General features: G+C 38.1%; 1 long non-coding RNA gene across 1 annotated transcript; it reads left to right on the top strand.

The window, feature by feature from the left end:
- Positions 1–10,370: 10,370 nt before the first annotated feature.
- LOC118763283 lies at positions 10,371–26,873 on the top strand. The gene is made up of 3 exons (XR_004999034.1): positions 10,371–10,921; positions 25,645–25,672; positions 26,862–26,873. It is a non-coding gene; the product is annotated as an uncharacterized LOC118763283 (long non-coding RNA).
- Positions 26,874–70,226: the final 43,353 nt, after the last annotated feature.

The following is a 70,226-nucleotide window of genomic DNA, read 5'->3' as shown; positions in this document are numbered from 1 at the left end:
GACATCAGTTCCTGGACTGGGTGGTGCATTATATTCTTGAGCAAGGCATTTCATTTCAGGCTGATCCAATCTACCAAGCTGGAAATAATTAAATACCAACTAAATGCTAGTTTGTCTACTCCTCTCCCTCTAGCTGTCTCATCCTCAATGCTCATTTTGTCAGCTCTGAGAGGGTCAAGACATTGACTATGTTTGCCTGTTTGTAGTTACATAGACATCTGAAATAATTCTTTCTGCTATAGGCACAAGGCCCAAAATTATGGGGAGTGGGCTATCGATTAGATCGACTCCAGTATGAAACTGGTACTTAATTTATCAACTCCAAAGGATGAAAGGCAAAGTCGACCTTGGTGGTATTTGAACCTAGAACATAGCAACAGGCGAAATATCACTAAGAATTTCATCCAATGTGCTAACGATTCTTTTCTGCTCTAGGCACAAGGCCTGAAATTTTTTAGGGAAGGGAGCCAGTTGATTAGATTGACCCCAGTATGCAACTGGTGCTTAATTTATTGACCCAAAAGGATGAAAGGCAAAGTCGACCTTGGTAGTATTTGAACCTAGAACATAGCAACAAGCGAAATATTGCTAAGTAGTTCGTCCAGTGTGCTAATGATTCTTTTCTGCTCTAGGCACAAGGCCTGAAATTTCTGGTGGTGTTTTTTTTTTTGACCCACGTTTTTATAAGAAAGGGGGAACAGTATCTATGACACTCTGTAAAGTCACTGAGACTGCTGGAAAAAAGGGTAGGATGTACCCTCAAAGCAGAGACCTATCCTGAATGCTTAGAACAGAGAGATTACCCCACCAAAGGTACCCAAGGAACAGGTAGACGTGTTAAACTGGTTGATAAATCAAGTCTACCACTCAAATAAGCCATGATGGGATTTGAACTCAGAGCACAAAAAGCCAGAAATATCACAAGGCAATCTGGTTGATGCATTTAATGCTTCTACCATTCCACTATTCTTGGCTGGTACTTTATTCATTGACCCTGAAAGAGAAAAGGATAAAGTTGACTTCAGTTGGAGTTGAACTCAGAATGCAAGGAGTTGGAATCACGACTGCAAAACATTACATTTTGTCTAACTCTCTGATGACTCTACCAATTCGCCACTGGGAGGATGGTTGTGATGATGATGATGATGATGATGATGATGATAGCTGTGATGGTAGCATTGGTGGCAGTGTTAATAGTAGCGTTGTTGGTGGTGGTGGTAGTGGTGGTGATGGCACTGCTGCTGCTGCTGGTGTTGTTGACAATGGTGGTGGCAGTGGTGGTGGTGGTGGTGGTGGTAGCAGCGATGGCAGCAGTAGCAGTAGTGGTAGTGGTGGTGGTGGTGGTGGTTGTGGTGGTGGTGCTGGTGGTGATGGTGTGGTGTTGGTGGTGGTGGTGGTGCAAGTGGTGGTGGTGCAAGTGGTGTTGGCGCTGCTGATGCTGGTGCTGTTGACAATGATGGTGGTGGTGGTCGTCGTCGTCGTCGTGGTCGTCGTCGTCGTGATGGTAGTGGTTGTAGAAGTGGCAGTAATGACATTAAGGAGAAGGGTGATGGTGATGGCGATGATGACAGCAACAATGTCAATTGTCCTAGTAATTGTGACGATCAGGCAGATGAAAATTTGGAAAGGTTTCAATATCTATAAAGAAATAAAACAAATATTATCTTCTGGACATTCAATGATTGAACGTCGGTGGTGGAAGATAAACAACAACAGTGAATTCAAGAAAACAAAACAATTGTAAGTTGGACTTGTTTAAGCTAGAGGAAAGATAATCTGATTGTAAATGATGGAGAAAAGATGACAATTTGAGTTAGATATTGTTGCCAGAAAACTACATCATGTAAGGCATAGACTGAAGTGATTAACAGACAACTTAGACAAACAGACATTATGTACACATCAACGGAGGAGAAGATGAAGGCCTTTGAGTTTTGGAGCTTTCACAGATTAAGCAAGATAAGCCAAAAAGACAGGGTAGAAAATGCTGCAGTACCAGAAAAGCTGAAGGTCCAAGGACACCTACAAGGATGTAGCATAGACTCGGCTGAAATTCCTCTATCCTGTTTATTATATATACTAGCAGTATCGCCCGGCGTTGCTCGGGTTTGTTTCGTTCCTTTAGAATTGGAATTTTTGAAAAGTAAATATTTTGCATTATGTAGCTTGCTATTCTCTTTAAGTGAACAGTTTTCTGGTTGAAATACACCGAAAAATGGCGACATAGCAGTAAATAAATCGTAAAAAATAGGGATTTTCATAGAAAAAAAGCACCTTTTTGATGTAAATAATTTTTGGTGTTAACATGGTCTGATTTGAAATTTATTTCTACAGAAGGAAGAGCAAGCCTTCTTCTATCATACTCTCAATTTTGGTCAACTTGTGCCACAGGGTCTCGGAGGAGATAGTGTTAGTTGAAGGCTACCAAACCTGCAATACACAGACAGCTTCAGCTTTATATATATAGAGATGTACATTTGAATGTAGCAGGGAGCAGCTAGCCTTTGGCAGCTATTTGGATCCTGATGTGTCCACTACTCTGATTGGTTGGTATTGGTGCAATTTGTCTCTTAAGTAGGTGATATTGCTTCTAATGCCCTCCTGTGTGTGGTTTAACAGTTATGTTTTGTATGCTAGCAAAGGGGGAACTAACCATGGTTTGCTTGGGATGTTTTAGAACATTCGACAGGGGAGATAACTGTAGTTGACTCTCGATGAATATTTTGCAGGCTATGAACCTGATTCAAACAGCATTGCCTACAAGGAGGTGCTGAAAAGTTTCTGGTGAAAGGCCTGATTGGAGACCCAACCTTCTGAATTCTTTTACAGGGCTTAGAAAACCTGAAGGGCTGCTGCAATAAGTGTGTGAATCTGAGAGGGGAATATGTTGAATAAAATCATAATTAACTGCTCTTCATGTAATTTCTTTTACCCAAAGCCAGGAACTTTTCAACATTCCCACATATTGTTGAGAATCAAGTCCAAAAACCTATCAAATTATGAGCATACAATGTTCCATGAGTCACTGCCTAAGACCATCTTGACAGGAAATTTGGAGGGGAAGAGGGAAAGAGGCTGTCAATGACATTTGTGGACTGACAACATCGAAGAATGGACTAGAAACAAGAGCCTGACTGATTGTGTGCATACAGCACAACACAGAGGGAAATGGAGAGTTTTGGCAAGCCACATGCTGTGCATAGACAGAGCATCTGGTTAATAATATATATACAAATACTAGTGGGATCTGTGGAAATTCTACAGAACAGAAAAGATTAAGAAAAGTTATTCAAGAAAGAAAGGATGATTTTTACTTTTATTTTGCTAAGTTATTTCACTTCCAGTCACAATGATTTTAAAATTTTCCTCTGCTAATCACTTTATATTTCTCTCTTTCACAGCTTGCTCATGAGATTAACATGCAAGTGGCTGAGCACTCCACAAACATGCATACCCCTTCACATATTTCTCAGGGAGATTCAGCATGACACAGAATGTGACAAGGCTGGCTCCCTGATTGTAAAATAATTAATTCAAATGCTTATATATTATGAGTGCGAGTGTTAGCCATTCGACTACATTAAAAATTAATAAACAACAGTAGTGAAAGGATATATTTTACATAGTGCAAACGTTATCTTGAATAGAATGTGATACTCTGAGTAGAGTGAATAGATATGTTTATTAAGTCAAAGTTGACAATCTACTCTGAGTTTCACATGTAGTTGGGCAGTTCATGACAGTTTGTGAACAGCACTGCTAAGGGCAGAATTCAAAATGGACTGTCAATTTTGATATAATATATGTACACACACACACACATATATATAATATATATATATATAATATATATATATATATAGATATATATTATATTATATATATATATACACATATATATATCATATATATACATATCATATATATACATATATATGTGTGTGTGATGTAACATGTAGAAGTAATCATTTCTAAATTGCAGCCAAATAAATTTCTGTAAAAAGAACCCAAAAGACAATGTAAAGTGGTTGGCATTAGGAAGGACATCCAACTGTAAAAACCATGGCAAAACAAACTTTGGAGGTCAGCAAAGTCCTTTGGCTCATCAGCTTCTGTGAAGCCATTCAAACCATGCTAAAACAGACACTGGAGCTTAGCAAGGTCCGTTGGTTTGTCAGCTTCTATGAAACCATCCTAACCATGCTTGCATAGAAAATGGATGTTAAATGATGATAATGATAATGATGATACATAGGTACACCTTCAAAACACAGAGTAGATGAAACCATGGCGACTGAAGAAGGGGAATTTTCTTTGTGTTATTTGTCCAGTACTCTATTTTTTCATTGTTTAAGAAAAATGTCCAGTTCCTTGGTTTTGTGTTTATATTTTCGTTTCTCATTGTGTTCAACGTTTTTTTTGGTGTCCTGTACCCATATATGCATGTATATATACATGTAGATATAGGTACGTATATATATATATATGTATATATGCATGTTTTATTTATTAATTTGTTATTACACGACAGAATGCACACATCCTTTTCTAAGTAAGTTTGTTCTATATACATATTATATATATATATATATATATATATATATATATATATATATATAGATATATATATATATATATATATATATATATTATATATATATAGGAGTGGCTGTGTGGTAAGTAGCTTGCTTACCAACCACATGGTTCAGGGTTCAATCCCACTGCGTGGCCCTTGGGCAAGTGTTCTTCTTATAAAGCCTCGGGCCGACCAATGCCTTGTGAGTGGATTTTATAGACGGAAACTGAAAGAAGCCTGTCGTATATATGTATATATATATGTATGTATGTGTGTGTTGTATGTTTGTGTGTCTGTGTTTGTCCCCCTTGCATTGTGACATGATGCTGGTGTGTTACGTCCCCGGTCACTTAGCAGTTCGGCAAAAGAGACCGATAGAATAAGTACTGGGCTTACAAGAATAAGTCCCGGGGTCGATGTTTGCTTGACTAAAGGCGTGTTCCCAGCATGGCCGCAGTCAATGATTGAAACAAGTAAAAGAGTAAAAGGTAAAAGATATATATATATATCTATATATATATATATATATATATATATATACATATATATATATATATATGAATATAATATATATATATATATATATCCTTTTATAATTTTTTTTTTTACTTGTTTCAGTCGTTTGACTGTGGCCATGCTGGAGAACCGCCTTTAGTTGAGCTAATCAACCCTGTTACTTATTCTTTGTAAGCCTAATACTTATTCTATCAGTCTCTTTTGCCGAACTGCTAAGTTACAAGAACATAAACATACCAACATCGATTGTCAAGTGATGGTGAGGGGACAAACACAGACACACAAACGTATACACACAGATACATACATGTGTATATATATAAACACAAAATGGGCTTCTTTCAGTTTCCTTCTACCAAATCCACTCACAAGACTTTGGTCAACAGCCCGAGGCTACAGTAGAAGACACTTGCCTAAAGTGCTATGCAGTGGGACTGAACCCAGAACCATGTGCTGGTAAGCAAACTACTTATCACACAGCCACTCCTTTACCTATATATATATATATATATATATATATATATATATATATATATATATATATATATATATATATATATATATATAATATATATATATATATATATATATATATATATATATGTATATATTCGTACATATGTATGCATGTATGTATGTATGTATGTAGTGTTGTATGTAGTATGTATGTATGCATGCATGTATGTATGTATGTATGCATATCACTAATGTTGATAATGATGATAATAACAACAATAAAAGCAAAACAACAGCACAAAATATTACAAAGTCACAACAACCATCATTTTAAAACTGTCCTGTCATATCAGTGAAATGTTTTTCAAATGACACATTCTGTAAAATTCCTGCATATTTCCAAAAGCTAACATTAGATAATGTTTCTTACATAAGGATAGTTCCATTAAAGGATAGTTCCATTAAAACTACCAGACTGCATAATTATAGGAGAGAGGATGACTAAAGGAAGTATTTATAGGTAATTTGATTGTGGTTTATCAATAATAATAAACAGTGGCATCATGCCATCACTTGTTCTTTGCAAGACTTAATAACAGAAATATAAAGGAACCAACCCAATAATAATCACAAATTTCAAAGCTTGCCATACTTTGATATCGCAACAGTTTCAAGTAAATTGATATTAGTGTTTTTATATATAATTCCCATTTGTGAAGACGCATGCTAATCTCATGTGACATAACACACAGCAAAGCATTTGAGGAGATGAGGAGACGAGGAGATGAGGAGAAGAGGAGATGACAGTACAACATACTATGTATATTTGACAATAAGTATACTGACAGTATTAGTCATATTTCACCTGGCATGAAGGTTCCTTTTGTTCTGGGAATTCAGCTATTTAATAAAACCTCTACAAAGAACACTATTTTCATTTATCTGACAAATGACCTATGAGAAACAGAACAGATTTTTCAGTTTGCTTTTGGGAGGATTTTGTTGTTTTTTGGCTTTTGTTGTTTTTTTGCTTTTGTCTCTGCTCCTGTCTATCTCAATCAGTTGTGCGATTTCTCATGTTGTAGTTTCCTATGTTATGTCATTTCAATGCACCATCATCTCAACTGTCAGCATCAAGACATTCCGAGGTGAGCCAGTGAGAGAACCTTTAAGCAACTGCTCAACTTGCTAAAAACAGCAACCAAATCTTCCTCAAATTATATCCCACTTACTTAAAAAAACAAAGACGGATTGCATAATGTAATCCATCGGAGAAAAACCAAAATTACAGGATGATCACAGCTGGAACGCTTTTGATCAGACATCTGCTCAATCAGAATATCTAGAAGTTCAACAACAGCAACAGTAACAACAACAAGGCATTTCATACTGAAGAGGGAAGGTATGTAAACAAATAATATTTGATAGCAAATCATATTTGATTTCGAGTCATATTTATTATATAGCTGATGGCCGCAGTGTGAAATCAATCAATATGTGTTGCCTACAATGTCTACCAAGATAAATAAAATGCTGGGTATAGGAATCAAGACACACATTTACTCTCAGTAACACATTCTGATTTGTCTATCCTGAAGTATACAATCACAAATGTGTTCCATTAGCATTTACCGATAATTTGAAATGTTCAAAGCTTTGACAGCAGTCTCCATCACTATTATCATTATTATTATCATCATCATCATCATCATCATCATTGATTTGACTCAGGTTCATTCTTATTCCTGGTAGAATTTATGTGGGTAATTATTATTACTATTCATCATCATCATCATCATTTAACGTCCGCTTTCCATGCTAGCATGGGTTGGACGGTTTGACTGGGGGCTCAACATTCCTCAGGTTGACCCTCCAGTTCGTGGCCAGAGCTTGGTCCTGTGCTGCCAATATAGTGCTCTCGGTCTCTTTTTTTAGGGTTCCTTTCATCAGCCAATCCTGCCTATTCTTTCCAGCAACTTCTGTTGTGGCTTCATGGAATTATTAATAATAATAATTATTATTATTATTAATAATAATGATAATAATAATGATGATGATGATAATAATAATAATAATAATAATAATAATAATAATAATAATAATAATAATAATAATAATAATAATAACGATAATAATGATAATGATGATGATAATTTTATTTTATTATTATTATTATTATTATTATTGTTCAGTAGTCTTATTTTTATCACATGCTTTCACTGAGCGCAGCTCTATGTGCCTTGGGTATGTGCTGTGGTAGTTGTGATGTTCTTATTTTCATAGTATTGAAAGTGTTTTACATAGGATGTGTGCTAGAAGTGCTATTTTCTGTATGCTATATATATATATTTGTAAGTCCTGATGAAAAGCAAAGTCAACCTTAGTGGAATTTGAACTCAGAACATAGCAACGAGTGAAATACAGCTAAACATTTCATCCAGCGTACTAATGATTCTGCCAGCTTGCCACCTTATGGATGTTAGATAATGACAATACAATAATATCTATATAATTTCATTCAGGTGTTAACCTTGGAGTTTACCCTATTAAGCTCACTCACTGGTACAGGCTATCAGACAGTAATCCAGAGAAAGTTTGTCTTATCGAGTACTCTTCTGAAAAGCCACAAATATCCATATTGTTTTAGAATTATAAACAAGAAGAATGAAGTGAGTAAGTCTTCTTATTAAATCAATTTACAATTGTTTTGTCTGGATTTGATCTCATGAATATTGCTATATTAAACATTAATATATGTGACTATTGATTCCTAAGGTGTCCTTGTAATGATAACAAATTCAACTCCTCAGAATTATGCATAAAAGTCATTAGCTCAAATCACTTCTATTCATATATTCTGATGAGACAAATTCAGTATGTACCATTTCAATGATGCCTAAAGAATCAATAGCTGTATATTTTATTATATAATATAGAAATATTCATGAGATAAAATTCAGGCGAAACAATTGTAAATTATGTATATAGGTGCAGATATGGCTGTGTGGTAAGAAGTCTGTTTCCCAACCACACAGTTCTGGGTTTAGTCCCACTGTCTGGCACCTAGCATATTCTACTATAGTCTTAGACCAACCAAAGCCTTGTGATTGAATTTGATTTATGGAAAAATGAAAGAAGCCTGTTGTATGTATATATGTATGTATGTATGTATAGTGTCTTTGCACTAACAGGGGAGACAACAGCCCCATAGCGAGTGAGATCACCATACTAGTCCAGTTTCATTTTGAATTAAAGCCCATCAATGGTGACTACTCCATCACCGGATGGTTTGGCTTAATCCCAACTGTCAGTATATCGTATTTACCCTTGTAAATGCATAGACATGTGCTTTTTTGCAGCTCTAAATGTATACGAGCAAAATGCCCCCATCCAATGGACGGTGCTGAGTTGTCAAACATTTAAACCAAATTTTCTGAAAACAACTTGTCCGACCGTCCCATAGGGCTCCCCTTTGAGAAACACTGATTTAAGCTAAATTTGAGACACGTATGCTGATGTACTTGCGCATACAAATGCATGTTCCCAGGGTTTTATCAATCGCATTCTCACCTGGAATCGATTTTTGTAATTTTTTCAAGACTTATACATGCCCTGATACTGACAGTATCTACATATCAAATTTGAGCGCAATCGGATGGAGGATGCCCGAGATCCTAGAAGACACACAGACAGACAGCAGAACGGATTTTATATAATAGATACATATATATGTATGTATGTATGTATGTATATATATATATATATATATATATATATATATATATACTTATTTAAGCAGCAGAAAATTCAACAAAATCTGTTACTCTGAGTTTCTCAGTGCCGTTCATCTAGCAAAAACTGTCAGATGAATGGCAACGAGAAACTCAGAGTAACAGAATTTGTTGAATTTTCTGCTGCTTAAAATAAAGCATATTACTCTACCACTGGTATTTGAGTACTCTTTTTTCCACCTTGTTTCACATTTTGTGTTTACTCCGGTATATATATATATATATATATATATATGTGTGGTGTGTGTGTGTGTGTGTGTGTGTGTGTGTGTGTGTGTGTGTGTGTGTGTGTGTGTGAGTGTGTGGATATATATTGGGTCATATCATAAATAATGCATTTTTTAATACTTCTTATTTTTCAAAATTAAGATAAACAAAGTTCTTTTTCAAAACTAAAATAAACTCTCCTTCATTTTCTACAATACTCTTCCATCTATCTGGTAGACTTGCAAGACCCCTCTTCCAAAATTCACTTGCCTGTGATGAAAAATAATTCCTCCAGTACTGTTCTGACCTCATCTACAGAATTCATATTTTTTCCATCCAAATGATTTTGAAGACTGCAGAACAAATGATAATCAGTTGGTGCAATGTCCGGCGAATGCGGTGGGTGGGACATCGTTTTCCACTCAAACTGTCCAGCCTTTGGAATGTCATCCTTGCTGTATGTGGCCGAGTATTATCCTGATGGAAGAACACATTTCATCTTGAAACCAAAAATGGTCATTTTTCTTCTAATGCTGACTTAAGCCGTTCAAGCTGCTCACAGTAGATCTCCTTTATTATCATTTGGTTTGGGTTTAAAATTTCAAAGTGGACTAAACCTTTCATATACTACCAAACAGATAACAACCCCTTACATGGGTGAAGCCCCTCTTTAGCTTACCCACTGTCTTTGGTGCTTGACAGTTTTATAGAGAACCCATTTCTCATCACTAGTCACTATTCAGTCCAAAAAACGTTCATTGGTGCGATGTGACAGCAAAGAAGAGCACACATTCACTCTCTGAGCACAATTAGACTTGGAAAGTTTGTGATGAACCCATTAACCCAATTTGCTGACTTTTCCAATGGCATGCAGGTGTTGATGAATGATTGCGTGACCAAATCCAAGCTTCTTTGCTAGTTCCTCAACAGTTACGATGGGATTTTGCTCCACCAAGGTTTGCAGGAGGTCCTTGTCAAGCTCTTCAGATCTTCTAGGGCAAGGCTCATCTTCTAGGCTGTAGTTTCCAGCTCAGATGTTCTGGAACTATTGTTGATACTGGCTTACACTTACTGTCTGATCCCCATACACTGCATTGATATTCCTTGCACTTTCCACTGCATTGTTGCTTTTATTGAACTCATAAAGCAAAATATACTGAATATGCTCCTTTGTCACTTCCATTATAGCTTTGAAAAAATAGCTGTTAAAATCGAACTGCACTCTTCAAAACTTGCACTAAGAATAAGGACAAGCTAAAATTACTATCTGGCTTTATAGCAAGTTGATTTAGGTAGTTTATCCTGTCCCTCTCAGACTTTTATTTCATGCAGTTGAAAAAACCACATTATTTATGGGATGACCCAATGTGTATGTGTGTGTGTGTGTGTGTTTGTGTGTGTGGGGTTTCTTTCAGTATCATTCAACCAATTCCACTCACAAGGCTTTGATCATCCTGAGGCTATAATAGAAAACACTTGCCCAAGGTGCTACACAGTGGGACTGAACCCAGAACCATGTGATTGGGATGCAAGCTTCTTCCCACACAGCCACATCTGCACCTAATTTTTATGACCAGTGATGTCATTGCTACAGATCTCATCTCCACTGCTTTCATTTCCACTGCTTCTTTCATCATCACTACAGTTATCATCATCGTCACACCAGTTTCATTGCTGTTGTGATGAGAAACAATTGCCAGAACCAAATCGTTTTATTTGGCTTAAACATTCAACTTCAGTATTTGAAGTACAAGTGTAAACATGTTCGTTTTTATTGCATATGGCTGGCTGCCAGTCTCCAACAAAAGTATAGCAATACTTTACGTCCGGAAGTAGTAATAACGATTTCATAGCATTCACCAGTACTTTTAAATATTTAAATCCATCCAGTGGTCTCCAGATTCTTGTTGAGCAGTGAGGAAATTTGTATGGTTGGAGCCATGATTTCCTCTTCAATAATTGGATCAATACTGAACTGTTCCTGCTCACATGCTTACTGAGTCAAACTACTTTGCATGTCAAAGCAGCAACCATCAATAGATCAACCATCAACAGATGCAGAGCTTGCAACATGGGCTGGATTCCTCTACAAGTGGTCATCATAGCAACCATCAATGGAACCAGAGTTTGATTGGTTCCCTATGGAGCTCCAGATTGGGCCATATTTTTTGTTGTGATTGTGTCAGTTTGATCATTGGTATATTGCATATGAAGACAGAGATAAATAACATCAATTTGTTTCAACATCCTTAACTTGTGGCTTATATTGTTGAGCTTGGTTCAACTTGTGGCTGAGCCAAGTTCAGAAATTCATCCATCCATCCATCCATCTATCCATCCATCATCATCATAATCATCATCGTTGTCATTTAACGTCTGCTTTCCATGCTAGCATGGGTTGGACGATTTGACTGAGGGCTGGCAAACCAGATGGCTGCACCAGGCTTCAATCTTGATCTGGCAGAGTTTCTACAACTGGATGCCCTTCCTAACGCCAACCACTCCGAGAGTGTAGTGGGTGCTTTTACATGTCACTGGCACGGGGCCAGCTAGGCAGTACTGGCAACGACCTCGCTCGAATCTTTTACACATGCCACCGGCACAGGTGCCAGTAAGGCGATGCTGGTAACGGTCACGCTCGGATAGTGTCTTTTACGTGCCACTGGCACAGAGGCCAGATAGCCATTCTAGCAACAATCATGCTCATCTAAGTAAAGACTGTTTCATTGATGAGTGATACTGAAAGCGAAACAGTGTTTCTTGATGAGTCAGATTCATCACAATTCTTCTAAGATGTCACCCTGTAGTGACTTTTCTTTTTCTGGCAGCTTTCTTGAAGAAAGGGCCTCTGTTGTAACATTTAGACATTTGGCTTGACTGTTTTCAATAGGATGGCATGGAAAATTGCTTAATCTGGGACACTTGCCAAAGGTACCATGCAGTGGGAGTGAACTTGAAATCACATTGTTGAAAAGTGAACTTCTGAACCACACAGCCATGACTGAGCTTCTTATTGTTCCTCAAAAGGTTACAAGCAACTTGAGACATAAATTGGGATGCTTACTTGGGGTGGATCAAAGTCAGAGCAACAAACATAGAGAATATATTTTGAAAGCAGTGAATTAGCTTAAGTGCTGTCATATCTGAACATGCAAAGGAAAACCTTGTTTATTCACCCATAACCATAAAAAAGTAGCTATAAGAGTTATAGAGTTATAGAATGATAGGGGTCACTTGAAATTGACACTGAAATGCTCAAAACGTTGAGTGACATGAGTTTGACATTAAGAGAATGGTAGAATTATGAGATGCATTCATCACAAGTTTTTTTTTTAAATATCTCCCATAGAAAAAAAGCAAGTTCTTAGATTTGACATAGTGTCATAATCAAGTCATTCTAGAATGATATAAAAGTTTACATAATCGATGATTTCAGGTGGTGATATATTGAGAAGTATCTAGTAAGAGCAGAACATCAATAGCTGTGTTATCTTTACTGGATGTGTGTCAGATGTCAAAACTGTTGAGTGATAATTCCTTATACCAATGAATAATCTTATCATTCTTCATTTTTTGCATTACTTTTTCTGACTAAAATATGAATGAGATAAGCTCACAATGCAAAATATATTTGAAGTAGAAATGTTAAAAAAAGCCTCACCACTTCCTAACACTTTCTAGCCGTTCAAGAATTTGGAACTGGAGATCTCCATTTCCAGCGACTTCGAGGTCCACCTCCCAGTGGTGTCGGTTGTCATTGAAGAGCCCTAAACTACAACAAGACGACCGAAGTTTTTCTTTTCAAGGTCTGGGGTCTCCCGCTCCTAAACCCTAGACCATCACCTATCACCCTTACATGTCTTGTTGCTTAACAACAACAACAGTCCTTGTGCCAAAATTTGAAACCAGTGTAGATCCAACTTCGCATTTATGGACCCGGGTGACTTTTATGAGACTTTCTGTTTTTTTAATGCATCTATGTGCCATCAAATACGATAATTATCAAATTTGGATAGATTTTGACCGGTATTGATATTTTAAAACTCTCAATGTTTTCTATGAGAATCATAGTCTTCCTTTCAATTGATCTTAGATTTGTTTTATGGTGAGAAAATTTCTTAGAAAAGAGACTTCTTCACATTGGCACTTTTACACCTTATGGAGCAAAGGCCAACAACTGCTTCTACCTGAACTTTCATTCCCATTTCATGTTGATGTTTCTGCTTCTCTCCAGTTGGATCGCTGCTTCTTGGAGGAGGCTCTGTTCTCTCAGGTTGTATTTGTTTTGAATTGCCATCGAAGCTAACTTTTCTTTTTTCAAGGTGGAGAAACTGGCTCTACACAAAATCATTTTCATATCTGGGAAGATGTGATTCATATTAGTTTGGCCTCTTTCCAGCATGACCTATTCAGCTCTCTTAGGAGACACACAAGCCACCTTGTCACTGAGGCACACAAGCCACCTTGTCACAACAAGGACAGGACCTTGTGGGGCTGGAGAAGAAAGCAACAGGTTTGTTACATCATGTAAATGACAGGTTTATTACACATGGCAAGCTGACAGAAACGTTAGCACGCTGGACGAAATGCTTAGCAATATTTCGTCTGCCGCTAGGTTCTGAGTTCAAATTCCGCCGAGGTCGACTTTGCCTTTCATCCTTTTGGGGTCAATTAAATAAGTACCAATTACACACTGGGGTCTATGTAATCAACTTAATCCGTTTGTCTGAACTTGTTTGTCCTCTCTGTGTTTAGCCCCTTGTGGGTAGTAAAGAAATGGGTTTATTACACTGAGAAAGGAGACCTGGGATCAAAGTCCTGGAGACACCAGTTTCAGCAGAGAGTGGAACTTCAGGCAAAACAGGTGAAATTGAGGGGCATTAATAATATACATCAGTAGATACAGTGTGAGATTCACAAAGTTTTTGTGAGGCTACTTAGAATTGTGACATAAGATTCAATGTGTCCACTCTGTAGTTGTTTCAAGACTGCAGTAGGAATCTACAAAATACTGAATCCTGCTGCTTAATGAGGATGTGCTGAGAAGATAATCATCATCATCGTCATCGTCGTCATCATTGCCATCATCATCATCACTACTACCATCATCATCATCACCCCCACCACCACCACTACTACCATCATCATCATCATCATCATCATCCTTTAACGTATGTTTTCCATGTGGCATGGGTTAGACGGTTTGACAGGAGCTGGCCAGACTCCAGTCGTCTGTTGTGGCATGGTTTCTACAACTGGATGACCCTTCCTGACACCATGAAGGGTAACTATTACAGAATTGTAGTCAACATAATTTACAATATGGCTAAAGATTGATGGTGAGATGAAGTTAGTAAAGTTGAGTGAATCATTTTCATTCTGTAGGTCTGGGAACTCAGTAAGAAAATTTTAAGAACATAGTTTTCGTTGGTGTCTATGCTTGCAGCTAATGAAGTGCTGTCAGAATGATGTGGCCAAAGAGATTCTTCCATTGTTGTTGTTGTTGTTGTTGCATTTCACTACTTCAAGACATGACCCGGGGCACTTTCTTGTCAAACTTATGGAGGTAATTGTTTCTAAATTGTAACTAAATAAATTTCAGTAATGAGAGACAGTTGCCTAGAATCGTATTTTATTTGGTAAAAGCATTCAAAGTGTTAAGTGGGAAGGTGTTCGTTTTTATTACAGCCTTCATCTATGAAGTGTACCATAATGCCCTAGACCAGAAATAGCAATCATCCTGCTGCAGCTATCATCATCATCATCATCATCATCTTCCTCATCATCATCATCATCATCATCATAACCACAACTATTGTTGTGAACACCACCACCACCATCATCATCATCATCATTACTGTGGCTATCATCATCATCATCATCACCCCTATCATCATCATCACCACCTCCACCATCATCATCGTCATCATCACCACCACCATTATCATCTTTGTCAGTATCATCATCATTGCTGTCATCATTATCGTCATTGTCGTTGTCATCGTCGATGTTGTTGTCATCATCTTTGCTACCATCATCATCATTGTCATCACGGCTTTCATCACCACCACTACTACTTGATCCAGCAAGGATTCCTCTGTAGGGTTGCATGACGTGCTAGAAATAGCAGCCAAAACTCTCACATCACATCTGTCTAGATTAAAAAAGAAAGGTCATAATGCTTTTACATTAAGTCATCTTGGTTAGATAAATAATCAGAAATCAGTGGACTATGAACTATAAGGTTATGAGTTCAAATCTTCAGATCTTCCTCAGTGGGATGGTGGTGCTGTTACACACATAGAGACACAGCTGAAGATATTTCAACCAATTGAAAAGAAGTCACTGACAAATACACTTTAATCTCTTACCCAGTAATAAGCTGTCTTCTCTTTCTCTCCCTCTCTCTCTCTCCCTCTCACTTTCTCTCTCTCCCTCTCTCCTCTCTCCCCACTTTCTCTGTCTTTTCTACCACTGCTACAATGGCCTTTTTGTCTCTGCTAATCATGTGCCGTCTCTCCTTCCAGCACTGTCAACACAGGCATTTCTTCATTTCTTGCCCTTACATGGTTTCCAGCCTCACACTACCCCACGCCTCTCCTACACTCAGTCATTTGTTCCCAGTATGTCAGTCTTCTGGAAATCTTTCCTGCTGCTACTAACTTACTAACCATGGAACATTAATAGATCATTAAGCACAACACTAAATAACTTCAGTCATACTAGACTCGACAGGTCTGTAAATGCCACGGGTACAGCACCTTCCTCAACATAAAAGCCAATAGGAAAAAAAGAATAAATAATATAAAAGCCATCTGTGTATCATACATAATGCAAATACAACGTGAAAAGCAAATTGACTGCAGTATTTTTCCAGAAATGACATCTCCTATGGATGTACTGTGTTTAAAAACACAAATGTATAGTGATTGATGAAAATTATCTAGCAGTGGCTGTGAGAATGCCAGATGCATGTTTCTGCCTTGTTGAGCTTTGTCAGTAGCATAGGAGCATGTACCCACTGCTAAATGAATGTTAAGATCTGTCACTACTGATATAATTTCTTATTTGTACTTGTGATGGCATTTATCTGAGATGGGCTGAGACAGTTCTCACCAACGAGTTCACCATGTCCCTCACAAATGCTGGCAACATCCAGCAGTCAGCCACAATTGAGGCTTTAGGGAATACCCACTCTCAGTTCCACTGCTGAAGACCATAGATGCAGGGGCTCACCTGTGCTTCTATGTCTACCTTTATCATTGTCAGTCAAATCTTCAGTTGTCTTCCAGTTTGTTTGTGCCAACCAAGGAGAGGAGCCAGGTTGACTGCCATGTGAATGAATTCCCTTGGAGGCTGACAGAGAGTATGGCCAAACCATCTTAGAAGTCTTGTGAGTAGAGCTTGTTTCAGGGAGTTTATGCAACAGGATTATCAAATTTCGGGGTTCAAAATGAAGTCCAATAGATGAACATGCAGAATTTGACATAAGCAGTAGTGGTCAAAGATTTCAAGTTCTTGGAGATCTTTGACCCTCACTGGTTAGGATTTGCACCCATAGAGAAGAATAACCTAAGTGAGTGCTTGGAAAATATTTTTTGTGTATAACACTTGATGTGTTATACACTTTTAATGTATTACACACTTTTGTGTAAATTTTGAGCATAATATTTGATGTAAATATTGAGTTGTCTGGAAAGTTCATGCTGATTTTTAAAGGAAAGAAAAAGGTCAATAAATACTTGCCATTACATTTTTAATCAACCAAATATGAACCATTTTGTTGCACAATGCGTCTCCATCTTTCCTTTAACATGAAAATACCCTCTTCCCAGAATTGAGGTGGTTTCATGGCAAAGAATTCATCAAGGTATCTCTTTACATCATCCAAGGAATTGAAATTTTTATCATTAAGACTATTCTGCAGAGACCTGAATAAGTGGAAATCTGAAGGAGCAATATCTGATGAATATGGATTGTGGGGTAATACATCCCAGCCGAGCTGAAGCAATTTTTGTCTGGTTCCCAAAGCATCAAGTGCCAAAAATGAACTTTCTTATCTTCCATTTTAAAGGGTTACAGAATTAACACAGGTTATAGGAACATAAACTTTCTTCCCTGAAAAGATAGCTTAAAATGTGCTCCAAATGGAGGTGTAGTCAAATCCTATTTTATGGACTCAACCATGTTCTAAAATAAGTCAGAAGGTAAGCTACTATAAACCGGCACAAACTTTCCGGACAACCCAATACATTGTATAAAAGCAAATTAGCAGAAGTGTTCATCTGGAGATAATATATCTTATGGACTGATTGTATTTATAAGCAGAAATGTATTAGTAGCAGATGATTATTATCCAGCTGTAGCAGTGAGAATGTTAGATGTGCATTTCTGCCTCATTGGGATTTGTCAGAAGCATAGAAGTATGTATTTATTGGCAGCCACATGCTAAGACAAAATCTGTCAACATTGATATAGGGAAACAGTAATTGAAATAATTCACTGATGCTGCAATTTGCCACCGGACTGAATAAAGATCTGTTATGTGCAACGGAAGCAGTATTAAATTAAAGTAGCTGCATGATTATCATAATTAATGCAGATGCATTGTGAAAAGGCAAATTAAATGCAGTATTCTTTCCCAAGACAAATAGTGCTGGCAAAATCTGCATTCTCAAAATTGTAAAACATCTTGAGAAACCATACTCTGGGCATCAAGACCAAGATCTGTATATTGAACTGCTGTGTCTACCCTGTGTTAATATACAGAGGTGAAGCATGGTCTATGACACCAAAAATCAGAAGGTGCTGTGAAATGTGATTCTTAGGGAAAATATTCTTTTTTTTTCTATTCTAGGCACAAGGCCCAAAACTTTTGGGGAGGGAGCCAGTTGATTAGATCAACCCTAGTATGCAACTGGTATTTAATTCATCAACCCCCAAAAGGATGAAAAGCAAAATCGACCACAGCAGAATTTAAACTCAGAGCATAAAGACAGATGAAATACCACTAAGCATATCGTCCAGCATGCTAATGTTTCTGCTGGTTCGCCACCTTATTCTTGGGAAGAATATTGAGAATAGTATGGACAGACAAACTATCTAATAAAGAAATGATGACCCAGGTTGTAGTAAATAGGATATGTCTTCATAGGATAAGGGCTGGAAGAAATAATGCTAAGGAGTTTTTTCAACATGGCTGAAGTGGGAAGACCAATAATGGCAGAAAATAACATCACTAGGTGAGACAAGCTGACACTGAATTAGCTTCGCTGATTGACAGGTGACGCTCTCATTTAGAGAATGCATGGGCTGAGACTACGTGCCTTCGTTGGTCAGTTAAAGTTGAGACAGTGTCACGTGACAACTTGCTGGGGCTGTCTGCTGGAGCCTAGCAGCAGGTATTTAAGGAAAGAATTTGACAAGACACTCGTTGATGTTACATCAAAGAGGCCAGGGAACAGAAGAAAGAAAGAGAAAGAAGACATGCACTCAACACCAGAGCTGAAGACACCTCCAAAAGCGGGGCACCCCGCCACATCAATACAGTAGAGGAGTAGGGGCCGAAACTGGACGTGGTTTTTCCTGATGATGTCTTGAGCTAACTGAATCCTATAAAGGAGCTGTTGAGGAAGGTAGCAGACCACGAAACATGGTTGAAATTCCTCCTCCATGATTCTACTACCTTTCCACCTTTTATGAAAAGGATAGACTAATGCCTAAATTTACAAACCTATCATTCCCATACAAGCATTACAATATGGTTTTATAACCAGAGAAGCAAATCTGACATTTTCTTTCGGCAAGAATCTATACTGGATGCTTCATCACATTTTACAATTCTATGTAAAACAATAAAGATTATCATTTGAAAATATCTTTAATGCTCTTCTCTTTTGGCAACAGACTTATCTTTATCACTTTATCACCTTTCTATCAGCTTGTCTCTAACCCTGCGCTTTATTTTCACTTTTTGCCTTTTTTATATACTCCCTCATTCTTTCTTTTCTTCTCTTATACACACAACTGTTTACATATCCTCCAACATCTTGCTCTCTGCCCCCTCTCTCGCTCTCTCACACACACACACACATACACACACATACACACACATACATACATACATACATACATACATACACACACACACACATACACACACATTCTCATGTAAACAATGATTACATATGCTACAACATTCCCTCTCTTTCTCTCTCTCTGCCTATCTCTCACTCCCTCTCTTACTCTCCTCTCTTTCACTTTCTCTCTCTCTTACTCTCTTTCTGTCACTCTCTCTTTCTCTCACTCTCTATGTCTCTCCTTACCTCTCTCTTGCTCTGGCACTTTCATTCTCTTCTCTCTCAATCTACCTCTCTTTCTCTCTCTCACTTGCTCTCTCTCTCATTTTCTCTCTCTCTCACTTTCTGTCTCTCTCACTCTCTCTCTCTCCTTCTCTCCCTTTTGCTCTCCTAAAGTAATTTACCCAACTTTAGCAATGATCACATTTTAATTTTTAAAACACTGTAAAATATTTATTTTAAGCCAAGTAATTAACTTGTTTGTCATAACCAACGATTAATTCCTGAAAAACAAAATCTGGCAGAATTAGGAACCAAACAATGAAGTTTCTCTAAAGGAAAAGCCTGCTGCTGCTGCTGCTGCTGTTGTTGTTCTTGTTGTTGTTCCTGATGTCATTGCTTTTCTCATTGTTCTTGTTGCTGCTGTTATTGTGTTTGCTGTTGTTGTTTCTGTTGTTGTTGTTGTTGTTGTTGTTGTTGTTCTTCTTCTTCTTCTTCTTCTTCTTCTTCTTCTTCTTCTTCTTCTTCTCCTTCTTCTTCTTCTTCTTCTTCTTCTTCTCCTCCTTCTTCTTCTTCTTCTCTTCTTCTTCTTCTTCTTCTTCTTCTTCTTCTTCTTCTTCTTTTTCTTCTTCTTCTTCCAATCAGGACACACGCCATTAGCCACAAAGAATTATCTCTAATTCAAGCCTACTCTAAGCTACTAAGAATGCGTGTGGCAACTTGAAGATCCAACCACCACACGCGATAGACTGGTGGTTGCACTGGTGCAAAAGCTACGTTGTTATCCTTATTCTGTAAACGTTGGCTTTTTAACAGATGGAGAGCTGAACCATCCTGGGGTACAGAGGATTCGCAATCTAGACTAGGGTCTGAAAGTTTACTATACCATAGTGGGTTACACCATGGTTCCTCTGCTTCGTGGAAGAAGTAGGCAGAAAGAGTGAGAGAAAGTTGTGATGAAAGAGTGCAGCGGGATTCACACGCCCACCCACCCCACCGGAGCCTCGTTGGGCTCAGGTGTTTTTGCTCAATAAACACTCACGATGCCCGGTCTGGGAATCGAAACCATGTTCTTACAACCGTGAGTCCACTGCCCTACCCACTGGGCCATTGCGCCTCCACTCTCTTGTTGTCATTGCAGTTGTTGTTGTTTTGTTGTCATTGTTTCGTTGTTTTGCCCTGTTGTGGCTTGAGAGGTTGTTGGTCTGGTCTTTGGTGATGGCCGGTTGGAGTGATGAATGAAAATATGCTTCTTGGGCTGCATGTAGAAGTAACTGAGCAACATCTGTGAACATTTTACAGAAGATTTTATTATCTTTAGGTGCAGGAGAGACTGTGTGGTAAGAAGCTTGCAGTGGGTTCAGTCCCACTGTGTGGAACCTTGGGCAAGTGTCTTCTGCTATAGCCTCGGGCTGACCAAAACCTTGTGAGTGGATTTGGTAGACAGAAACTGAAAGAAGCCTGTCATATATATGTATATATATATATGTGTGTGTGTGTGTGTGTGTGTGTTTGTGTGCCTGTGTTTGTCCCCCCAACATCGCTTGACAACCGATGCTGGTGTGTTTATATCCTCGAAACTTAGCGGTTCGGCAAAAGAGACCGATAGAATAAGTACTAGGCTTACAAAGAATAAGTCCTGGGGTCGATTTGCTCAACTAAAGGCAGTGCTCCAGCATGGCCACAGTCAAATGACTGAAACAAATAAAAGAGTAAAAGAGAGTTATCACACATAAAGATAAACTGCGTTGGCCTTTTACAAATAACAACAGCAATAATTACATACTGGGAGAGATACTGCTTGGAGTTTAGGCTAAGCTGTTGATATGGCAATATGTAGCTTACTCAACATAACTGAAAATGGTTGTGCTATATTCGTGGTCAAGCCAAGTGAGATCAGAATCATTATCAATTCCAGCATTATGTAACTAGCATCTGTGCCTGTGGCATTAGGAAGGGCATCCAGCAATAGAAACCATGCCAAATCAGAGTGGAATCTGGTGCAGTTTCCCAGCTTACTAGTTTTCAGTCAAACCGTCCAACCCATGCCAGCATTGAAAATGGACGTTAAATGATGACAGTGATGATGATGATGAGGATGAGGATGAAGGTTCCTGTCATCTATCTGTGCCCATCTGTTGTAGCCACCTTCTTGGCTCATGCCAAGTAGTTTTTATAGGAGACCGCAAGTCAAATTCTAGAATGTTCAAGAAAACCTGTCCACACTATTGTTTTGTGAAACTATGGTGGTTTGCTTGTGATGTCTGACCATGTACCCAGGTACCTGAGTTCAAATCAGTCCCATCTCAACCCTGATAAAGCAAACTTACGAGGCAAGGTTTATATCAGTGGTTCTTAACCCAAATAGTGAACTTTCTTCAGGCCATTGCCAGCTCACAAGGGATTCACAAATATCAAGAAGGCTCTTGAGCCAAAGGAATTGGTACTGGGTATTTTAGAGGAGTGGTAGTCATGATTTTTCATAGAAATCTAATATTTTAACCAAGTATAATACTTATATTTTTAACACACTTTTCCAAAACATTTTTGTCAAGATTAGGATATGAATCAGATATTGCATTATCAGAGAACAGAAAACATTAACTAAAGATGCACCAATGTCCATTGTAATTTCATTATCTGAGTTCTCACTAATTACTGAAGCAAGTAAAAGATAAAAGCTAAGTTACATATAAAAGGTTATGTAATATATAAAAGCTATATAATATTAATTGTTGTTATTGTTGCTGTTTGGTTTTATCTTAGTTCTGATAAGCAGATTTATGACCAAAAAAATTTCAGCCATGGCCATCTTGTATTGTTTAAGTATATCTTGGACTACATTATCCAGCATGTCCTTCTATTTTTTAAGAAAGCAGGGTAAGATTTAAGGAAGATGTAGCTTTTGTTTCTAGCCATTTGCATGGACAAGTAGAGGCATCTGGTTTCAACTGAGGTGTTGTCATGCTGGAGCACTGCCTCCTAGACTATAGTCAAATACATTGACTCCAGCTATTTTTGTGACAGATACTCTCTATTACTCTTTTACACTTTTACTTGTTTCAGTCATTTGACTGCAGCCATGCTGGAGCACCGCCTTTAGTCGAGTAAATCGACCCCAGGACTTATTCTTTGTAAGCCTAGTATTTATTCTATCGGTCTCTTTTGCCAAACCGCTAAGTTAAGGGATGTAAACACACCAGCATCAGTTGTCAAGTGATGCTGGGGGGACACAGACACACACACACACATACACATATATAATGGTTTTCTTTCAGCTTCCATCTACCAAATCTACTCACAAGGCTTAGGTCGGCCTGAGGCTATAGTAGAAGACACTTGCCCAAAGTGTTATGCAGTGGGCCTGAACCCAGAACCATGTGGCTGGTAAGCAAGCAACTTACCACACAGCCACCCCTGTACCTATGTTGTTTATTCTTCATATTTTCTTTTTCTATCTTATATAGCATGAAGCTATTTTTGGATATTCATGTGCTGTTGTGTACACGTACCCATAACTTAGCGGTTTGGCAAAAAAGACCAATAGACTAAGTACTAGGCTTACAAAGAATAAGTCCGGGGGGGGGGAATGTGCACGACTAAAGGCAGTGCTCCAGCGTAACAAGTAAAAAAGAATAAAAAACTGAGATATTGGTGGGGTTTTGGTAGGGTTCTTTGCTGCAAAACATGTGAAGAAATCTTGATCGAGGCATGGCTACGTAGTTAAGAAGAAACTCACTTTGCAACCGTATGTCTGTAAAATATCATTCAGTAAAACAGGACTTTGGGCTACAACATTGAAAAACCACAGGTGTCAAGCAACCAATTAAAGGTAATCCACATTCCCATTATTCCAGAGATATTTGGCAACTGCCTGAATGGCAAAACATAATGTCTACACTAGCAGCCAGTCGTTTATTATACAGAGTACAATGTGGTAATCTGCTCATGTTGCCCTTCTTCTCAGCTATATTTGTTCCTCTATAACACTAGGCTCCTGAGGTGGATACAACAAAGATAGACAAGGTGGATTTGGTTGGAGTATGAAAGTTGTTGATCCTTACAACTTATCATTACTGTATTTGGTACTCATGTAGAAGTGTCTGTGTGGTAAGTAGCTGGCTTACCAACCACATGGCCCCGGGTTCAGCCCCACTGCATGACACCTTGGGCAAGTGTCTTCTACTATAGCCTCGGGCTGACCAAAGCCTTGTGAGTGGATTTGGTAGATGGAAACTGAAAGAAGCCTGTCGTATATATATATATATAATATATATGTATGTGTGTGTATATGTTTGTGTGTCTGTGTTTGTCCCCCCAACATTGCTTGACAACCGATGCTGGTGTGTTTACATCCCTGTAACTTAGTGGTTCAGCAAAAGAGACTGAAAGAATAAGTACTAGGCTTACAAAGAATAAGTCCTGGGGTCGATTTGCTTGACTAAAGGTGGTGCTCCAGCAAGGCTGCAGTCAAGTGACTGAAACAAGTAAAAGAGAGTAAAGAGTATATATATATATATATATGATGGGCTTCTTTCAGTTTCCGTCTACAAAATCCACTCACAAGGCTTTGGTCAGCCAGAGGCTATAGCAGAAGACACTTGCCCAAGGTGCTATGCTGTGGGATTGAACCCAGAACAATGTGGTTGGTAAACAAGCTACTTACCACACAGCCACTCCTGCGCCTATGTTATATTTAAAATTTAATTGAAAGAAACACAGAGCATCTCAAAATAAATATAGTAATGAAAGGGTTAAGAGAGTGGGATCACAACATTCCTTCCAGACAGGACTGGAGTCCATCATAGGGTTACACATTTACAGCTGAGTGAAATGGAGCAATGTGATATGAAGAGTTTTGCTGAAGAACACAATGCATCACCTGGTCCAGGAATTGAAACCTTGAGTTTGCAATTATGTGCCACATCTTAACCACTAAGGCCACGTGCTTTCAGTGTATGGATGTATGATGTGTATTAAAGATAACTTTTAGGTAAATATGTAGCAATGGGATCCAAATGGAAGGCAGTGAGCTGACAGAAACGTGAGTGAAGGTGCATGGCTCAGTGGTCAGAGCATTGAGCTCACGATTGCGAGGTTGTGATTTCGAATCCCGGACTGGGCTGCGTGTTGTGTCCTTGAGCAAGGTGGTGATAGTAGTGATGATGGTGGTGGTATTAGTGGTGGTGGTGGTGGTGGGTATGATTTTGGTAGTGGTGGTAGCGGTAGTAGTGATGATGGTGATGATGGCAGTAATGGTAGTGGTGGTGGTGGGTATGATTTTGGTAGTGGTTGTAGCAGTAGTAGTGATGATGGTGATGGTGGTGGTGCAGTAGTCGTAGTGATGATGGTGGTGGTGGTGATGTTGGTGGTGATGTTGGTGGTGGTAGCTGTAGTAGTGATGATGGTGATGGTGGCAGTAGTGGTAGTAATGATGGTGGTGGCAGTAGTAGTGGTGGTGGTGGTGGTGGTGGTGGTGGTGGTGGTGGTGGGTGTGATTTTGGTAGTGGTGGTAGTGGTAGTAGTGATGATGGTGATGGTGGCAGATGGGGTGGTGTCGGTGGTGCTGATAACAACAATGATGATGGCTAGTGAAAAAGATAGTAATCTTTATAATATGCAGCATTTAATGAGGTGAATTTGAAAAACAAAGAGAAATGTTTATCAAGTAATTAAGTATATGAGGCATGATAATCAAAACTGTATGTGTGTATGTGTGCGTGTGTGAGAGTGAGAGAGAGTGAGTGTGTGTACGTGTGTGCGTGTGTATGTGTATAAGTATTTATATATATGTATGCAGGTATGTGTGTGTATATGTATGTATGTATGTGTTTATGTATGTGTGTGGTTATATGTGTGTGTGTGCATGTATGCATGTGTCCGTATGTGTGTATGTATGTGTATGTATATATGTATGTATGTTTGTATGTATGTTTGTGTGTGTGCCTATATATATGTATGTGTGTGTGCATGTGTGTATGTATGTATGTATGTATGTATGTTTGTGTGTTTGTGTGTAAGTATTGCATGTATGTATATTTGTGTGTGTGTGTCAGTATGTATGTTTGAATTTATGTATGTTTGTGTGTGTGTGTGTTTGTATATATGTATGTATGTATGTATGTATGTATGTATGTATGTATGCATGCATGTATGTGTGTGTGTATGTACGCATGAATATGTATGCATGCATGTATGTATGTATGTATGTATGTATGTATGTATGTATGTATGTATGTATGTAGCTATGTATGTATGTAAATACGTATGTGTGTATTCATGTATTCATGTATATATGTATGTGTGTGGAGAATGTCTGGGATGAAAAGGTGCTGGTAATAGATGGCAATGATAATAGAGGAATTTATGGACGTAAAATACTTTGATCAAAAGAATTAATATTTACTGGTTAAATAATACATGGCAACAATGAGTAGACATATAATGTTCTGCAGACTTTTTCAGAATAATAGCTTCAAGAAATATGTGGTTCATCATTGTTGTAGTAATAAAGTTTTCTAACATAAGCACAAGGATAGAAATCTTTTTTTAGCACTGAAGAATCGATTTATAATGATTGATTCCAGTACGTGTCTGGTACTTGTTTTATTGACTGCGGCAAGATAAAAGGTAAGGTTGACCTCCTCCAAGTTTGAACTCAGAACTTAAAGAGTTGTAATGGAATAACATGAAATATTTTGTGCAGCACTAACAATTTTGTTTGTGGAGGCACATGGCCTAGTGGTTAGAGCAGTGGACTCGCGGTCGAGGGATCGCGGGTTCGAATCTCAGACTGGGTAATGTGTGTGTTTATGAGCGAAACACCTAAGCTCCACGTGGCTCCAGTAGAAGGTAATGGCGAATTTCTGCTGATTCTTTCACCACAACTTTCTCTCGCTCTTTCCTCCTGCATCTTGCAGCTCACCTGCGACGGACCGGTGTCCTGTCTAGGTGGGGAACCTATACGCCAAGGAAACCGGGAAACCGGCCCTTGTGAGCCAGGCATGGCTCGAGAAGGAACAAACAACACCAACAATTCTGTTAATGTGGTTTCAGATTAAACTGTTTTTTTTTTTTTGTTGCAGTGAAGGGGTGTTTTTTTTTCTGTCTTCTATTTGCCATTCCATCATCATAAGTCTGAAAAAGGATAAAATTTATTCAAATTTCAAAAACGATAAGCATTAATTGTAGAGGAAGCTTATATAGCTTATGACAGTTTATCAAAGATGATGACAACATCAGTTCAACACATTTATCCTCTTCTGTCTCAAGTACATTGTTTCTGATGGTGGCTGACGAGACTGATAAGAGATAAGTAGACGAAGAATAGACAAGACCAATATGAGATAATAGCGGAAGAATAGAGCTACACAAGACCATTAACCCTTAGCCTTTAAACTGACCATATCCAGCCAAAATACTCTACTTGTTTTATTTTCAAACAGGCCGGGTCTGGCCTCTCACACTGACTCTACAATGCCATTCTAGAAATACAAATTCCATCATTTACATCTCACAGGTATGAGATAATGCATGACTAATCTAAAACAATGTCAATAAATAAGCATCACATTTGACAGAATAACCTGAATGCTAAAGGGTTAAAACTGCGATGAAAATATTTTTTGTGTTAATTTGCATTAGAAAAGATTAAAATAAATGTGAAAAAAAAACAAACAAGCAAATTCATCTGACAACTCATCATCATCATTATAATCATCATCATCATCATCATCATCATTATTATCATTGTTTAACGTCCGTTTTCCATGCTGGCATGGGTTTGATGGTTTGATAGGAGCTGGTCAACCAGGGAGATGTCTAGGCTCCAATTGTCTGTTTTGGCATGGTTTCTATGGCTGGGTGCCCTTCCTAATGCCAACCCCTTTACAGAGTGTACTGGGTGCTTTTTACATGCCAATCACTTTACAGAGTGTGCTTTCACATGGCGCCACATGGACACTTTATATGGTGCCACATGGGCACTTTTCCATGGCACTGCATGGCTGCTTTTATGTGGAACCACATGGACACTTTTACATGACACCACATGAGTGCATTTTATGTGGCACCAGCACCTGTAAGGCAAAGACCCCTCATCTGGGAAAGAGAGTGGGAGCCTCTATGTATGAATGGCCATGATTATACTTGCTTGGTATGTCTTCTCACTGACAGCAAATTGTCACGACTCCCAGCCCCTTGTCATCTCTTCAGTGCGGCCCACTGTCTGAAGATCCTTTCTCACTGCTTCATCCAACAGTTCTTAATTTAACAGATAAGGAGGGTGCATTTGATTACAATAAACTCCACCCATTACTTTATTGATATTTTTTATCAACTTTGGATGGATAAAAGAAATGTTGACCTCAGTGGAATTTGAACACAGACCATAAAGAGATGTTACTATACACCAGTGAAGGTGCATGGCTCAATGGTTAGAGCATTGGGTACACAATCATGAGGTAGTGAGTTCAATTCCTGGACTGGGCTGCATGTTGTGTTCTTGAGCAAGACACTTTATTTCACGTTGCTCCAGTTCACTCTGCTGTAGAAATGAGTTGTGACATCACTGGTGCCAAGTTGTATCAGGCTTTGTCTTTCTCTTGGATGACATCGGTAGCAAGGAGAGACAAGGCTGGTATGCATGAGTGTCTGCTGATCTTCCATAAACAACCTTGCCTGGATCTCTGCCTTGGAGGAGAACCTTCTCGATACAATCCCATGGTCATCCATGACTGAAGGGGTCTTTACCCTTTTTTTACTATACACCACAAGGTATTTTCTCAAATTCCCTGCTGTTCCTACCAATCCACCAACCTAAGTACTTAATTTATCGACCTTGAAAGGATAAAAGACAAAGCCAAACTCATTGGAATTTGAACCCAGAATGTGAAGATGGACCAAACACCACTAAGCACTTTAACCAGCATGCTAACAATTCATCATCATCATCATCATCGTTTAATGTCCGTTCTCCATGCTAGCATGGGTTGGACGGTTCGACCGGGGATCTGGGAAGCCAGAAGGCTGCACCAGGCTCCGGTCTTATCTGGCAAAGTTTCTACAGCTGGATGCCCTTCCTAACGCCAACCACTCCGTGAGTGTAGTGGGTGCTTTTTACATGCCACCTGCACTGGTGCCAGGCGAGGCTGGCATCGGCCACGGTTGGATTGGTGCATTTTATGGAAGCCAGTCAAGGCGGCACTGGCTTCGGCTACGATTCGGATGGTGCTTTTTACGTGCCACAGACACGGAAGCCAGTCGAGGCAGCGCTGACATTGGCCACAATTCGGATGGTGCATTTTATGGAAGCCAGTCGAGGCGGCACTGGCTTCGGCTATGATTCGGATGGTGCTTTTTACATGCCACCAACACGGAAGCCAGTCGAGGCAGCGCTTGCATCGGCCACAATTCAGATAGTGCTTTTTACGTACCTCCAGTCCCAGGGCCCTGGAATCTGCCAGGTGCTAGTCATAGGATTGGTTCAATTTCGATTTCGATTTCGATTTCACTTACCCCAACAGGTCTTCGCAAGCAAGGGGGGTTGCCATAGGTGCCTGTCGTCGGATAAGGTTCGATATCGACTTCGCTTGCCTCAACAGGTCTTTGTGTGTCGATATCGACTTCGCTTGCCTCAACAGGTCTTTGTGTGTCGATATCGACTTCGCTTGCCTCAACAGGTCTTTGTGTGTCCAAGGGGGGAAAGGCATGCATAAGTGGGCTGGACTCACTTGTCCCGCCTGGTCTTCTCACGCACAGCATATTTCCAAAGGTCTCGGTCGCTGGTCATTTCCTCAGTGAGACCCAAGGTTCGAAGGTCGTGCTTCACCACCTCATCCCAGGTTTTCCTGGGTCTACCTCTTCAACGGGTTCCCTCAACTGCTAGGGATTGGCACTTTTTCACACACCTATCTTCATCCATTCTCACCACATGACCATACCAGCGCAATCATCTCTCTTGCACACCACAACTGATGCTTCTTAGGTCCAACATTTCTCTCAGGGTACTAACGCTCTGTCGAGTATGAACACTGACATTACACATCCATCGGAGCATACTGGCTTCATTCCTCGCAAGCTTACGCATGTCCTCAGCAGTCACGGCCCATGTTTCACTGCCATGTAGCATGGCTGTTCGTACACATGCATCATACTGTCTGCCTTTTACTCTGAGCGAGAGGCCTTAATAATAATAATAATAATAATAATAATAATAATGATAATTATAATAATAATAATAATAATAATAATAATGATAATGATAATGATAATAATAATAATAATAATAATAATAATAATAATAAGATAGGAAAATACGCAAGCTGCTGAGTTGTAATAGGATGCACCACCCAAAGGCAGATGTAGATCGCCTTTACCTTCCCAGAGCCCAAGGAGGTCGAGGCCTGATCCAATTTGAACTAGCTTACAAAACAACCACAATTGGACTGGCCAAATATCTCGAAATATCGAATGACTGGATGCTAAAGCTCGTGGAAAATCACGAGAGACGAAAGAAGCTTCATTCTATCATAAAGGAAAGCAAAAAATTTGCTATTGATCTCGTGCAGGATACCCAAACTGAACAACCCGAGGGAAGTACGGCAACTATTGTTGCAAAGAAGGTGAAAATGATGGCAATGAAAAAAGCGCCACGAGCAATTGGCTGATAGGTGGGAGGAGAAAACCTCTGCACGGCAAATATGTGACCCGCAGCAAACAAGCTGATGTTGACCAGAAGCAAACCCATCAGTGGCTACGGAGCTCAGGGCTAAAAGCAGAGAGCGAAGGTTTCATCCTGGCTGCTCAAGATCAAAGCCTATTAACCCAGAACTACCAGGCCAATGTGATGAAAAATGGAGCAGACAAAAATGCCGATTCTGCAACGACATGATTGAAACAGTGGACCACCTAATCTCTGGATGTAAAGTCTTAACACCAGTGGAGTATAAATTAAGACATGACAGAGTTGGCCAATATCTCCACTGGCTAATAAGTCGGCATTACAATATCAAAACTGCCGACAAGTGGTATAATCACCACCCTGAGGCTGTAACTGAAGGAGAAAATGTAACCATTCTGTGGGACTTTCCAGTACATACAGACCGAACCATCAAGGCCAATAAACCAGATATTGTTGTGAAAGACCAAAACAATAAAGTTTGCTTATTGATCGACATGAGCATCCCCTGTGATCATAATATCTCAGCGAAAGAGTTTGACAAGCTCAGAAAATATAAAGACCTACTCATTGAAATTGAGAAAATGTGGCATCTCAAGGCGGTTACAATACCAGTGATCGTAGGAGCACTAGGAATGATCAAGAAGGGAACCGAAAATTATATGGGAATGATCCCTGGCTTACCATCCCTGCAAGAAGTGCAAAAGATTGTCTTAACTGGTACATCACACGTATTGAGAAGAGCATTGTCGATGTGAGAACTGTTGCTGCTCATGTATTTTAATTAACTTAAAAAAAAAAAAAATGAACGAACTATTGAGTTTGGTTTAATGGCCTACCAAAAAAAAAAAAAAATGAACGAACTACTGAGTTTGGTTTAATGGCCTACCATTGTATACTATGAGTTTCTTTGCCCTAGGAGTCGGGAAGATACTCGGCAAGAAATGGAAGCAAATTTGAAAGAAGAAAAAAAAAAGTAATAATAATAATAATGATAATAACCCTTATCAGACGGGTATACTGGGCTTCATATATTTTACCCCAGTGTCACTTTGATGGCATGCACTGCTCTCTTATTCAACAACAACAACAACAATAATAATAATAATAACAAGTACCAGACAGTGGCTGTCATGGCTTCTGATTTTAACTGATTGGAAGTGTTATCATGTACATTGTTTTGTCTTGGTATAAAAGATGGGCTACATCAAATATTCTGCTTAATACCACAGATTTGCTTGTCAGTTGTTTGACCTTAACCAGTTGACCATGTCCCTTAGTGGCTAATGATATGTGCATCTCTGACCACAAGCAGAAGTATTGGGGGTGCATCATAGCCATGTGTTGAAAGAAATTCTTAGAGGTTTGGATAATTCACCTTTGGAAACATGGGTGGTTCATTCAACATCCTTAATCCTTTTTCAGGGACCTTTTGAGCGGCATGGGCTACTTGACCAGAAGAAAATTCTAACTGGGCCCCACCTGCAAGGTCATGCACTGTTTATCTTGATATAAGATCACCATGTCACGCACATATGGTTGTAATGCATGTGCCTGGTGTATCCTTATCAGACGGGTAGTCATGATGGGTATTCTGGGCTTCATATATTTTACCTAGGTGTCACTTTGATGGCATGCACTGCTCTCTCACTCAATAATAATAAAGATAATTATTATTATTATTATGATGATGATGATGATGATGATGATGATGATTATCATTAGATTTGCAATTCCTTGTGATAGCAGAGTTAATATCATAGAAATTGAAAAAATTTAGAAATGTCAGAATATAACCAGAGGGCTGAGGAGACTGTGGAAAACCAAAACAACAATTATTCCTGTAATAATTGGTTTACTTGGCTCAAAACCTTAAATGCTACCTTAAAAACAGAAAGAGATTGAAATTGAAATGCACATTGTCAACCTGCAGAAAAGTACCATCTAATATTCTGTAAGAATCCAAAGGAAATCTTCAAGAATTGAGAGGACTTGTTGTCACCAAACATCAAGATGAAATGCTCACTAAATTAGCATACATTAGTATAATCAGTTGAGCATGTCCCTTAGTGGCTGACAATATGTGCATCTCTGATCACAAGAAGAAGTAGCAGGGAAGCATCATAGCCATGTGTTGAGAGGAATTCTTGCCCTGATACAGTACCAGGCAGTGACCCACATGGCTTCTTATCTTAACTGATTGGAAGTGTTATCATGTACATTGTTTTATCTTGGTATAAAAGATGGGCTACATCAAATATTCTGCACAATACCACAGATTTGCTTGTCAGTTGTTTGACCTTAACCAGTTGAGCATGTCCCTTAGTGGCTGACAATATGTGCATCTCTGATTACTAGCAGAAGTATTGGGGGAGCATCATAGCCATGTGATGAAAGGAATTCTTTGGGGTTTGAATAACTCACCTCTGGAATACTGATGTTCACATCATTGAATTTTTGAATTTCTGAATTTTTTGGGGGTTTTTTTTCTTCCTTTCCATTTTTATAAATTTTACTGTGGTTTACAGCGTTTGTAATTGTGCAGTTTTTATATATACCTCCTTAATTTTTTTTTATATTATTGTACATTTTTTAAAACTTTATCATGCATTTAATTGTGTTGTTGCAATAAAAGGTATATGAAAAGAAAGAATGGTGGCAGAGGATTAATTAGTATAGACCATTGTATAAGGAGGGAAATGAGAACGCTTGCCGAGTATTTGATAAATAGTAATGAAGACCTGATGCAATATGCTGTGAAAGATATGGATGTAAATGCAGATGAAATGATGGGCAAGGAAGAGTTTAACCAAAGAGCTGAGGAGAAGAGAAAAGAAAACCTTCTTGAAATGAGAATGCATGGACAGTTTAAAAGGAATACGCAAGATGTTAAGGATAATATAGTATCGTGAACATGGCTTGAGTGAGGTGATTTGAAGCATACCTCCGAAACCCTGATCATTGCTGCACAAGACCAGGCTCTCGCTATCAATTCAGAGACACCCAAAAATGCAGACTCTGTGCAAAGAGTGGAAAATGTGAGAGCCTTGCACAAAAAGAATACGAGCACTGCCACAATAAAGTATCTTTATTGGTTCATATGCCGTAAATACCAATATGAAGTAACAGAGAACTGGTATGAGCATGTACCAAGTAAAGTTATGCAGGAGGATGGAAAAGTAACACTACTCTGGGGCTATGATTTTCAGACAGATTGTGTGATTGAACACCATCGGCTGGATATTGTCATATTGAATAAGAGAGACAAATACTGTCAGATCATTGATGTAGCCATACCAAATGACATGAATGTTGTGAGCCAAGAGGTTGAAAAAAATCACTAAGTACTCCGAATTGAAATTGGAAATGGCACGATGTATGGAATGCAAGAGGGTAATGTAAAAGTGGTAATCGAAGTATTGGGCTCAATCCCATTGAAACTTCAAGATTTCTTAAGGCAACTGGAAATCCCAAGCAAGATTGATGTCTTGCAAAAAGCAGCCTTATTGGGCACAGAGCTCATCTTAAGGAAATTATTATCTGTCTGAGGTCTTTGTTGTGACTTGACAGATGACTAAAGATTCCGGTGCATTTTTACCTACACTGTATTACGAAGGAATAATAATAATAATGATGATAATAATAATAATAATATAATAATAATAATAATAATAATAATATTAATAATAATAATAAATAATAATAATAATAATAATAATAATAATAATAATAATATTAATAATAATAATATTAATAATAATAATATTAATAATAATAATAATAATAATAATAATAATAATAATAATAATAATAATAATAATAATCATAGTGGAGAAGCATCATAGCCTTGTGTTGAAAGGAATTATTTGGGGTTTGGATAATTCACCTTTGGAAACATGGGTGTTTCATTCAACATCCTTAAACAACCATTATTCAAGGATCTTTTGAGAGGGATGGGTGACTCAACCTGAAAAAAATTCTAACTGGTCCCTACCTGAAAGGTCATGCACTTTTTATCTTGATGTAAGATCACTATGTTGTGCACATTTGGTTGTGATGCATGTGCCTGGTGTACCCTTATCAGACGTGTAGTCATGATGAGTATACCAGGCTTCATATATTTTACCTCAGTGTCCCTTTGATGGCATGCACTGCTCTCTCACTCAATAATAACAATAATCCTTTCCACTATAGGCACAAGGCCTGAAATTTTGAGGGAGGGGGTCAGTCGATTAGATCACTCCCAGTACACAACTGGTACTTAATTTATCAACCACAAAAGATGAAAGGCAAAGTCGACCTCAGCGGAATATGAACTCAGAATGTAAAGAGAAATAAAATACCACTAAGCATTTAGCCCAGTGTGCTAACGTTTCGTATTTCTTTATTGCCCACAAGAGGCTAATCATAGAGGGGACAAACAAGGACAGATAAAGGAATTAAGTTGATTACATCGACCCCAGTGCATAAGTGGTACTTAGTTTATCGACCCCGAAAGGATGAAAGGCAAGGTCGACCTCGGCGGAATTTGAACTCAGAACATAACAGCAGACAAAATACCTATTTCTTTACTACCCACAAGGGGCTAAACACAGAGAGGACAAACAAGGACAGACAAACGGATTAAGTTGATTATATTAACCCCAGTGCGTAACTGGTACTTATTTAATCGACCCCAAAAGGATGAAGGGCAAAGTCGACCTCGGCAGAATTTGAACTCAGACCGTAACAGTAGATGAAATACCGCTAAGCATTTTGCCCGGCGTGCTAACATTTCTGTCAGCTTGCTGCCTTACTTCTGCTATTAATCTTTTCTGCTCTAGGCACAAGGCCCGAAATTTGGGGGGAAGGGGCCAGTCGATTAGATCAACTCCAGTACACAACTGGTATTTAATTTATCAACCCCAAAAGGATGAAAGGCAAAGTTGACCTCGGCAGAATTTGAACTCAGAATGAAAGACAGACGAAATACCACTAAGCATTTCGCCCAGCTCGCCGCCTTGCTAATCGGTTAGATTGACATCAGTGTTCAACTGGTGCATATTTTATGGACCCCAAAAGGATGAAAGGCAAAGTCAACCCTGGCAGCATTTGAACTTAGAACATAGAGTACCAGAAGAAATGCCACTAAGCATTTTGTCTGGCATGCTAATGATTCTACCAGTTCACCGTCATTGGTTTGGTAATAATAACAACAACAGTAATTATTATATCAGTGTCTGAGATACAAAAGTAATTTTGAGTCATGGTTTGCTTTTACACAATTATTTCCAATTAGTCAGGATACACAAGAGAATATTTTTATGGATAATTCAGTTTCTAGTGAATCATTAAAGGTAAATTTATAGCAAAGTACTCTGTTACTTAACTAGGATGGTTTCAGTTAAAATTATATTTATTTTTGTATGGATGTATACTTTTTTTATTTTTTGTTTTTTTTACATGGATGCTTTAATCAATTAATATGCAGTAGTTTATATTTGTGGCTTGGTCACCATTAGCAACTACGAGCATCTGACGAACTTCCACTTGCACTGGAATACTTCATCTAGTAGTTGTATAATTCTTAAGAGAAAAATTAATCAATTTCATGTTTAACTTCCTGTTCTTAGAGAACATCTGCCTTCTTTCTTCCTTTATTTTTCTTTATTTTTTTCGTTTTGACATGTGGATGAGTGCATGTTCTACCTGAGTACGCACACAATTGCATTTTGCATCCCACTCACTTAAAAACTTATAACCTTTACACTTTGTGCATGAAACAATGTTGACAGAATATTCTTTTTTTTTTTTTGAATATTTGTTCTAAAGATGGAATTTTTTTTTATGTTTGTACCAAAGGAAAAAAAATGGTATTTCTGCAAATTGAATTTCAATAATAACTTGCAAACAATAAAATGGTCCATGCAGAAGAATATGACCAAAAAATGTTAAAGATACGTTATGCATCAAAATAGTTTGTCAATAAATTCATTGTAGTATAAAGAAATAAGTAAAGATCAGGGTGAAAAATATTGTTTTGTATTGAGTTGTCCGAAAGTGCATGCCAATTTATAGTAGCTTACCTATTGACTTATTTTAGAACATGGTTGAGTCCATAAAATAGGATTTGACTACACCTTCATTTAGAGCACAGTTTAAGCTATCTTTGCGTGGAAGAAGATTCATGTTCCTATTACCTGTATTAATTCTGTAACCCTTTAAAATGGAATATAAGAAAGTTCATTTTCAACACATGATGCTTTGGGAACCAGACAAAAATTGCTGCAGCTCGGCTGGGATGTGCTACCCCACCCTCCATATTCACCAGATATTGCTCCTTCAGATTTCCACTTACTCGTTTACTCGTTTACTTGTTTCAGTCATTTGACTGTGGCCATGCTGGAGCACCGCCTTTAGTCGAGCAAATCGACCCCGGGACTTATTCTTTGTAAGCCCAGTACTTATTCTATCGGTCTCTTTTGCCGAACCGCTAAGTGACAGGGACGTAAGCATCGGTTGTCAAGCAATGCTAGGGGGACAAACACAGACACACAAACACACACATGCACATACATATATATATACATATATACGACAGGCTTTTTTCAGTTTCCGTCTACCAAATCCACTCACAAGGCTTGGGTCGGCCCGAGGCTATAGCAGAAGACACTTGCCCAAGATGCCACGCAGTGGGACTGAACTCGGAACCATGTGGTTGGTTAGCAAGCTACTTACCACACAGCCACTCCTGCGCCTATTCAGATCTCTGCAGAATAGTCTTAATGGTAAAAATTTCAATTCCTTGGATGATGTCAAAAGATACCTTGATGAATTCTTTGCCATGAAACCACCTCAATTCTGGGAAGTGGTTATTTTCATGTTAAAGGAAAGATGGAGATTCATTGTGCAGCAAAATGGTCCATATTTGGTTGATTAAAAATGTAATGGCAAGTATTTATTCACCTTTTTCTTTCCTCTAAAAATCAGCACAGACTTTCCGGACAACCCTATATTTTAGTGCAAGATTAGCATATGTGGCAGACAGAGTTGATTACATTGACCCCAGTTCTTCCTTGGTACTTTATTTTATCGACTCTGAAAGGGTGAATGACAAAGTTGACCTTAGTGGTATTTGAGCACAAAACATAATTAGCCAGAAAAAATGCCTCTAAGTATTTTGTCCAAAATACTTAATGATTCTCTCAGTTGGTTGCCTTATCAGTGTGAAAACTATTAAAATCAATAAGTTTTATATTTTACAAAAACCACATATCTACTTTGATATGACAATATCTCATCTACAGACTTTATAATCTTATACATTAATAACAATTCTATATTGCTATATTACTCCTCTGTGCACTAAGATCTTCCGGTTAAATGGAGAATATGACCAAAGTACACTTTTATACTATTGGGTTGTCTGGAAAGTTTGTGCCGATTTTTAAAGGAAAGAAAAAGGTCAATAAATACTTGCCATTACATTTTTAATCAACCAAATATGAACCATTTTGTTGCACAATGCATCTCCATCTTTCCTTTAACTTGAAAATACCCTCTTCCCAGAATTGAGGTGGTTTCACAGCAAAGAATTCATCAAGGTATCTTTTTACGTCATCCAAGGAATTGAAATTTTTACCATTAAGACTATTCTGCAGAGACCTGAATAAGTGGAAATCCAAAGGAGAAATATCAAGTGAATATAGTGGGGTAACACATACCAGCTGAGCTGAAGCAATTTTTGTCTGGTTCCCAAAGCATCAAGTGATGAAAATGAACTTTCTTATCTTCCATTTTAAAGGGTTACAGAATTAACACAGGTAATAGGAACATAAACCTTCTTCCACGAAAAGATAGCGTAAACTGTGCTCTAAATGGAGGTGTAGTCAAATCCTATTTTATGGACTCATCCATGTTCTAAAATAAGTCGAAATATAAGCTACTATTAATCGTCACAAACTTTCTGGACAACCACACTCCATGCAGACTTTTAAAATAGCTCCTGCAGAGGGCTAATTCAGCCTGTGTCCCAAAACTAAAGAGAGCTAAATAGCATGACTGTGATACATCTGTAATGACTATTAATTCTATAATGCAGTCCTTCTCTTGTTCCAGTCCAAGTTCAATTCCAGCTGTTGGCCAATTTGTCCCAAAGTTCTTATTTTGATGTAAAATTGATGAAGCAAATTTCATTATTTTCCCCCTTGATCTCTGACATCATCTGACAAATGCCAACCAAGACGGCATACATCAGCCAAGCTTTACATGCTTGAAATAACAACCCAAAAGCTTTTAAATCTGATCCCAAGGCTGTAATATATATATATATATATATATATATATATATATATATATATATATATATATATATATATATATATATATATATATATATATATATGTATATATATATATTATGTATATATATATATATGTATATATATATATACATACAACAGGCTTCTTTCAGTTACCAAATTCCCTCACAAGGTTTTGGTTGGCCCAAGGCTTTAGTAGCAGACACTTGACCAAGTTGCCATACAGTGGAACTGAACCTTGAACCATGTAGTTGGGAAGCAAGCTTCTTACCACACAGCCACTCATGCACCTAGTGTATATATATATCTATCTGATATACACAAATGAAACAGTATTTAATTAAAATAGCCAACTATGTACCATACTTAATCTATACACACAGTCGATAGGCTACTTACTGCAGTATTTATCCTGAGATAACATCTCTTACAGATATGAGAGTATTGCATCATTGAAAAAGCCCTGAAAAGCTAAAATGCATCTGATGTTCTTGCTGGTCACTGCTTGAATGAATTTTTGTCTCCTTCAGATATTTAGCGTTTTTAACACAGCACATCAATAAGTGACATTGTCTCAGGACAAATACTGCTGTAACAGGCCTATCAACAGCACGTATGCATTAAGTGTTAAGATACATAGATGGATATGTGAATATATAAACATATACATACATACATACATGTGTGTGTGTGTGTGTGTGTGTTTAGTAAAAGAACAATGTTGATTTCCATTAAATTCCATTAAATGTATTCACGTTTCTACAAAGGAAAGGTCAGAGTTTGATCTAAGAATAAACACGAAATAGTCTTTAAAATTCTGTGAGATGGATGTTTGTCCCAGGGCAATGTAGACTACCTATGAACTTTCATAAAATTGCAGAGGAATTTTCTTCAAAGAATTTCTCCAATTGATTAAGCAGAGGTTAGAAACCTCCAGAAACCTCTTTTTTTTACATCAAAAGATTGTAATTCATTTAATCAAGATCATGGGAGGTCACATGCTAAAATATTTATCATATAAAATAAAATGTACTATAGAAATTAATTAAAAGCATAATTGTATTTTTTTTTTTTTTTGCATTTGCATACAATCTATAAGTTATTAATTATCTTTCTTGACCAGTATACTATTATTAGAGTGACAAATTATTATGGCAGATTATGGATTAGTAGTCAAATAGAGAACAGGCTGCAAATAGTACCCCAAAAAAGTAAGTGGCTTTTAGATTGTGGTTTCTCCAGTCTTTAAACAGAAGTTAAGGGAAATGCACCCATTACACTCTCGGAGTGGTTGGCATTAGGAAGAGCATCCAGCTATAGAAACTCTGCCAGATCAGATTGGAGCCTGGTGCAGCCATCTGGTTCACCAGTCCTCAGTGAAATCGTCCAACCCATGCTAGCATGGAAAGTGGACTTTAAACAATGATGATGATGATGATGATGACTTATAATTAATACTCGTTTATGTATTGATTGTTCCTCAGATATGGTTGTGCGTTTAAGAAGTTTGCTTCCCAACCACATGGTTTTAAGTCCGGGCCTATCAAAACCTCATGAGTGGATCTTGTAGATTGAAACTGAAAGAAACCCATTGTGTGTGCGCGTGTATATAAAAGTAAGTAAAGACATCCTTCGGTCATGAATGACCATGGGATTGCACCAAGAAAGTTACCCTCTGAGGTACAAGTCTGGGCAAGGTTGCTTATGGAAGGCCAGCAGTAACCCATGAATACCAGCTTCCCCTCTCCACACCACTGATGTTATCCAAGGGCAAGGCAAAGAATATTACAGCTTGGCACCAGTGATGTCCCAACTCATTTCTACGGCTGAGTGAACTGGAGCAATGTGAAATAAAGTGTCTTGCCCAAGAACACAACCACACAGCCCAGTTCAAGAACTGAACTCACTACCTAATGATTGTGAAACTAACGCTCTAAACACTGAAACATGCACTTTATTTCGTGTGTGTGTGTGTGTGTGTGTGTGTGTGTGTGTGTGTGTGTGTGTGTGTGTGTGTGTGTGTGTGTGTGTAAGTGTGTGTGTGGTGTGTGTGAGGTGTGTAGTCCTGACATCATGTGATTGCTATAAATGAATGTCCTTCATTTTCAAAAGTCTGAAAAAGCATCCCTGGTTGGGGAGAAATATTACCTTGCCTGGAAACAGCTAAGTGTTGGTAACAGGAAAGGCATCCAGCTATAGAAAATCTATCTCAATAAATTCCATCTGACTCATGCATGCATGGAAATTGGAATGGACATTAAAACAATGGCGATGACGATGAGAATCTTTCCTTTTCTAGGCACAAGGGCCAAAATTTTGGGGGGGAGGAGGCCAGTCGATTAGATCAACACCAGTATGCAACTGGTACTTAATTTATCAACCTCGAAAGGATGAAAGGCAAAGTTAACCTCGGTGGAATTTGAACTCAGAACGTAAAGACAGACGAAATACAGCTAAGCATTCCACTCGACATGCTAACGTTTCTACCAGCTCACCACCGTGATGATGATGAAAATGAAGTCCGACTCATGTCTACAATACAACTTAGGTTAATGCTGTCATCTCATCTCTAATATCCAGTATTAGATTCTGAAATAACCACTTATTAATTTTTCTGTATTCTACTTGTCTTACAGAAACCTTTCATTGCAAGTTCATGACATAACTTATGCATCATGTAATCAACTATCTTCAGGTTATGTCTATATTGACTAAGTTATCATTCTTACATGTGTCAACTGATGATACTGAAGCTCAGCCACTTTCTCAAATCGTTCACAATTAGTCATTATTCTTCGTTAATTTTGTAAATCATAACAGATTGTATTTAACTCATTCCTCTCTGGCTGACACCATTCATTCATTATTGATATTTCATATAGAGCGGAGAGCTGGCAGAAGCATTGGCACACCAGGCGAAGTGCTTAGCGGTATTTCGTCTGCCGCTACGTTCTGAGTTCAAATTCTGCCAAGGTCGACTTTGCCTTTCATCCTTTCAGGGTTGATTAAATAAGTACCAGTTATGCACTGGGGTCGATATAATCAACTTAATCCGTTTATCTGTCCTTGTTTGTCCTGTCTGTGTTTAGCCCTTGTGGGTAGTAAAGAAATAGGTATTTCGTCTGCCGCTACCTTCTGAGTTCAAATTCTGCCAAGGTCGACTTTGCCTTTCATCCTTTCAGGGCTGATTAAATAAGTACCAGTTATGCACTGGGGTCGATATAATCAACTTAATCCGTTTGTCTGTCCTTGTTTGTCCTCTCTGTGTTTAGCCCCTTGTGGGTAGTAAAGAAATAGGTATTTCGTCTGTCTCTATGTTCTGAGTTCAAATTTTGCCTAGGTCGACTTTAAATTTCATCCTGATAAACTAAGTACCAGTTGTATCCTGGGGTCGATCTAATCAACTGGCCCTCTCCCCAAAACTTCTGGGCCTGGAGGCTAGAGTAGAAAAGATTATTATAATATTTATTAAAGGTGGCAAGCAGGCAGAAATGTTAGCATGTCGGGTAAAATGTTTAGTGGTATATCATCTGTGTTTATGTTCTGAGTTCAAATTCTGCCGAGGTCAACTTTACCTTTCATCCTTTTGGGGTCGATAAATTAAGTACCAGTTGCATACTGGGGTTGATCTAATCAAGTGCCCCCCCCCCTCTCAAAAAATTCTGGGCCTTGTGCGTAGAGTAGAAAAGATTATTATAATATTTATCAAAGGCAATGAGCTGGCAGAAACATTAGCATGCCAGGAGAAATGCTTAGCAGTATTTCATCTGTCTTTAGATTCTGAGTTCAAATTCCACCAAGATGAGAGTGCAATGAGTGCTCTTACATGCCACTGGCACAGGTGCCATTTTCGTGACACCAGTATCTACTACGACTGTGATTTTGCTTGGCTTGATGGGTCTTCTCAAGCATGACATAATGCCGAAGGTCTTGATCATTGCCTCTGTGAGGTCCAACACTTGAAAGGAACTCAACCGCTTTGCCTCTGTGAGACCCAATGCTGGACAGGAACTCAGCCACTTTGCCTCTGGGAAGCCTGTATGTGTGTCTCTGTTAATGTATATATGTGCACGTGTGTGTGTGTGTGTGTGTGTGTGTGTGTGTGATTGTGTGTCTGTGTTTGACTAAAATTTTTGTTTCATTGCCTGTTTTGGCTTAATTTCTACAGCTGGATGCTCTTCCTATCACCACCCACTTTATAGAGTGTACCGGGTGCTTTTTACATAACACCAGCATCCACACCAATGCTTCTTTTACATGACACCTTGCTTTTAAACTATCAGTTCAGTTGTGGTGAGCAGGTCTTCTTGAATACAGCAATGCACTACATATCCTGGTCCTTAGTCATTTCCTTCATAAGGCTCAGTGTTTTGAGAAATGTAATTGAAAAGTAAATTGATCCCAATATGTGACTGGTACTTTATTTCATCAAACCCAGGAGGAAAGGCAAAGTTGCAAAGATGACATTGGCCAGATTTGAACTCAGAATGCAAAGACCTGCACATAACTAAATATCACAAGTGTTTGTCCAATGCTCTAAAGATTCTACCATACAGGAACAACTAATTTCTATACATTTCTTTTTTGGTGTATTTTTATTTATGCATATATGAGTTCCTTTCGAGTGTTGAGCCTCATGAGACAATGACCAAGACCTTTGGCATTATGTCATGCTTGAGAAGAAGACTCATCAAGCTGAGCAATATTGCAGTCCTGGCAGATACCAGTGTCACGCAAATGGCACCCGTGCCAGTGTCACATAAAAGCACCCATTACACTCTCAGAGTGGTTGACGTTAGGAAGGGCATCCAGCCATAGGAAAACCATGCCAAATGAGACTGGAGACTGGCACAGCCTTCCAGTGTACCAGCCCAGTCAAACAGTCCAACCCATGCCAGCATGAACAACAGACGTTAAATGATGATGATATGATGATGATAATGATGATGATTCATGCCTGCTTTAGCAGTTATAATGAATATGTGCATGTGTGTATTGTAAGCATATTCAAAGAGGTATATATTGGGAGATATGTGTGTTGGCAGCAGCTGTTTCTCATGTCCAAGAATTTCAATTTCCTCATGATTGAGTTGTTCTTCATGTTGATGGCGTGGATGACTGAGAAAGCTAATCCTTGCATGAAATAGGCAGGAACAAAGATGGCAAGGGAGAGATGGGGAAAGGGGCAGTTGTTGTTGCTGTTGCCATTGCCCTGGTTACATCTTGCATTCCTGACGCTTTTCTTCAACTTTTCTTCCTTCGTTTACTTTTGACTTAAAAAAAAGGTCACTTTTAGTGGTGATGAAGTGACACCAGAAGGATTCAGTTTCTTGCATTTTGTCTCTTTCCCAACCATTATGAGGGTTGGTTTTAGCTGGTCTTTGTAACAACCTAAATGACATCCTCATCATCTTTTCCCAGTGGTTTAGCAACTGGGAAGAGTATTTCATGGGGAAATCACTCTCCTTTCATTGTAACCTCTTTTATTAATCATTGTAGTCAGTGTTTCATCAACGTTGGTTCTATGATTTGACTGTTGACTTTTTTCTAGGATTGCATTGTTGGTTATGCATGGAGGTACATGGCTTAGTGGTTAGGGGATTGGACTCATGATCATAAGATACCCAAACCAGGTGGTGTGTTGTGTTCTTGAGCAAGACACTTCATTTCATGCTGCTCCAGTTCACCCAATTGGTAAAATGAGTAATTCTGCAGCAGATAAGCATCCTGTCCGGGGAAGAATTTATAAATTTATACACCAGAAAACCAGAAAAGTAGCCCTGTATCCCTTACGAAGTAATATAGGCTAACCATTGTTGATTATGTAGCCCTCTCCCTCAAATACATGTGTATATGATTGTAAAAAGATTTACTAAAATGTATGTGTGAATTGTAATATAAGGAGATACACTTTCCATCTTCTTTTTCCTTCATCTGATCAATGAATGACCTCAGATGATTTTCATGACAAGCATACGTTTGTCATGGAGTTTTTGTAGAAGAATATAAAGATTATTATTTTTTTAATCTTTTACTTGTAGAAGAATACAAAGATTATTTATTTTTTTTTATCTTTTACTTGTAGAAGAATATAAAGATTATTATATTTTTTATCTTTTACTTGTTTCAGTCATTAGACTGCAGCCATTTTTGGACACCACCTTGAAGAATTTATAGTTAAATGAATACGACCCCAGCATATTTTGCTGAAGCCTGGTACTTATTCTATTGGTCACTTTTGCCAAACCACTAAGCTACAGGGATGTAAACACACTAACACTGGTTGTCAAGCGGTAGTGGGAGGGAGGGACAAACAGGCACAAAAACACATACACACAATGGCTGAAGACTAGCCACACACTTGAAACTCAGAGTACTATATAGTCTGAATCAAACTGTTTTGATCTATACATGTAACTCCCAATAAATGTGTTGAGTGCCCTTCTTTCGTTTCCCTACCCACTCCTGTACATATACTCTTTTACTCTTTTACTTGTTTCAGTCATTTGACTGTGGCCATGCTGGAGCACCACCTTTGGTCGAGCAAATTGACCCCAGGACTTATTCTTTGTAAGCCTAGTACTTATTCTATCGGTCTCTTTTGTCGAACCGCTAAATTACGGGGATGTAAATACACCAGCATCGGTTGTCAAGTGATGTTGGGGGGACAAACATATACACACACACATATATATAATATCTACACAGCTTTGGTTTTTTATCTTATTACACAAAAAATTCTTATACACAGGCTGACATACAACTAACGTTGAACCCCTTACTCACAAAATTACTGAATCTGGAACTTAACTATGGTCTGTCTATAGCACTTATTCAGCATTACCTGACACCTTTGGGTCTCAACGACACCATTATCTCTTATATATATATATATATACAACAAGCTTTTTCAGATTCCATCAACCTAATCCACTCACAAGGCTTTGGTCAGCCAGGGGCTATAATAGAAGCTACTTTCCCAAGGTGCCATTCAGTGGGATTGAACCAGAGGCAAGTGGTTGGGAAGGAAGCTTCTTACCACACAGCCACACCCGCACATTTTATCAAGACACCATCTTGTTAACTACAGTCACTTGTGAGAGAGTGACAGAAAGAAATGGGGGAGTAAGAGAGAGAAAGGAAAGGGAGAAAAAGAGAGAGGAACAGAAAGAAAGGTGGGAGAAAGAAGTAGGATAAAAGAGACAGAAACAGGGAGAAAGACAGGAAAAGAATGCGGTAGAGAGGGAAGTAGGGAGAAAAATAAAAAAGGGGAAGAAAAGCTGATCTCAGTATTTCACTGGTATTTCATATAACAATCCCAAGGCAGCGAGCTGGCAGAAACATTAGCACGCCAGGCGAAATGTTCAGCGGTATTTCGTCTGCTGCTAGTTCTGAGTTCAAATTCCACCAAGGTCGACTTTGCCTTTCATCCTTTCAGGGTCGATTAAATAAGTACCAGTTACGCACTGAGGTCAATATAATCGACTTAATCTGTTTGTCTGTCCTTGTTTGTCCTCTCTGTGTTTAGCCCCTTGTGGGTAGTAAAGAAATAGATATTTCATATAACAATCCCAAAAAGGATGAAAAGAAATGTTTACCTGTGTTTGGATTTGAACTCAAAGAGCCAAGCCAAATTCCATCAGAAATTAATTTAGCCAACACACTAATAACTTAGCCATTTCACTACTTTATAGGGTGGCACCCAGAAAATGTAAATTTATTTCACTATATTCCTCGACTACTTTAATAAATTCTTCAGTGTATGTCACAAATTATCAATGTTATGTCAGAGACAATGCTGATATCCCGACAAGCTTAACGAAATGATATATTTATTCTCTAAAATGAGATGAGATTCTTCACAATTATAGAAACTTAATCAGTTTAGATACATCAGTAACCAACAGAAAGTAATTTTGTCAATAAATAAATTTCCTTAAACACATCACTGATGTGAATGTTAGTGTAACATTTGGCATTATTACCAATTCAGTAGTCAATCTAATTTCATTTGCTTGAAGAGAACTGAAATATAGAAATGGTTATAGAGTCTAGTAATTCATTGTTATTCCTTGATTCTAACAGATTAACCCTCGATGTACAATTTTATAGATTTTTACCAGATAAAACAAGGATAATCTCTCGCTAGGCATTGCCTGCTATTTTGCTTCAAAATAATATGGTGTTTATATATATATATATATATATATAATATATATATAATATATATAACACACTATATATATATATATATATATACATATATATACATACATATATATATATACATATACATATATATTTATATACATATATATATACATACATATATACATACATATATATATATACACACACACACACACACACACACACACATATATATATTATACATGTCTTTTATTTGCTGTTGTCGTTTAACCCCAGGTTAGCTTCAAGTGAGCAGACCAATGATCAAAGGCATCCTAACCATACCATCCTGTCTATTTTCAGTGAAGATGGCTGAATGTGATATTAGAAAGATTTGGCTGCTTTTTCTAGCAGCTTTCATGGCTAGAAGTTGTTCTTGTGGATCATGTGACTACATACGAGTAGAATAAATGAGATAATGGTTGGTTAAAGCTATGAGAATTAAACTGTGAATATATTGGTGTTACATACTATTACAGTAGAAATGAAAAACTAGTTTAAAACTCTTCTACATACATCTCTCTTTATTTCTCTTTGATTTCTCTCTCTCTCACTCTCTCTCTCTCCCACTCTCTCTCTCTCTTTCTCTCTCTCTCTATATATATATATATATATATATATCATCATCATCATCATCATCATCGTTTAACGTCCGTTTTCCATGCTGGTGTAGCAATAACCATTTTAGCCATTTTGAAAAGTGGCGCAAATTGGCAATATGACGTAATGTCTTTGCCGAAGAATTATCATTTTCGTTTTTTCCCATTGGTTAATATAACTGCTCATATAAAGATTCTAAAAGTTTCGTAAAGAATATTTGTCCTGAATTTCGATTCTTTTTAGTCAAGTTGAGCAGTTATAAAAACCCTGGATTTGGGGAAAGACTTTAGTGTTTGTTGGAAGTCACTTAACTCCATGACACTCACTCTTTTGAGACATCAGTAATTTTCATGCCATGTCTAGAGTTAATCACAAATCTAATTTGATTTGTAGGTTAAATTATTAGTTAGAAAAGAAGAAATTAGTTAATGAATTTATAGTCGTTCTTCTTCACGACAAAGTTCTTTCCTACTGTAAATAATATAAAATGTTATATTTATATAATAAAAACTAATTAAAAGAAAATGTTTCTCTTCACATTTGTTTTTCAACTGAGCATAAATAAATATGCATTTCTGTAATCTTTAATTTATGTTTCTTATAGCGGTTTAAAAGGACACAAAGAAAATATTATACATACATGTCATATAGTGTTTCATGCGTATATGTCTCTATGACGTTATAACTGTAGTTAGGGTTTTAGGTATAATGATAACACTTTAGTACAAATGACGTTGAATCATTATATTCTCCCTTACTCAGAGGAAAGCCAAATAAAATAATATAACCTAAAAGCTTAAGGTAATAAAACAAAAACTGCCGTAAGACTGGCATGGGTTGGACGGTTTTACTGGAGACTGGCAAGCCAGGAGGCCACACCAGACTCCAATCTGATCCGGTAAGGTTTCTACAGTTTGATGCCCTTCCTAATGCCAACCACTCTGAGAGTGTAGTGGATGGTTTATACATGCCACCAGCACGAGAGCAAATCAGGTAGCACTGTCATTGGCCATGTTTGGATGGTGCTTTTTACATACCACCAGCATGAGAGCCAGTCAGGTAAAACTGGCAATGACCCGTGTATGCTTGGTGCTAATTCCATGCCACCAGCACAGGAGACAGTCGGGTGGCACTGGCATCAGCTACAACTATAATTTCCATTTGATTGTGATTTGATTTGAATTTTGATTTTGATTATATATATATGTGTTGCATGTGTATATATATATGTATGTATATGTATGTATGTATGTATGTTTTTATATATATATATATGTGCGTGTGTATGTATATATATATACACACACACATACATATGCTAGCATGGAAAGTGGACGTCAAACGATGATGATAATGATATACATATATATATGTATGACGGGTTTCTTTCAGTTTCCGTCTACCAAATGCACTTACAAGGCTTTGGTTGGCCCGAGGCTATAATAGAAAACACTTGCCCAAGGTGCCATGCAGTGGGACTGAACCCAGAACCATGTGGTTGGTAAGCAAGCAACTTATCACAATCAAAATCTAAAGACTTTTGATTAGTCTACAGCTGACCCAGGGTGCTCCTTGCAACAGTTAAAGGGACTATGTTGATATACACAATATTAAACCCTGCTATTTCTTTGTTATGTAATATTTGTTGAAGTTATTATTCTTTGGGAATTATTCACCTCTTTACAAACTGGATTACTGATGGCACTCAGCAAAATTGCTTCTAGAATAGAAAAGACCGTCTAGAGTAGAGTAACTACTTCAATGCTGAGATACCTTATAAGAAGGCCATTGATGGGAATAGATTAACTTTAAGAAGCAAATCTAACACAGGTTAATTCTGGACAACCATTCTTCGCAATTTTCATCTTATTACTGAAATAGCCAACAGCTAAATCATTAAATGTTCGTGATTCTGTCCATTGTGTCATTACTGCTATACTGTGTCACCTAAAGCTTGGATTATTGTGGTTTGGTTATTCACCCAATCTCAAAGACTCTAAACATAGGTGTCCTAAATGTGCACAGATAAAAATTTTCTCAAAAGTTCAGGCTTTATTTATGACCCAATGTGTTAGATCTCTGGACCATATGCATCTGGATCATGCTGCTCATTATAATGATATTTTATGATAAAGAATACTGAAATCTGTTTGAGATTTTGGTTTTAAAATATTTATTCTTACTAGACTAGGCGCATGAGTGGCTGTGTGGTAAGTAGCTGCATGGCACCTTGGGCAAGGGTCTTCTACTATAGCCTCGGGCCAACCAAAGCCTTGTGAGTGGATTTGGTAAACTGAAAGAAGCCCGTCGTATGTGTGTGTGTGTGTGTGTGTGTGTGTGTGTGTGTGTGTGTGTGTGTGAGTGTGTGTGTTTGTGCGTCTGTGTTTGTCCCCCCAAGTTTGCTTGACAACTGATGGTTGTGTGTTCAAATCCCTGTAACTTAGCGGTTTGGCAAAAGATGGCAATAAAATAAGTACTAGGCTTACAAAGAATAAGTCCTGGGGTCGATTTGTTTGACTAAAGTTGGTGTTTCAGCATGGCCACAGTCAAATGACTTACACAAATAAAAGAATTACTGTAAACAAAACATGTTGTCATTACTATGAACTTCAAAGATTATTGTTCTTGGACTGTTCTTGAGATACTTCAAAGATTATTGTTCTTGGACAGGTGTGATAACAGTACCTGTCAAAACGTTAGCTGGTCGTTGAGTGTTGTTGCCACTGTCCATCCATTGATTTTGTGTTGTCACAATGCTCTGGTCAATTGTTGTTCTGTCTTCTGTGTCCAGTTTGATGTCTCCAGTGCGCTGTTTATTGGTAGTGGCTAAAATGCACAGAATGCATAGTGGTGGTCTGACTCCAAAAGAGTGCACCAAAGATGAAATTGTTGTTAGATTCAGTTCCACATGAAGTCTTGGTTTGGTTAGATTTTTTAAGACATTCGTAATATTCTAGTGAATCGCAACCATATTCTTGGATTGTATTGTCACATCAGATATAGTGATGCAGGTTTGATTGCTAAATATTCCTGCAATGTGCATCAGATTGCTGTTTATCACAGTGATTTCTTTTGAATAGTAATCAAAAGACTTTTGTGTCAGACCAAACTGAATTTAGTGGCAATTATATCTTTTCTGGCTATAGAAGATCAGTTATATTAATTAAAAAACACCCCTGCATTACCAAATTACTTACAAAGGAATTTCAAAATAAATGGCTCAAACAATTAAAATGGAATTAAAAGCATTCATTCCACAGAGAGAATGATTTGAGTCATTTATTCCCTAACTATTGTTCAGTTATTGTACTATTCCTTGGGTTATAGTAGAAGGACTCTGCAGCCTGGGTTAACAAGCTATTGAGTCCTTCTGCATTGATGAGGCATCATTTTCAGGCATCTTTGGTCATATTTTATTTGATAAAGAAGGTGGTGTGGAGTAAATAAAACAGCTGTTCAACACCAGAATTGTTAACTGTGTTGCATGCTAGAAACAACACTGCTATCATTACAAGTAATGAACTTTGGTTCTTGTAGACCAAATTTGGACAAATTTTGAACCACTTGAAGCAAAATGTGAAAGTTACTGTGTCCATTATGGAATTGGTGAATCTCTTGATTTAAGTAGTTGTAATGATGGGATGACATGGATCAACAGAATTGAATCCGTAGTGAAGGGGACCCCAGGAGAAGTATTCAATCTACAGTGTTGTTAAGCTCTTATATATCAGAAGGGGATTAAATAAAGTCCTCTTCACACCTCAATAATATTACACACACACACACACATGTTTTTATGTATACATACATTCCTATCTCACACACACACACACACACACTTTATACATTTATATATATATGTGTGTATGTACATATATATATATATATATATCATCATCATCATCATTGCTTAACATCCACTTTCTATGTTGGTATGGGTTGGACAGTTTGACTGAGGACTGGCAAGCCAGATGGTTGCACCAGGCTCCAATCTGATCTGGCAGAGTTTTTACAGTTGGATGCCCTTCCTAACGCCAACCACTCCGAGAGTGTAGTAGGTGCTTTTACATGCCACCAGCACGAGGGCCAGTCAGGTGGTACTGGCAATGGCCACACTCAAATGGTGTTTTTTATGTGCCACCTGCACAGGAGCCAGTCCAGTGGCATTGGCAACGACCTCGCTCAAATATTGTTTTTCGCGTGCCAGTAAGGCAACACAGTGAAAGGTAGGTTGTATGATGCCTGTGTAAGAACAGCTATGCTGCATGGTAGTAAAACATGGACTGTGACATCTGAGGACATACGTAGGCTTGAAAGAAATGAAGCCAGTATGCTTCATTGGATGGGTAATGTCAGTGTGTATTTATGACAGAGTGTAAGCATCTTGAGAGAAAAGTTGGGCGTAAGAGGCATCAGGTGTGGTGTGCAAGAGAGACGACTGTGCTGGTATGGACGAGGACAGCTGTGTAAAGAAGTACCAATCTCTAACTACACAGGGAGCCTGTGGTAGAAGTAGACCCAAGAGGATATGGGACGAAGTGGTGAAACATGATCTTTGAACATCACAGAGGCAATGATAGGAGACTGAGACCTTTGGAGATATGCTGTGCTTGAGAAGATCCATCGAGCCAAGTGAAATCGTAGTCATGGATGATGCTGGTGTCACATAACTGGCACCCATGCCAGTAGAACATAAAGAGCACTTTTTGAGTGTTCGGCAAAGTCATTTTGAGCAGTGGGCCTCACAGAGGCAATGACCAAAACCTTTGTACTTGAGAAGAAAATCCATTAAGCCAAACAAAATCATGGCAGATACTGGTGTCACGCAAATGGCACATAAAAGCACTCATTACATTCTCAGAGTGGTTGGCATTATAAAGGGTATCCAGCTGTAGAAAACCATGCCAAATCAGAATGGAGTTGAATTTTGAACCCAACCCAGGGTTCTCGTTCCTAAGGTTTTTTTTGCTGATGTATATATACACAGGCCTCTTTTAGTTTTCATCTACCAATTCCACTCACAAGTCTTTGGTTGGCCTAGAGCTACAGTAGAAGCCCAAGGAGCCAAGCAGAGTGACTGACCACAAATCAACATGGTTAAGAAGCAAATTTCTCAACCACACAGTCTTGTGTGTGTATGTATGTGTGTATGTATGTGTGGGGGAGAGAGAAGGGAGAGGGAGAGAGCAGGTTATGTGACTGGGCAGTCACAAGCAGTTGTGAAGAACAAGAAACCCTACAAATTGATAAGTCAGTGTCCCTTAAATAGCAACAGCTAAACTATTTTGATAAACACTCTATTTTGGACTTTCAGTTATGTGTTTTTATGTGTTTGTTCTATAAATGTTTGCTGTTGAACTGTTTCTTGTTATATCTAAATTATCATCTTGCAAATTATTTACGTCATAATATAAACAGCATTTGGATTTGTTCTAAGATAATTTGGAATTGGAAAATAAAAAAATTGGAAAATTGGCAGAAAAAAAAAGAAAGGATATTTTACAATACACTCGTTGTTAGTATTATTATTATTATTCTATGTTTAACTTTTGCTTTATGTCTGTACAAGTTGGCTCCAAGTCTCACCCAGAGACCTCAAGAGACAACAGGTTAGAAGTTCTGTGCCATATATTTGGGGGTTTTTTTTTTTTTTTGGTGTTTGTACTAGTGAATGTCTAATACATAAAAATAAAAAATAAAACAAATAAAAATTTTTTTTAAAAAGAAAAAAAAAAAAAAAAAAAGAAAAAAAAAAAAAAACAAAAGAAAAAAAAAAAAAAGAAAAACAGTTGTTTTTTTAAACCTTGGGAATTACATAGAGAGTATTTTGCGTAGGATATGAGCAGTTCCCATGAGCAATCTTTGAATTTCTGCCATTTTGGGATTTCCTGGTATCTGAGTTTGGTAGCAATCAGTCCCTTTTGCTATTATTATTATTATTATTATTATTATTATTATTATTATTATTATTATTATTATTATTATCATTATTATTATTATTATTATTCAGGTCACTGCTTGGAATCGAATCAGAATCTTGGGGTTATTATTTATATCATTCTCTTTTAACTCTTTTTACACTTTTACTTGTTTCAGTCATTTGACTGCGGCCATGCTGGAGCACCGCCTTTAGTCAAGCAAATTGACCCCGAGACTTATTCTTTGTAAGCCCAGTACTTATTCTATCGGTCTCTTTTGCCAAACCGCTAAGTGACGGGGACGTAAACACACCAGCATCAATTGTCAAGCAATGCTAGGGGGACAAACACAGACACACAAACATATAGACACACACTTATATATATATATACATATATATATGACAGACTTCTTTCAGTTTCCGTCTACCAAATCCACTCACAAGGCATTGGTCGGCCCGGGGCTATAGCAGAAGACACTTGCCCAAGATGCCATGCAGTGGGACTGAACCCGGAACCATGTGGTTCATAAGCAAGCTACTTACCACACAGCCACTCTTGTGCCTATTATTATTATTATTATTCAGGTCACTGCCTGGAATCGAACTCAAAATCCTGGGGTTAGTAGCATATGTGGGCATATGACGTAGTGGCATCATTGTTTTTTATTTATCCACACATCCCAGAGGTAGACATCCTCTCTTTTTAGGGGCGTTTTAGAACAACATTATCTATTGCATCCTTTCGTTATTAAGACGGTATGTTATTATTTCAGTAATGTTTAGCTGTTATTTCTACCTTGTCAAATGACCACACAGAGGTTTCCACACAGACTCAGCATGATACAGCTATAATGAGGAAGTAAAAGACAAAATTGCTGATACAGATGTCTTGGAATTGAGACATGGTGTGAATGTGAGGGAAAAAATGCAAACCATTGAACTAGCAATATTTGACTGAGAGAGGCATAGCACAACTAAGATGAAAGAAAGAGAAAACATTGTAGGATCAGGTAAGAAGTGTCAGCAGAAAGACATAATTTGAAGGAGAGGAACTGGCATAAAAATAATGATATATCATTGGTTAAGATGATGAAAGAAGACATCCTTTTCAACTTAGCTTGCTGCTTCCAGTTACTTTTGTGTGTGTCATTAATTTGATAATCTTGCTTGACTACATAAGAAGTGATATGCTACAGAGGCTCAATCACACACGTAATTTACCCCTCATACATAATAAATATATGCGCTCACATGTTCATACATAATAGATATGCACACTCACGCACACGCACTTAAAGTCATACATGCATCATGTGCAGACGTTCTCTCGCATATCTAAACAGGGTTGTTATTCAAAGGCTGTTGTAACGGAAAAGGTTAGATGGATGATGTTGTTTTTGACATAATGAACTAAATCCCTTGAAAGGGCTGCTTCAGTGTGGTCACAGTCCAATGACAGAAGCAAGCAAAAGAATAAAAAAAAAACTATGAATTACAAATTCGCACAAACACAGACATATAGCAAAGGCATGGCTGTGTGGTAAAAAGGTTGCTTCCCAACCACATGGGGCTAGGTTCAGTGCCACCGCATGGCACCTTGGACAAGTGTCTTCTACTATAGCCTCAGGTTGACCAAAGCCTTGTGAGTGGATTAGGTAGATGGAAACTGAAAGAAGCCCATCGTGCATGTGTGTGTGTTATTATGTCTGCATTTGTCCTCATCACCACTTGACAACCAGTGTTGGTGTTTTTATGTCCCCATAACTTAGCGGTTCAGCAAAAAAGACCAATAAAGTACCAGGTTTAAAAGAAAACTACTAGGGTCACTTCATTTGACTAAAAATTCTTCAAGGCAATGCTCCAGCATGGCCACAGTCTAAAGACTGAAAGAAGTAAAAGATATACATACATAGGCACAGGCATGGTTGTGTGGTAAGAAGCTTGCTTCCCAGCCACAAGGTTCTGGGTTCAGTCCCATTACATGGCACATTGGACAAGTGTCTTCTACTATAGCCTTGGGATGACCAAAGCTTTGTGAGTGGATTTGGTAGACAGGAACTGAAAGAAGCCCATCATATATATACATAAATGTATCAAGTATATACTTGTTCTTTAAATTCATCTGAAATCGGAGTCACGTTTATGGATTAAATTACTTAATCTTACACTTCTTCATATTATATATTTTCCTCTTTTGTCTCAAGTTCCTCTTGAGCACTTCTAAGTGCAAACCTTAACTTTGTGAGAGAATTTCTGAATAATCATATTCTTTCTCAAAAGAATTATATATATATGTGTGTGTATGTGTGCGTGTGTGTGCATGTGTGTGTGGTTAAAATTTACAGAAAAACAAAAGGCGAAGACAGGTGTATAAACAACAAACAGATGTATTAGTTTAATACTCGGGAAAGTGAGAAAGTCTTTTATGTTTCGAGCCTATGCTCTTCATTAGAAACGAACACGAGGAAATAAACAGAGAGAATAAAAAACTTTTGGAGCTAGCGGTCAATCATACATATATATATATATGCATATATATATATATATATATATATATATATATATGTGTGTGTGTGTGTGTGTGTGTGTGTGTGTGTGTGTGTGTGTGTGTGTTTGTGTGTCTGTGTTTCTCCTCCACCATCATTCGACTAGTGATGTTGGTGTGTTTACGTCCCCATAACTTAGCAGTTCGGCAAAAGAGACAGACGGAATAAGTACTAAGTTTACAAAGAATAAGTCCTGGTGGGGTCGATTTGTTTGCTCCAGCATGGCCATGGTCAAATGACTGAAACAAGTAAAAGAGTGAAGAACATGGAAATGCTACCACTCGAAAGCTTTTACATACCAGAAGCCAGCAAGTGTATGGGGTCATCAGGAGAGAATGCGCACCATTTCGGTACCTATCTCTCAACGGCATTATAGCACACCAGTCCCCGACCACCACCACCACCATCACCAATCCCAGTCCAGGATTCGAACTCACAACCTTGCGATTGTAAGCTTGACGCTCTAACCACTGAGCCATGTGCCTTCACTGTGTTGTATACCAGTTTAATATTCCTTGTAGTCTTTTATAATCCAAAAGATATGAATGTCTACAGTTATTCTCAATATTTAAATTTCCTCGTGTGTGTGTGTGTGTGTGTGTGCATATGTGCATGTATGTGTGCTTGTGTATGCATATATGTGTCTACCTTACGCATATATGTGTCTCCCTGCATGTATTTGTGTGTGTATGTGTCTGTTTATGCATGTGTATCTGTCCATATATACATGTGTGTAGATATTTATACATGTGTGAGTGTGTGACAAACTCACATCCTGTCTCTTCTCTTTCTGTTTTTCCCTTTCTAAATATATTTTATGTGTTTATGTAAATGTGTGTGTGTGAGTGTGTGAATATATCTGTATGCATATGCATGTGTCAGCGTATATGTGTATGTGTATGCGCATGTAAATATGTGTATTCACACACACATATATATATAAAGATCTCTATTGATATTTTTAATTTTGCTCAGAATGTAGACACTTACTTCTTCTATAGCACAGGGATGAAACTGATAGGAACATTAATATCAAGAATAAGAAAACGACTTCAAAGGAAAGAGGTATACAAGATGAAAACAGAAAGCTTAACAGTGAGTTGTGCTGATTATTTTGCTTTCATACCAAATTCTAGAGGACTTCCTTCGTGTCTCATTGGTATTGAAGTGTAAACCAATAACAAGAAGTTAAACCTCAAGGGACACGTTCACACGAAGCACAATGCTTTGCAAGAAAATATATTCAGTTGGAGATAACAGGATGTGTATTCTGTATAGGAAGTGAAATTTAAAGCAGTATAGAATAAGAGTTATATATAAGATTTTTAGGTAATACGAGTGCTGTTGGTTTTATGATAGGTCATGAAGTAATTGAAAGAATCCTTTAAAAACTGGTGAATGCACGAATCACAGCTTCGACATAGAACCAGAACATCTACAGAAAGCACTTCAAGCACTCGATAAGATGTCATTGATTAGCTTTTGTGTTGTTTGCTTGAATTGCGAGAAATATTGGTTGCAAAATTTGGCACAAGGCCAGCAGTTTTGGAGAAGGGGATAAATCGATTACATTGACCCCCAGTGCTTAATTGGTACTTATTTTATTGATCCCTCAGTACTCAACTTGTACTTATTTCTATTTCTTTACTACCCACAAGGGGCTAAACACAGAGAGGACAAACAAGGACAGACACGTGGATTAAGTCGATTATATCAACCCCAGTGCATAACTGGTACTTATTTAATCGATCCCAAGAGAATGAAAGGCAAAGTCGACCTCGGCTGCATTTGAACTCAAAGCATATAGATGGATTGAAATGCTGCTAAGTGTTTAATCTGCCAGCTCACTGCCTTGTAATGCTAGAAATATTAGCTAACACTTTCATCAAATCACATTACACTGTTATAAATAAAGAAGGGCACTTTAAACATGTTTCTACATCGTCATCACCATCAATCTCTTAACATCTATTTTCCATACATTATTTATATTTGACGGATATTTGTCCTCATCTAGTTTGTTGTTAACACAACATTTCAGCTGATATACCCTCCAGCCTTCACCAGGTGTCTTGTAAATGTAAATAATGAAAATAACGTACATAATTCCTCATCTCTTAAATATAGAACTGTATTATCTATTTTCCGTGTTGGAATGAGTTGGATGGTCTGACAAGATTCAATGAGCTACAGGACTGAGTCAAACCCCAATGTCAGCTTTTGCATGGCTTGTATGACTGGATGCTCTTCCTAAATCAAACCACTTTATAGAACATACTGAATAGTTGACTTTGCTTTCCATCTTTTTAGGCTCAATAAATTAAGTACCAGTTGAGCTCTGAAGTTGATGTAATCAACTAGGGTAAAAGGTAAAGACCCCTTTCAGTTATTAATGATCATAGGATAACAGCCAGAAAGTTACCCTTCAAGGTACAAGTCTGGGCAGGGTTGTTTATGGAAGACTAGCAGTCTCCCTAGCATACTAGTATCCCCTCTCCATGCTACCAGTGTTATCCAAGGGAAAGGCAAAGGCCGATACAACTTAGCACCAGTGACATCGCAACTCATTTCTACAGCTGAGTGAACTGGAACAACATGAAATAAAGTGTCTCGCTCAAGAACACAACACACAGCCAAGTCCAGGAATTGAACTCACTACCTCATGATTGTGAGCCCAACACTCTAACCACTGAGCCATTTACCTTCTGTAATCAACTAGTCCCACTGAATTTCCAGTCTTGAACCTATAGTAGAAAGAATTATTATCATTGTTGTTGTTGCTGTTTTCATCATTTATCTCACATTATTACAGTATTGACCAGGCCATCAGATGTTGTTATACATCACTGGTCACAATGAGCTTCCAATTCTTATTTCTTTACTGCCCACAAGGGGCTATACACAGAGGGGACAAACAAGGACAGACAAACGGATTAAGTCGATTATATCGACCCCAGTGCATAACTTACTTAATCGACCCCGAAAGAATGGAAGGCAAAGTTGACCTCGGCAGAATTTGAACTCAGAACGTAAAGACAGACGAAATACCTATTTGTTTACTACTCACAAGGGGCTACACACAGAGGGGACAAACAAGGACAGAGACATGGATTAAGTCGATTACATCGACCCCAATGCGTAGCTGGTACTTATTTAATCGACCCTGGAAAGATTAAAGGCAAAGTCGACCTCGGCTGAATTTGAACTCAGAACGTAGTGGCAGACGAAATACCACTAAGCATTTCTCCCGGCATGCTAACATTTCTGCCAGCTCGTTGCCCTCTTCTAATTTTGTCTTCATTGCACCATTCTTTTACATCTTGGTACTATTTACTTATCCAAATCATCTTCCCCTCATCATGAAAGCCTTCTAGACGGCCTCTTCCAATCTCTTGGATAGCACTCTGCAACTGCATAGGTCCACCTGTTGTCTGTGAACCTTACAACATGGCCAGCCCAGCAGAACTCGTGTTTCTGTTATTCTGTGATCCCATCATTCACTCCATTCCATTCTTGAATAATCTCATTTCGAATACGCTTTCATGTTATCTATCTCAATATTGAAAAAGAAAAAAAAAAAGGCCGCCATAAAGGAATATTGATTTGGTCAGAATAGGTAGCAATAGTAAAAAGTTGTAAACTGTTGGTCAAAAATAATAGTGTTCTATGATTTACACCAATTTACAAATATGATGATCTAAGTAGTGACAACTATTGACTAAATAACAACAAACCACAGACAGTTCTACGTACTGCTGGTAGTCGGATGAATTTATTGAATGGAAATTATGAAGGAAAACAAGCGAATGAAAAGAAAAACAGAAACGAGTAACAAAGTTAATGTGTTATATTGTGAAGCAAACGAAGAAATATTGATGTTTTGGACAATTTGTGCTTTCTTAAGATAGGTAGGTTGAGAAGAAAGGAGAAAAAAGATATTTGCATAAAGTAAATGTCTGTGTGCGTGCATGCATGTATATGTGTGTGTGGTTGTGTGTGTGTGCATGTGTGTACATGTGTGTTTGTGTGCCTCTGTGTACATGTGTGTGTGTGTGCCTCTGTGTACATGTGTGCGTGTGTGTGTGCATCTGTACATGTGTGTGTGTGTGTGCCTCTGTGTACATGTGTGTGTGTGTGCCTCTGTGTACATGTGTGTGTGTGTGCCTCTGCGTACTTGTGTGTGTGTGTGTGTGTGTGTGTGCCACTGTGTACATGTGTGTGTGCCTCGGTGCACATCTGTGTGTGTGTGTGATAAAGGCAGCATGCTAAACAATGCCAAAATGGAGTTGGGCAGAAATTTGCGGTTTCTAACAGAGAAGAGTATGATGATAGGAGAGAAAACATTGATCAATGCATGGAAAGAGATAAGATAACAGACATACAAATAAGTAATTGGTATGTATATGCTATGTATGAGAGTGTGATGGGGTAGGAGAGAATTTTTATGGTGTGTGTGTGCGAGTGTAGGTAGGGATTAGTGGGGCATGTAGTTATGAAGTGCATCGATGTAGGTATGCAGCATGCATGTTTATGAGTGAGTGTAAGTGTGAATATAAGTGGGACTGGAAGTAGTATAGGTAAGTACAAGGCACGGTGATATGGACATAGCCTGTGTAAAAGCAAAAAGAAAGGGAGCAGAAGTGAAGGTAATGACCCTAGAAGAAAATAGTTTTAGGTGGAAACAAAGACTTGTGTATGTGTGAAAGGCCAGTGGAAGGGAGGAGGTGTGAATATGCAGACGTTTGTTTGAATTTAGGGCATAGATAAGAGAAAAGCTAATCAATATAGGCACAGGTGTAACTGAGTGGTGAGTAACTTGCTTCCCAACCACATGGTTCTGGGTTCAGTTCCACAATGTGGCATCTTGGACAAGTGTTTCCTATTACAGTTTTGGGCCAACCGGAGCCTTGTGAGTGATTTCATAGATGGAAACTGAGAGAAGCCCATTGAATGTGTGTGTGTGGGGGGGGGGTTCCATCACCACTGCTTGACCACTGGTGTTAATGTTTTCATGTCCCCATAACTTAGCAGTTTGGCAAAGGAGACCAATAGAATAAGTACCAGACTTATAAAAATGTACTGGGGTTGATTCATTCAACTAAAATTCCTCAAGGCAGTGCCCTAGCATGGCCACAGTCTAATGAGTAAAACAAAAGATGAACGATAAATAAGAATAACACCTGATCGGGTAGCTGTCTCCAATCAGAAAATTAACTGTTGTTCTTGGAAGATCAAGGTAACTGGATTACAGTGATGTTGTTGAAGAGAAGATGGCAAGATGTAGGAATGACCCACAGAACTGAAGAGTTAAGGCGGCGAGCTGGCAGAATCGTTAACATGCCGGGTGAAATGCTTTGTGGTATTTCGTCTGCCGCTGCATTCTGAGTTCAAATTCCACCGAGGTTGACTTTACTTTTCATTCTTTCGGGGTCGATAAATTAAGTACCAGTTGTGAATTGGGGTCGATGTAATCGACTTAATCCCTTTGTCTATCCTTGTTTGTCCCCTCTATGTTTAGCCCCTTGTGGGCAATAAAAAAATAAGAACTGAAGAGTCAAGCAATAGTTTGAACACATCCTTTGTCATTCTGGTGGTTATCCAGCAGATGCTCTCTAATTCCATCAGCTAACCTTTTACCGGTTTTCTTATATATTAAGCATGCAATCATCATTTAAGGCAAAAGGTTATGTTTTGGTGGAGCATGCATATAAAGTGGTCAAGGATTTGGAAAGTGAAGCTTACACAATGTTGGGTAATAAAGGGTTGGCCAAAGACATGAGTGCTAAAATGGAACTAAAGCAAGTGAATTCCATCCTCTTACGCCACATCTTTCACAAATCTCCTGATTCACTGGTTCCTCAATATCTCCTCATCTCACCCCATTCACACATACTCCGACTTATGATTCATGTGTCTCAGCTTCCTCTGTAGCTAAGACTCTGACATCCAAGCTAAATCCCACTAAATAATTCACTTGTTCTTTGACAGAGCTATCCTAAACTAGCCATCAACTAGCACTAACTACTGAATTTTCTTCTGCTCCCTTTCCTAAGCCCCCACCAGATTATCAGCTTTGTTCTCTTCCTCTTTACCATCTATTTTACCATCACCTGATCCCTTGAGTGCTCCATCATTTGTAACTTACATTTCTTCCAATCCAACCCACATTTTCCTTGAACAAACTCTCTTCTTCATATTCTTATACACTCACCCCCCCACACACACACACACTTCATTTTGCTGTAACTTGCCCTGTTAATCCCCCTGTCATGCATACATATTATCAAACTCTCTCCTAACCACACACATACAAGCATAAATACAAACGTATATACGTGCATACATGTACTTATACATACACACATGCATATATACATGAATGCATACATGCATATATATATATATATATATATATATATATATATATATATACATAAATGTATTTGTGCATGCATACAAACTTACTCTCTGCTAACCATTCTATTTCTTTACTATGCATAACTGATGTTCACTCACTGCCTGTCACTCTCCTCTTCCATTCCAGTAACCATTATCCTCTGCTTATTTCATTTTCAACATTGTTTACTATGCTTTTTTCCCCAAGAAATTTTCTTTTCTTTCAGCCAATTTTGACAAAGGACATATTGCCCAAAATATTAATATCACTTTCTTTTCTCCATCTTGTAATACACTGACTTTACAACCATTTTACTTTTTTTTATTATTTATATGTTTATTTTTTCTTTTGCTTTTTGTTTGTTTCAGTCATTAGACTGCAGCCATGCTGGGGCACTACCTTGAAGAGTTTAGCCATACAAATCAAACCCCTATACTCTTTTTTCCATTTCAAGTCTGGTACTTATTCTATCAGTCGCTTTTGCCAAACCTGTGTGCTATAGGGATATTAACAAACCAACACCAGTTGTCAAGCAGTGAGGAGGAACAAACACAAGCACAAAGGCACACATACACATATATAAATATATTTATATGACAGGCTTCCACACAGTTTCCATCAGATTCACTCACAAGGCATTTGTCAGCCTGGGGTTTTAGTCCTTGCACACAGGCATGTCCTCCTGCATTCTTATTCAGCTGAGCATTCCTAATCTTGTGGGTTTGTGGTGTGCCAGTGCCGCATAAAAAGCACCCATGCCGGTGCCACATAAAATCCCCCAATACATTCTGTAAAGTAGTTGGTATTAGGAAGGGTATTCAGCCATAGAAACCACGACAAAACAGACATGGAGTCTGGGCAGCTCTCCAGCTGACCAGCTCCTGTCAAACCATCCAACCCATGCCAGCATGGAAAACAGATGTTAAAGGATGATAACGATGATAGAGGTGGTGGTGGTGGTGGTGGTCGTCGTCGTCGTTGTAGTCATTGTCGTTGTCATTGTCATTGTCGTCGTCGTCATCATCATGGTGACGACGAAAATGATGATGAGAATGAGGCAGACTAAAGACCAAATTCCTCAGAGACTGGATTTCTTAAATATCTTGAAACACTTATAGTGTCTTAGAAGACATAATCTCTACATGTGGATCATCATCATCATCATCATCGTTTAACATCTGCTTTCCATGCTAGCATGGGTTGGACGATTTGACTGAGGTCTGGCAAACCAGATGGCTGCACCAGACTCCAATCTGATCTGGCATTCTACAGCTGGATGCCCTTCCTAACACCAACTACTCTGAGAGTGTAGTGGGTGCTTTTACATGCCACCGGCACAGGGGCCAGTTAGGTGGTACTGGCAACGGCCATGCTCAAATGGTGCTTTTTATGTGCCACCTGCACAGGAGCCAGTCAGTCAGCGGCACTGGCAACATCCTCGCTCCAAGTATTTGGAACTTACCACATCAGAGTAGATGCAGATATCTTACCTTTTGGTGAAAATGAATACACAGTTAATTTACCTGAACAGGAAGTTACAAAGAAAGAAAGAAAGAAATTACAGTGTCGACCTTAAAATATGTCATTTGACTAAACATTTTGTTTTTACTTCGTCTCATACTGTGAAGACTCTTCTTACAAAATATGCATTTATAAAATTCAGGAAAATTTGAAGAAATATATACAAAGATTTCAGAAAGCAAAAGAACTCTCTCTCTCTCTCTCTCTCTCTCTCTCTCTCTCTCTCTCTCTCTCTCTCTCTCTCTCTCTCTCTCCCTCTCTCGCTTTCCTTCCCTCTCTCTCTCCCTCTCTCGCTTCCTCTCTCTCTCTCTCTCTCTCTCTCTCTCTCTCTCTCTCTCTCTCTATCTTTATTTTTTTCATTTTCATATCAAGCCGTCTTCTTTGCTCTTTAACCCTCTCGATACCAATCACCTGAGACCTGCACGGATTCTGATACAAAGTTTTCCTGTTTTAAAGTTTTTATATTCAAATTAAAACACTGCATTAGCATAACTTCATGTAAGAAATGTTTTGTTTATCTTTTTATAAATGATATTCCAAACAACAGTTTAGTATAGAAATAAATGTAAAAGCAAATGTCAGTGGCTTCTTGATTCTTTTTAAAATTAACATGAACACAAAGCTGCATTTCATTATGAATATAGCCATGAAAGAGTAAAAGCAATGGGTAAAGCAGAGACCCTTTCATCACTATATTTCTGCTGCAATATACAGACTTTGTTTCAGTTATTTTTGGAAATACTGAAATAAAATAAATATCATTATTAAGCTGTTGTTCAGAACATAAATTAGCATGAAATTTTGATGCAAATGTTTTAATTCAAATCACTAAAACAGAGAGTTTGTATCATAGAACCAGGAGTGGTTCCAGGCATCCTGTGGAGTCAGGTGCTAGCAGAAACATTAGCACGCTGGGCAAAATGCTTAGTGATAGTTCGTCTGTCTTTACTTTCTGAGGTCAAATTCCACCGAGGTCAACTTTGCCTTTTATCCTTTCAGGGTCAATAAATTGAGTACCAGTTGCATACTGGAGTCAATCTAATCAACTGGCCCCCTCTGCAAAAATTTCGTGCCTTGTGCCTAGATATCAAAATTTGTCAAAGTGTAGTACAACGGTTTTGCTATGGAATGGTGGAACTATTTTTTCCGTTTTTGAAAAAGCAACATTTTGGACTTACAACACATAATAGCAACAATATCATATCTTTTAAAAATCAGTTTGTGGGCAAAGACATGGTTTTATAGGCACAGGCATGGCTGTGTAGCAAGAAGCTAGCTTCCCAATCACATGGTCCCAGGTTCAGTCTCACTGCATGGCACCTTGGACAAGTGTCTTCTACTACAGCCATCAGTTGACCAAAGCTTTGTGAGTGGATTTGGTAGATGGAAACTGAAGAATGCCCATTATGTGTGTGTGTATGTATCTTCATGTCTGTGTGTGGTATTGATGTGTTTACAACCCTGTAATCTGGCAGCTTGGCAAAAGAGACCATTAGAATAAGTACCAGGCTTAACAAATAATAAGTATTGGGGGGGAGTTGTTTCATTTGACTAAAATTTCTTCAAGACAGTGCTCCAGCATGGACTCAGTCAAATGAATGAAACAAGTAAATTATAAAAGATCCAGTATTTCATTAGCTGCTTATGGTTGGAGGAGGCTAACTGCAGGTCAACAACCTCATAATCAATTTTAGTTAAGTGCTGCATATCAAGCTAGCATTTTCTAAATTGACCGTTACATACCAAGCAATTTGCAACAGTCGGAAAATAATTTTTTTATGTATTTCATTTCCTTTTATTTTATTATAATTTATATATATATATATGTGTGTGTGTGTATGTATGTATGTATGCACACATGTATGCATATATGTATGTATGTATGCACGCATGTATGTACGTATGTATGTAAGTATATATATGTATGTAAGTATATATATGTATATGTACTTATGTATATGCATATATATGTATATATGTACACACACACACACACACACACACACATATATACTGCCCATTATTTTAGCTCTAATTATATAGAGAAAAACCGATTTCATTTTTGAGTGAAGCCATCATGGCTATATTTATTTCAAATTACACTTTCTACAAGAAATTTTTAAAAAATAGCATGGAAGTAGTTTTAAGATTGTTCTCACCTTTTGTCAGTTCCTCATCTAAAATAGGAGACTTACTTAATTCTCAGAAGAACTGTCATTTTTAGAAGACAGATCCTATCATTGATTCCAATTATTTCTGAATTGGTCTTGCCATCTATTTATGTTTTGTGGTAACTGAAAATATATTTAACATAAAAACAGGATATTTCTCTCAGATGTCAGATTATGAAAGATAATAGTTTTTCAAAAGGCACAAGGCCATAGATTCAAAGGAAAAAAAAGATTGTGTGATGTTTAAACCTTTCTTGGGAGACTTAGTAACGTAAATAAAATTATAATTGCTATAAATGGCAATGGATACCAAGTCTTGGCTTCAGATTACATACTTTCACTCTATGACACCATCCTAAAATAAACCAATGAAGGAGTTAATACATGACAGTCCAACTTCTTGGAAATAACTGCCAAATCTCCCTCAAATCACACCCAATCTTAGAAATAAATAGAAATAGTTCTTGATACTCTGTTTAGAAAAAAGGTAGGATGGTCATAACTGGAAACATTTTAATTATATTTGTTTGAGTTAAATAATGACAGCAGCTAATAAATATTTTGTAATATGGATGTAGCCAGCCCACTTATGCATACTTTTCCTTCTTTGGACATGAAACTCTGCTTGCGAAGACCTGTTGAGGCAAGTGATATTGAAATTGAATTCGAAATCGAACCAAATGTGAGGACTGGCACCCATGCCAACTTCCCTTCATTGGACACTAAACTCTGCTTGTGAAGATCCGTTGGGACAAGTGAAATTGAAATTGAACCAAATTCGATGACTGGCACCTGTGCCAGTGGAGCGCTAACAGCTCCATCCAAGTAGGATCACTGCCAGAGCAGCTGTCTGGCTTCTGTGCCGTTGGGCACGTAAAAAGCACCATTTGAGCATGATCATTACCAGCGTCGCCTTACTGGCACATGAACACAACATTCGAGCGTGGTCATTGCCAGTGTCACTGAACTGACTCCTGTGCAGGTGGTACATAAAAAACATTATTTTCAAGCATGGCCATTGCCAGTACTGCCTGACTGGCCCTCATGACGGTGGCACATAAAAGCACCCACTACACTCTCATAGTGGTTGGCGTTAGGAAGGGCATCTAGCTGTAGAAACTCTACCAGATCAGATTAGTGCCTGGCGCAGCCATCTAGTTCGCCAGTCCTCTGTCAAATCGTTTGGAAAGCATGGAAAGCAGACGTTAAACGATGATGATGATGGTGATGATTGTAGACATTACATTCATCTTTACATTCTGAGTTCAAATTCTACTAAGGTTGACTTTGCCTGTGATCCTTTTGGGGTCGATAAAATAAGCACCAGTTGAACACTGGGACAAGTGTAATTGACCTACCTGCTCCCAAAAATTACTGGTTTTGTGCTGAAATTTTAAACCAATAATATTGTAGGCATTAATTTTTCAAAAATAATTTGATGCTCTCTTTAATTATATTAAAGTAATCAACAACTTTGAGTATTGTTTTATACTAATCATTGAAATCCTAATAGTAAAATAATTTTATTTTCAATGTTGCAGCATTAGAAGAGTTAATTCTTTAGAGAGTTCTGGATTCTATCACATCCACACTTTGATGGCATCAAGTTTTGTGAACAACATCTCTATAAGGAAGCGCCAAATTTTTAGCCTGAAGCAATTCAATCAGGTTTCAAATCCTGTCTTGTGACTTTTGCTGTAATTACAGTCTTGTGACTGCAACTGCATCAAGAATCTTGTGATCGCAACTGTAATTGCAGTTTAGTGACGACAACAACAGCAATATCACTCATGTGATGGCAACAGTAACAGCAGTCAGGTGACTTCAATAGTTCAGAAAAGTGTGTGCATGCACCTGATGTGTCCTTTTTTTCTTTTTATGACATCATGTGCAGTAAACACAGTAATTTTTTCTTTTAAGTGCTAAGTCCATCTAAGGAAAGGACAAACTAATCTTAGAACTCGCATCACTTTTTTTACTCAACAAATTCTCGATGAATAAATAAGATTTTCTATTAATCAAAATTCTCTTTGTTGCTTTCTCTCACAGAATTTCTATCATTCTTTACCTAATACTTATTTTCTTAGTGTATTTTATATCATTCCTCCCCTCTCTCTCTCTCTCTCCTCTCTCTCTCTTTCTCATTCTCTCCCTCTCTCTCTCTCTCCCTCCCTCCCTCCCTCTCTCTCTTTCTCTCTCTTTCTCCCCCTCTCTCTCTCTCTCTCTCTCTCTCTCTCTCTCTCCTCTCTCTCTCTCTCTCTCTCTCTCTCTCTCGCTCTCCTTCTATTTCACAACACATTTCTTACATTTTTCTGGTTATCAGTAAGCATGTCTTTCTTCTTATTTATATATATGTTTGCTATACTTAATAATGCAAGTTACAAATTTGTTGTGAAAATGCTGTAGGATCCCCATTTCATCTGCTTCAGAATCAGATATTAACTCTTGGAATTTATAAATAAATAGATGCAATATTTCAAAGTGTATTTTCATGTTCATGTGTCTATGAAAGAGGCTGAGCAAGGAACCAAAGATGAAGGAAATGGAGTTCATTGACTGGGACTATATGTATATGTATGTACGTATGTGTGTGTATACATACATATATATCATCATCGTTTAGCATCCGCTTTCCATGCTAGCATGGGTTGGATGGTTCAACTGGGGTCTGGGAAGCCAGAAGGCTGCACCAGGCCCAGTTTGATCTGGCAAAGTTTCTACGGCTGGATGCCCTTCCTAACGCCAACCACTCCATGAGTGTAGTGTGTGCTTTTTACGTGCCACCGGCACAGGTGCCAGACGAGTCTGGCAAACGGCCACGATCGGATGGTGCTTTTATGTGCCACCAGCACGGGGGCCAGGCGAGGCTGGCAACGGCGACGAACGGATGGTGCTTTTTACGTGCCTTAGGCACGAGGCCAGTCGGGGCGGCGCTGGCAACGGCCACGAACGGATGGTACTTTTTACGTGCCACTATATATATTTATATATATATATCGTCATGATCATCATCTTCATCATCATATATGTATATAGATATATATATATATATATGTATATATATATATGTATATATATATATACATATATATGTGTCTGTGTGTGTGTGTGTATAAATTCAAATTATGATGAATGTAAACAAAGTTTGCTTTAGAAGCATTGAGATGTCTTAGAAATTTAAAGAAGTAATTTTAAATTCTCAAACGCAGGATAATGCTAATAATATAGCCTGAACAGGATAAGCTACCCCTATTTGCAGAAAAAAGTGTTGGCGGCTGATATATATATATGTATAGATATAGAAATTACTTTAATTTAATGAATTAAATAGAACAAAATCAATAATAAACAAAACAAAAAGAGTTCAAAGGTCCCAGATTTTGTGACATATATACCCCACTTCTCTGCCCTGCATGGGATGCACATACTGAGTGGACTGGGCCAAATGATATCTCAAGAACCCATTGCACTGCTTGGTCCAGGAATCGAAACCACAATCTTATGATCATGAGTACAATATCATAACCACTCAACCATGTACCTTCACAAAGGAGGACCCTTCCCTCGAATAGGCGACCATGTTCGATTTGTAGGAAAAGTGTAGGCAGGAACTCCATATAGTGTACCCATTGCAAGCTATGGACACACAAGAAGTGCAGTGGATTAATAAGGTTATCAGAAAAGATAGTTTTCATATGTGGAAGATGCACAGAATCAACAAAAACAACAGAGACTTTGGAAACTGATTCTCTTAAATGCCCTGGTAGCTCATTAGAGATAGAAGATAATTTCTGCTACCTAGGAGACCAAAGTAGTAGTGAGAGAGGATGCACACAGGGTGTGCTACTTAGAATAAGAATGGGATGGAGGAAATTCAGAGAGCTGTTACCTCTGTTGGCCACTAAAGGCTTCTCTCTCCAAGTGAAAGGAAGATTATATGAGGCATGTGTACAGATAGCAATTCTACATGGTAGTGAGACAAGGGCTCTGAATGCAGAGGACATGCAAAGGTTAGAAAGGAATGAGGCTAGTATACTCTGCTGGATGTGTAATGCAAGT

The sequence above is a fragment of the Octopus sinensis genome, linkage group LG4, assembly GCF_006345805.1.
Source record: "Octopus sinensis linkage group LG4, ASM634580v1, whole genome shotgun sequence".
Taxonomy (NCBI): Eukaryota; Metazoa; Mollusca; class Cephalopoda; order Octopoda; family Octopodidae; genus Octopus; species Octopus sinensis.
The sequence above is the reverse complement of the archived record's forward strand: the minus strand, read 5'-3'. Positions and strand labels throughout refer to the sequence as shown.